Consider the following 72,089-nt stretch of genomic DNA (forward strand, 5'->3'; position numbering starts at 1 on the left):
CCCGACATCGGGACGGACAACCTTCGAAAAATTCATGACGTTTTTCGACCTATCCAAATTCAATCTTGGGTCCACAGATTGGTAGGTTGCTACCTTAACTGCTCGGCCATCCGGTCATTAACTTTGTCAGTCATCTGGTCTTCGAAAAATGTATATCATTGAATTATATCCAGAAAGTTGAGATCTTTCGAGTGAATTGTTTTGTTGTGCAAACAACCTATGATATTTTCCTGGTTAAGTATAAATATGCTATTACTCAACCGAGAGTAATTTCCGTAAAGTAAATATAGTATTTCATGGTCATTTTGGTTAGCTTGTATGTGAACTAGATTTCTTTCCGGGAAGCAGGATATCATAATCCCGGGACTCGACTGTTCTTATTGAATTTGAAAATCCCAAAAATATCCGAAAAATCCGAAGTATTTCCTCTATTCTTTATAATCATTTTATCCGTAGCAAATTTTTTGATCTTTCGAATGATTTGAGTCAGTATGAGTCATCAAATCAACAAACAATTCCATTGGAAACTCAAACTGAGTTAAGTGATACAATCATTTGATTGAATCCTCAGAATGATTCGATTAATTGAAAATAATCGTTTCGCTTGTCACTAGAATGAATATTAAATAGTACATTTATTTATTTGTAAGATTTGATCTGTGTTATATGATCAGTGAGAGCATGTAAAATACATAATTGTGATTAACTGAAATGAGTAATAAAAAAGAAAATTTCTTACTGATTTTACAAACTCGTGTTAGTTTCTACATACTTAGAGATAATGCCAAACTTTGTCTCTCTAAGTACAGTATAAAAATCCAGCAACAAGTTGTGTAACTTTACCAGCAAAAGTTAAAAATTGTGTGTGGCGCTATCTAGTATGAGATTTTTTTAAAAATTATTTTATATTATTTATTATTTTAAATGGCGAAAAGCTTAATTTTGCGGTTAGAGATGAATTTTATTTTTAAGACATTATAAATGTTAATGAGTATTTTACTCGTTATTAAGTCTGACCATACTGGAGATAAGACAAGTGACCCCCTAACTGTTTCTCAGAATAATGATAAAAATTAACTATGACACGCACATAAGGTGTGTGTCATAGTTAATTTATAGTACAGACATGGGCAAATGCGGCTCCGAGAGCCACATGCGGCTCTTTTTGAGTTACATGCCGCTCTTGCTGAAAGTGTTAATTTCTGTTTTTTATTATTATTTTTTACAATTTTATTTTTATAATTTTGTGAAAATATGTTTATTAAAAAAATTCAATATTTGTTTTATATTATATTTATATTATATAATAAAATCGTGCGCCTCACCGTACTATTCGCCACGACAGTACAGAACTGCGGCTCCAATGCATTTTGCAAAACCTACATTTCGGCTCCCACTGAACTCTTGCTTGCCCACCCCTGTTATAGTATTTAAAGAATCTGAGTATATATTGAAATATAAAAATTAACTGTTTTCCGCTTTACTTCAGAAGGCTATAAGCTAATACACTAATACACGAAAAACGCCTTTGTACCGACAACTTCCAAGGCGCGTTAAACTTGTCAAGTGTTTATTGACTGATTTAGAGGGGCTATATCTCGCGAAGAATCATGTATAGACCATCGGTTCCTTAACTTTTTTACTTCAATCGCCGGTTGTGTTCTGCTGTACCGGGACTGTACTTTTGTACGGCAATAAAATAAATAATAATAGCTCTGATAAGGGCCTAATGGCCGGGCGGTCAAGGCGGCAACCTACCGCTCTGGGATCCAGGATTGAATCTGGACAGTCAAAAAGCCACAGGAATTTTTCAGGTGGTTGTTTGTCCTGATATGTCGGGCCCCGTCCCTCACCACCCGGCCGCTCCATTCTGGGCCTGGCCGAACCCATAATGGGCTTGCTGAAATAGGCCCTCTTAGTGCTCACAGGGCAGAAAGAGTTAACTCTGATAAAGTCCAACCATCTTATTCAAGGGTATATTTATACCATTTATTGGAAAGGAAATTCGTTTTAGGGTGCGACTATGCGGACGCGAATTTAGAGCGAACGAGAGGTTGCAAGCGATTTAGTTTTCGTAAAGGAAAATCATGCACAAGCGAGAAGCGAGAAATAACGCTAGCGAGAGCGAATTTCTGGTTCTCGCACATATCTGACAGGTTTTGATATTTATCGCGTTTCGCCTCTTCTCGCTACATATTCTCGCTTGCTCGGAAAATTCGCTCGCTCGCGTCTGCATAGTCGCACCCTTACTTTTGATAAAGTTTAATTCATTAACATTGTAATTATTAGGCTTAGTAAACACTAGTGTTGTGTGTTTTCCAAAGACACTTGGCAACTTTTCCATCAAATATCTTTATTCATTTTAGTTGACGCAACTTCGGTCAAACATATTCTAAAATTGGAACGATACAGAAAAGATTTGCATGGCCCTGCGTCAACTAAAATGAATAAAGATATTTGATGGAAAAACTTGCACAACACTAGTGTTTACTAAGCCTAAATTATAGAACGAGACACGGTTTCACCAAACAGATTGTAATTATTGTTGTTTAGTTTGTCGGAGATAATTTGTTTCTGTAACGTGCTTAACATTAATATCATAGTTATCAGGTTAACAAAGTTATCTGAAATGGAAGATTCTTACATAAGGGCCCCGTCCCTCATTGTTACTACAGGGCCGTGCGGTAGATTTTCTCAGTATAATGCAAGTCTTCGAAATGCCGCTTATGCCATCTCTGAAATGTTGCTTATGCCACCCCCTTACGGTGCCTCCTGATGCGGCCGCATCTCTGCATCATAGCACGACACGGCCCTGCATAACTATTCGGAGGATGATTCTTTAGTTTGCTCAATAAGTGCGCCTGAATATAGATAAACACTGCAAACTCTGTAAAGTGTAGCTGTACGCTATACATTTTTGTTGTAAATATAGATTTAAGTTTAGTTTAATATCTTTCTTTTTCCTATCCTTTGTCTCATCCCTTCTAGAACTTTCTTGCTTTGTCTTTCTGGTTCATTATCTCTTGGGTGGGATTACCAATTCTGGGAAAGGAGTACGTAAACAAAGGGTGAGGCAAGGCCTTGGAGCCGATGAACAAAGGGTAGAGACACTTTGGTCGGGACACTCAACGAGTACGAACGGAGAGAAGGAAGGCACGAGATAGCTAGCGCGCTAATCGGAGACCACTGAGTTGCGAAAGGGAAACTTGTACTCGAACCCCGAAGAATAAGGGCGGAATTTGGGTAGCCACCCGATCGAATTTTAGACGATTGAAGGCTACGTTCACCCCAAGGAACTAGTAAAGGAATTGAAGAGTGCCGACGCATAACATCGAGGTGCAACATTAACCCCAAGAAAAGCATCAGATTAGTATCTCACCCAAGTCCTTAAAACCAGGAAAGCCCCGGGTATTTCTATTTTTTCTCATTCTTCTATTTTCCATCTTCTCCTCTTTCCTTAGTTGTAATTAGCATAAGTATTAGTTTGTAAGTTTCGGCCCGCGTATAGTTGTCGCGCGCGTTGATCTTTTGTTCGTTAGTATATATCGTAGCGTGTGTGTGTATAGTAATTACTTGTAGTTGTTGGGATCCAATGAACCTGTTTAGAGCGATAATAAATTACTTTGTCACGTGAATGAAATCTAGTCATTTATTTGTACTTGTCGCTCTAAACTTCACAAAAGTCAATAATGTTATCCATTGAGTCCATTAAATTTGGTTTGTAAAGGCTCTAAGCGCAGTCATTCTCCGATATATTACCGTGTAGCGTGTAAATATTGATAGATGGTTAATTAACAAAGCAGATGTTCAAAGTCTGCTTTGTTATTCATTTCTGGTCATTTATCACTTTCTCGGCTGTTATACAGTGTCGCAAAAATGTGTTCTTTCTGGTTATTCCATTTTTTCAACACCCTGTAAAACAGAGGGAAAGTATGGCAATCGGTCAAACAAAAAACTTTTCCAAGATTTTGATTCTTGGACTCTGGATGTTGAAAGGTTGACAAATGCAAAAAAGTTCGGGTTTGTTCCTGTATATACGGATGTTAGTGTGTATGGGAGCATGAGTTTTTCACCCGTATTGAAGCTTAATAGCGCCTGTTATCTTTTGTCGAAATCTCAAATTTTACATGGAAGTTTATGTATTAGGTGGACACATTTCTAGAAATTTTCAGGAAAATTGAATCATCGATTCGGGAGTTACTAAGGGGGTAGCGGCCATATCTGAAAAAGCTTCCAAGTGAAAACAAAATCATTGAATTTATATTATTAAAATAGCCTAATTAAGAAACATTGTCAATAATTTTAAAAGAAGTATTAAATATGTATATAATTGGGAAAATGCACGCTGATATTTGTAAGTACCGCTATTTATATTTACAGGTACACCTCCCCTTAAATCGGTAATTGGTTTCAGGAGAGGCGACGTAAGTCGAATTTACTTGTGTAGTTACGACGTAAGTCGAACTACGGTGGAAAATGCCAATAATGAGCACTTAAAGACCGCTATATAAGACGACAACACAGAAACACAGATGTTTTCATGTGTCGTTCTCTAGGATTTATGATGATTATATTAACGTTTACTGTAAATGTACTGTACATATTTTAATATGATTTTATGTGCTTTTAATGCTTTTGTAGTGATATTACGACTTCAATATTTGTGGCAGACGAATATAAAGTTGAATAAAATGACTTAAACTTGATTTTTATTTTTCCATATACTTTTTTGACAAACGACGTATAATAGAGAACGACGTAACTCGAAACGACGTAACTCGAGGTACACCTGTATATATGTAACTAAAGTTATTTTTAAAATTTGAATTGATAAAATATCTTCAAGACATTTTCTAATTAATGAATCATTCAAAATACACCTCTGTTGATAGAGCCTTGTTAAATATTCATATACAAGAAAATAATGATATAAAACAAGAGAAAAAATAATATTTATAAAAGTAAAATCGTAATTATTTATAAAATTACATAGAATTACATTTATAGAGTATTTATACATTGTTTCTATAACAATAACAATATAACGTTATCTATAACAATAACATATAGAATTACGTGTTTTGATAAATACGATATTATATATCATATCAAATTACATTAAACTTTTGATTTGTTTTTTTTTTCTTTTTGATAATCCGAAACCGTATTGTGTCTCTTCTTTGATTCTTAAACACTATGTAGTGTAATAAATTCAGACACTTGGCGTTCTATCATCTTTATTTAGTTCAGTTGATACGTGTTTTAAAATACACATTTCAGGCGTAACATGTTTTGATTTGTTTTTATAAAAAATTATAATTATTTTTTTGTGCAATATTTTATTTGTTTCTATCCGATCAAGTCGAACCTTTAGTTATGGTTGTTTTATTTTTTGTTTTTTTTTAAATCTAAAACAATCACAATAAGGATTATTGTTTTTATTTTAATATCTAAATAAATTTCTTAGATTATTTTACATTATTAGAAAATTTAATAAGTAAAACATTTATATTTCATAAATATTAAAAAAAAAATTAAATATTTTGAAAGGTGTCGCCAGTATGCAGCTTTTACGATTGCCCATGGCAACGAATGGTGTGACACAAAGCTCTATATCTGATTACAATTACTTTTGAAATATAGAGCGATAGCATAATCACAAGGATTTTTTGTAAGCCGGGTGAGTGAAACGTTTTATAAATATTTACATCACTTAAAGTTAAGTAATACAGAATGGCATTTGTATATATATATATATATATAAAGATATATTTTTAAGACGATCTTTTAGAAGTACGTAATCATTACAAGAAAAAAAGCCGCGAGTTTATCCTCATTTTAATTAATGTTTTAATGTTTTCATTGTGTTTTTTTTTTACTCGTTTAACGATTTAAACGCAATTTAACTTTTTTCTGCATTGCTGTTTATTTCATATTATTGTCAATTTTTATTTTATTTTTTTAATCTCAATTTTGCATTTGATGATGATGATTATGATGATTAATCAGCTGTTACCTGTACGTCTTTATTGTAAACAGGAATATCACGTGAACTAAAGGCATTTTTAGAATAATCAGTTTCAATTTCGTCATAAATAATTAATTTTAATAATTCATTTGTGTAAACAGGAACTGATAATGCAGTATATGTGATAAGACAGTGGTTAAGTCAATTCTTTTGTCAGTATGAAATTACCAAATTTTTGTGGATTTTGAAATTTTAAAATATTTGCATCAAGATTTTTGATATATGTTATAGGTTTTGTATGCTCCACTTAGTTTATATAAATATAACGTATGTGTGTGAGTGTACAGTAGGTCGAATGAAATTAATGATGATTAAAATTGTATAAGTAATGAACTTGTTACGTGTAAGAGATGTGAATGTATGCCTGGAAAAGAAGTACGTATAAATTCGTATTTTGTGTATATGTCGCGACGGAGAAATCGATGGAAGGTTTGTATAATAAATGAAGGAAAGTGTATAAAGTTGAAAATATATGTCGATGACCTCAAATGACTGCTATGTCATTATAGTAATGAAGTTAAATTTCTTATCCTTTGTCATACCATCTTTTGTGAATTTTGTAGTGCATTGCTCTGGCATTAATTAGCATAGACTCATTTCTTACATTCCAGATTTTATTATTCTCATATATTTGGTAGAACTTCTTTTTAGATTGACTGATGATAAAATTCTTATTTTTGAATTTATAAGAGAATGAAATTCTCTAATTTAAATTCTTCTTATTGAAAATTTATGTATAAGTGATGATAAAAGTGTAGAATTTAAAGTAACATCTGAATTGCTTCATTAAAAGTTTTACAGTTATTTCAATATTCTGTATATTCAGCCATGTTTTTTCTTTTCATATTTCAACATCAAGCTGAGAAATAAATTCTCCATTTGATGGAAATTTTTGGGAGAGGAAAACATTTCAAAAATACATATTATGTGATGTCTGAATTCAAACAAACAATACCTGTTATTGAAATAACCTGTAAGAAATACAGTATATAGGAAACAGAATATTATAAATCTTTATCAAACAATTGCATTGTGAAATAAGCTATGAGTACCTAAAAAAACAATATTTGTGTGATTTTTACAAGAGAAAATGTTTTGAAATGAATTGTTTATATTTGGTTAAAATAATTTATATCAAGAAGAAGACAAGAGAAACAAGAGAAACTATTACTATCAAAAACTAGCTTTTTTATACACTTTGAATGTTAATTGCATTCAATAGATGTCCGCAAACATGTAATTGGTCCCGTTTAAAAGATATGCAATTAAAGCAATTCTTGTGACATAACTAATATTCAATAAACATCACAGCTTAAACATCTCTTTAATATTTTTCATATTTTAAATAAAAACTTACAAAACAACTTAGCTTTTACACCTTATAAATAAATGCATACATTTCGTATCTATTCCAGAGAAAACATTTGCTTTTTCTTATCACTTAAGGGAAATTTTCAATATATAGGAAAGTTACATTTTGATGCATTACAACACGTAAAATTATTTAATGAAATTAATTCAAGTTTGTAAACTATTAGACTAAAATTTTAAGTTTAAAATAATTTAATAAAATGTACAATATTCCAAATCTTAATATATATATTAAAAAGTTGTTTTAATCTATTTATTATAGTCATATTTAATACTGTAGTTATTCATATTTTGTTTGCCAGACTAATTTTATCAGAATGTCTTCAATTAAAAAAAACTGAATCCAGATATTATTGCTAATATTGTTGCTATTAGTGGTGATCATTATAAAATATTTAATTTCAGTTCTTTAATATATCTTAATAACAGCATCTAATTGAAGTAATAATAAAATGCTCTATAATTTTTTATTATAGGTTAAAAACATGAACATTTAGACTCAAAACTGCTTATCAGTTTTGTTATTTTTAAGTTTCTCTACATTGGAATTGTGAGTTCTGTAGCAGAAAGTTATTGAAATGACAATTCAAAGAATTGAATCTAAAACAAAATTTTATGTAGTCATGCAAAGTGTAAATAAAATACTTCCAAAAAAGAAAAGACAAAAGGTTCTTAGAGATCTTTGGTGTAATCTTTATAACTAGCTACTTTCTACAGTTAGTAATGTTATATAATTAGTTATATAATTATTCACAAGGTATAAAATTTAACAAATAAGATTAATCTTTACTTGATCAGAGGAAAGAAGATTGTAACAGAAGAAAATCCTTTAATCAATATTCCAATAACAACAGTTCCTTACTCTCAGTCATAGCTGGTTAGAGCAGCTAAATGCATAGGGCTATCTTTTCCTTCTTACTGTTCATATAGCTTTCAACCTTGTTTTATGAACAGAACTTACAACCAAACCTATTTTATGTAGCTGAACCGTTACTAGGCAGAAAGCAAAACTCAAGATTTCCAGAATGAAATAGGACAAAGAAAACAAGTGCAAAGACACTGAAATAACATGAGACCATAGCGAAATGTCAATATCAACTAAAGACAACCAGTTATTCTTCAACAATTCTAAACTGTGGCCTATGTTAGCATATTTTTCTGACTTTACAGTTAACATATCTTCATAAATATTAGTGACATATTACTATTTTATGTAAAGTTTACAAATTCATAAAATTTTATAATTTTACATTCACAAAAAATTTATTAACAATGAATAATCATTTATTTATAATTTTTATGGAATGCAGTTCCAATACTTCAATATTGGATGCATATGAACTAGTCAGCTGGGAAGCACAGATTTAACAAAATTTCCAAACCTTTGGTTCACAAATAAATATGCAAATAACGTGAATAACAAAACATAATTGTAAATCAAAATTTTCACGTTACCTTACATAATAAAGTCAGTGAAAAAATATATAAGACAAAAGTATGAAAGCTGCATATTGTGTCAAATTCAATGTGATTTTATTGATTAATATTTATCTAACTTTAAACTAAACACAAAGCAATTTTTAATAATTTATATAAATTATAATGTCAAGTTTATGAAGGAGTGAAATACATTACATCTATATCTGAAATTACTTCTTGATCCTTATATTAAATAAGTAAACATAAAACAGTTTATTGAAACAAATACAAAAATTTTTTACAAGAACATTTAAAAATTTATTATGAGAAAAATGTTGTCAGAATATATTTCCTTATGTACAAGGAAGTGAAAACTTCTTTTTATATAAAATTAATAAAGTTGAATGATCATAAAAGTAGAACAAAGAACAAGATAAAATATTGGAAGGCAACTACGGTTTAAAATTTAAAACAACTAAAATCTTTCAAATGTGCCAGTGATTATGAAAAATGACTAAGTCATTTTGCAGATATTTTGAGTTTGTAATAATTAAGAACATTTTTTTGTAATCATAAAAAGAAAAGAAGAAAAGATATTTACTTTTGCAAAAATTTCTTTAAACGTAATTGTAATTATTTTACGAATAGTATGTACAATATATCTAATACTTTTTTATTTTTGACTTAGACCAATTTCATAATCCCTGGCAAAAATACATTTTAAAATAAAAATGTAAATAAAGTTTTAAAAAATTTTTTTCCTAACATATAAGAGATTGGTAAAGACTTTAATTTATTTTACTTTATACTGTACTTAAAACGGGAAATTATATGGAAGAATGTCTTTGTCAGCAATACAACTATTCTGGATATTGGAAGAGTTGATTGCAATAGATCATAATTCATATTGGATACACTTAGTGAGCACACTGAAATTCGGAGATTTGATGATAGATTTGCACTTTGTGCAAGAAATTGAATACGCTGTCAGCTAGACTATTGTAACTTTGAGAATGGGAGTTCCCATTTAACCCATTTTCACATACAGGATGGGATGTGACTAGTCTATCCTATCTGGTATCAGGACTGACAAAATAATCTCAATGGATCTTATTCCAAGTCACTGAAATTATAAATCTAACTCAACTGGAATTTTAGGAGGGTATTATATTCAAGTGTGAGTCAATGATGGAATTATACTGCGTTTGCACACAATCCATGACTCACTTTGACCCACAATCTTGATTGTAACTGTCGCTAGTTGAATGTCAAGCTGTTCGTACAGGCAGTCCACTTGAGAAGCACCTGACTACTGCAAACAATGATAAAACTGACATAACTATGCGGTAAGTCAAGAACACCAAGAAACAAAATGGAAGTTTTGGTTAGAAATAAATACTTTCTCTTGCCATATATCTAATAACAGCCAGATCTCATCGCGTCTTCAAATATCTTTTTTATTTCTTTGTTGATAGCCTGACATGTGTTTTGCAGTCACCTTGTTTCTTCTCGCATGTGTGGGATTGTGGGAACTCTCTTATGATTGGATCTAATTGATTGCGATTGAACCTCATCTTAGTCAAGATCAAAATGGTTACCTTGATTACAATCTAGATTGAAATGCTTGGTGTGAATGGGGTATTAGGCAATGAGTCAATCTAAACAACAGTTTAGAATATAACTATATATTTATTATACAAACTTACAACTAAATGTAAATACAAATAAATGATGATAAACACAAATGATTAAGTTCAACAATCAAATATGTGAGGATATCTAATTCTAAATTATTAAATCTATCCTACTATCCTGACAATAGAGAGTTTACTTAAAATAATCATATTACCTAATGGACAGTCGAGTAATCTTTTGAACAACTGGAGGTTAAGAACTGGGATGGACGCCAAAATGAGGGGAGTATTGACTAAGGCATTGAACGCTAAGTAAGAGTTTCGAAATGAAAGCAAGTAGGAAGGTGACCTTTTCCTTTTATACAAATTTTTGTCCAATAGCATCATTAGAAAATCACACCGGACTTCCGACACAAGGAGGAAGTTGGGTTGCCTTACTGATAGTGCAAGTATGGTATCACACTCGACTATGCAGGATAACAGTTATCCTACATAAGTCAGAGGAAGTCAAAGATTGATATTTTTTCAGTCAAGTTAATTTTATATAATTTTAAAATAATAATTTAATAAATATCTTAAAATATCTTCCCTTAAACTCCAGATTCTTACATAATTGTAGATGTGTTAAATTGAAAAGCCTTGTTGATTTTATTGTTTTCTCTTGATAAATTTTATAAATTTTACCATATTTAGAAGTTGTAGTTGACTTGATATTTTATCTTATTCTTTGTTATATTTCTGCAACTGTTTAACTTTTTTCCCCTTATCTTTAGTTTTTTATACATCAAAGAATTGAAAATAAGGATGTTTATCTTTAAAATTTTTTTCCTGTAATAAATTTTGTTGACTTTTGTTGTTGTGAAATGTTTATTTATTCAACTGTGTATTATAATCTGATACAATTCCAGTTTTGTAATTTTATCAGAAACAAAAAGGATTATATATGTAATAAACAGAAGAGGGACAACTTGTCTGCCTGAAATGCATACCTTGGTTACAAATAAATACTTAAGATTCATCATTCTCTGACTGAGTTTTTGATAGTGTGTGATAAGTCCTAAAAAGAGCTATTTATAGTGCTCAGATAATTACCATGTAATAAGCTATTGATGCCTAACATATTATAATACTTTCCTTAATATAATATATCTTAATTCTATTGATCAAAACTTCTAATAGGCTAAAAATCAATTACAAAAGTTTGATAAACTTCAAGTATTTGAATAAGTTTTTATATTTTACTTTTATAAAGAAATTTGATATTTTAAATCAACAGTTATACATTTTATGAGATTATTTTAATAAATAAAGTAAAAATTAGGTCTATTGTATGCATAAATTTCTTTATTTGATTGATATGTTCTTCCAGGCCAGCTTATCTAGAGCACTGCTTTCTTTCCAGACTGTGCTGGCTATCTGTCATACCATTCAACATCCATTTCAAAATGATAGTCCAACATTAAGATGCATACTTTAATCCAATTTTTTTGAATAAAGAACAGAACACCAACTGAAATTCATTGCAAACTTGTTGAACTTTATGAATCTAATGATGTCACAGACAGGGCTGCAGAGTTGGCAGTGGTTTTTGGCTGACTCCAACATCACCTTGTATCTATATTATTTACCATTTTATCATTGACATGCAATTCATTAGGCTAATTTACTAATTAACAAAACATGGATGATGTAATGATAATTGGAGGATTGTAACTATGGTTTTTTGCTTTATTCAAAAGGCAAAAATTTACAATCCAAATATATAGAAATAACTGCCAAATTTCAAATTTTAGATTTATCCAGTCCTAGGATATAATACAAATAAACATGACACTTGACACACACACACACACACACACACACACACACACACACAAAGAAAAAGTTTGGTGTACATGCATGTGTGAACACCATACTTTTTCTTTGTTACATTCTGTAACAACCAGGAAAGTAAAAATAATTATAAAATATATAGCCAGTTAGGAAGTCAGACACTTACTCACAGAAGCAGATTTAATTTGGTGTAATACCTTTGATAATAGCAGGACATAGGTTACAGATTAGCAGCTATTAGGTTTGTGAGGTTGCTGAGTTGTGCTCTCTAATCAGAACAGAAGAGAGGTGCTGATTCATATGTGGGTGTGATACACTAAGTCAGACTCAACAGTCACCAAAAAAAAATTGTCCCAATTTATTTTAAACACAAAAAAGCCTGTAGCAATAATATTCTTAGATGTTGCTGTAGGTGAAGACTATAAATCTTCTGGTTCTTCTTTTTAAGAAGAAAGAAGGATCCTTCAGTTTCCTGTTTTGTTTCCAGGTCATGTTGTTTAATGTCTGTTGAGAAGGTGAGGTCAAAGGTCCAGTTAAGAGTCAAAGATGAGGTGAGGATGCAACTAAGTAAAATCTTGCATTCTGATAAATCAGAGAGAGAAGCTCTCTTATCCTTTTTTGAGTTAAAATTTTGATTTTTTATCATTTTCTGTCATTGATTGCCCATTCCAATTGGTCACCTTTCCTCATTCTCACTTTCTAAGTGGTCTCACTCATTACTAAGTGTAATGAGATCTCAACTTAGATTGCAGAATGCGTTAAAATAGACATTTAATTCGATCTCAACCGGAGATAATTGGTCTTAGGACTTACATTGTCTAGTTTTTCTCTGTTTTATTTCTGAGAAAAGGTTTTTTTCTTCACTATTACTATTAATTTTTCCTTTTATGGAATAAAAATTATATTTTAAAATATTAATGAATTTAGTGTGGTTCCAGGACATTTCTGGGGCCTTACGGGTTGCCAAATGTATATCTAGTATGGATGACAATGTTACTTGCATTAAAGACCTGATTCAGGAGGGCATGCATATGAAACTTAATGCTCTTGCTAATGAGCTTAACATCTCACCTCATCTTTCCTTTATCTTAGTTACTATTGAATTTAGGGTGTTTGTGTACTAGATGTTGTCTTAGTGACTCATAGACAGTTATAGAGTAGCAGGAAGAAGAGAGGCTATATGTTGTGACTGTTGCATTCCAAAATGTCAGATCTACAGGAACAACATGTGGCAATCATGTATTGTATGAAATTAGCGAAAATGTCCATATAAGTCCACAAAAATGGCAATCCAATGTCTTGGTTTCTTCAACAAATTGTGCCATGTCACAAGGCACAGTCTGTAAAGCAGAATTTGGCCAAACATTGAATGATGATGTACTGTGATGATCATTCAATAGCAACTGAGGTAAAGGAAAGTGTGTACCTTTTGGTACCAAAGTAACTCACAGAAATTTACAAATCTGGATGAACTTTGTATCTTGCATTTGTTGCATTACCATGAGAAAGGAGTGCAGCTCTTGTAGTGCATTGTTACAGGGAATGAAATATGGATTTATCATATGGTACCAGTGTTAATGCAAGCATCCATAACATGGAAACACACATTGAATAACTTTACAAGAGGAAATGAATGTGAGAGCCCAGACTTGACGAAAAATTTTTTGAAAGAAAAAAAAATTAGATATGATGATTTAAACTTTTCCCACGGACTTGTTTCCTTGTTTAAGGTTACACATCAAATGTGTCACCTGGAACCGACGATTGAAATTCAACAATTGGACTGTTGTATGATAATTCTTAATGAAGTCATGGGAAAAACCCATGAGAGACCCCCAAATACAAAAAGGATAGTTCATTGTCATTGATAGTTTGCTTTAGACTGGTATTCATGCCCGATCCTGTGTGGATACCGCTCAACCCGTCGCTGATCCTCTACCCTTCTCAAGACATCCAAGACTTACGGACCACCTGGCAAACCTGCAGTATGCCAATTCTGAGACTCTGACAAAGGCCCAACTTCTATTACTAAGGTATTTACCAACACATGACCGATTGTGAACTATCTCTCTCTATGACAAGGACCTGCAATATTAATGATGAAGGACAATTTCCTATAATTGTTATTCAGAATTATTGCTAGCTAAGTTCTTAACCTGTATCTCTTTGCTTGATAAATAAAATGGGTATTGTTAATTCTTAAATTTGTAGTAGCATCTCCATCCTGAATCCGAGCACCTACAAATGCGACCACTTGCGCGCAGAAACGTAAAGACAGCCATCAAGGTTTCTGTGTCTGTCCTGACGAACTAGTCATCGCAAATGCTATGTCAATCCTTTGGTCCCGTGGTGCCGAAGCATACGGGGCACTCCGGCATTGTCACACAAACAGCTGAATCAAACAAAAAAGATTGATGGCAATAGTATTCTGGGACCATAAAAGTATGCTTCTTGTAATTTCCTCTACCAAGGAGAGACTGTGAATGTTAAACACTGTTGTGATAGTTCAGAGCAGTTGTGGCATCAAAGTTCAGCAAGTCATAATGTCCTAGCTTCAGGACCATGATACTGATTTTTTTCTCTGCTGGCATTGATGCTGGGTGTACCAGTAGAACAGATTCTTGGACAAATATGGCAGCATGTGGAAAAGTAATGTGGACAAAGTGTATTGGAACTTACTGGTTATATATACAGTTACAGTGGAACTTGGATAACTTGAAGTCACATTTACTCAAAGTCATTTTCTTTCCCTGATTGTCTAGCATAACATTAAATAAAAAGGGTTAACTTGAATTTCTTGAGACTTTTTAACTTAGTCTGAATTTTTTCCCCAACTGAATTCGAGTCAACCAGGTTCCACTGCATATAAAATATTAGGAATTGAAACATGAAAATTCTAACCAAAACTACAAATTATAGAAATAATTATTCATTATAACTGTTTAAGTTTAAATGTTTCATGGTTTCTTATTTAATTAAGTGTGATCAGTAAGTTCTGAGAATTATTTTTTAAAAATAAATGAAAGCACTTATTGCTATTTAGGTTGGGTCTTTTTCAAAGTGATCTGGCTCTTTGAGATATAATACACTTTTCCCAGCATTTCTGGAGCTGCTGGAAAGAATTCTGAAACTCAGATTTTGGAATTGTTTTTAGAGTCCTCCTCTGACATTTTGGAATGCAACACTGTCACCACAGATAGCCTCCCTTCATCCTGCCACTCTATAACTGTCTATGTGCCACTAAGACAACATCTAGTACACAAACACCTTAATATCTAGACCAGGGAAGGTGAACCTTTTTGAGTCTGTGTACCATAAGTATGCTTACTATGTGTAATAAGCATATTTATCTTTACATATGTTTATGTATGCTGAAGTTTTAGACTTTGAATGATGATAATCAAAGAAATGAAATAAATACGTTTTAATTAGAATAAATGAATAATAAAAGCAATGGGATCGGTTAATACGACATTAAAAAATTAATCAATTCTAAGAAATTTTTAATTTAAAAAAAATCTCGAGAATTACAAGTGAAAACACTCTTTAATTCCGACTTCGACAGACTTGAAACAAGAGAAAGACCAGTAAACTATTCTCAGTGATTCTTACTTTATTGTATCCATATATATTTTCGCTTTACACAGCCTCTTCAGTGGATATCACCCTGTTGCATTGCTGGTATTTTTATAATTCATCAACATTGTTTTGCTTTAGTTGATAAATGTAAAGAAGCAGACTGATAAAAGGATAATCAGGTGATAAACTGAAAGGATAATTTACAGGTGATAAACTAAAATCATATAATACATTTTGTTAGATGATTTCTCTGACATGTCACAGCTTTACCACTCCTGGTCTAGACTATTGATAGGGTGCAACATCTACCTGCTAACACTTCATTTTTGTAAAAAGAAAAAAAAGGTAATAATTGCAACTTATTGATCACATGTTCTATAAGAATTATTTTAGGTTAATATCAAAGAAACTGAGAAGAAGAAAAAATTTAAACTCAATATAAATCCAGTTTGTCAATTCATGTACAAACTGTATAAAATTTAAAAAATCACATAGGTAAAAACATTATGAATATTATATAAAGCCATATCTTAATTTATCATCATCGTCATTTATAATAAATGTAAAATTTTTAAACTAGGAAATAATTTATAAAAAGTTTGATTTTCTTGTTTACAAATAGAAAAAGTATGGAGCAACAAAAACCACCTGCTGGAACTACTTATCCAGAACCACCACCACCTTATACGAGCGGACCAGCACCACCACCTAATGCGTATCATCAACCTCCTGGTCCATACGGTGGTAAGTTTTCATGATGATGATATTTTTAATTTTACATTTGCCATAAATAATAGCAAATTTTTAAAATATCAATATCTTAAGTCACTGAGATAAAAAGCAAAATTAGCAAATAATTTTTGTTAACAGAATCAACCACTATAGTATATGTAGTTTTAACAGTGTATATAAGTTTGTATATCAAAATATATGTACATAAAAATGATGTACAAAGTTGTATGCACTGCTAAAGGTGATATGTCTTTCTAATTTTTTAATGCATAAATTTTCTACATTTAAAATGAGTATAAGTTTATTATTTTAAATTATAAAAAATTTAAGATTGATTTGTCTTTTAATACTTTGCTAACTAGAATATTGTAACAGATCACTCAATTGATTAGTTAAATTTAATTCAAGTATAAACTGCTGTTTCCATTTCAAGCAGAGTTCAGTAGAAACTTTGTTTTTTATATTTTTGTTCTATTTGCATTCAAAGTACTTTATTTTTTAAATTAATTATTTAACAGTTTTAAACAGTTAAACAATTTTATATATATAAAAAAATTTTAAAATTAAATTGCTGGTATATGGTTGATCATCTAACATTGTTGGCTCCAGTATTATATGAGGTAGCATTCAAAAGTTCTGGGACTGGATCCATAATTAAAAAATTGTTAGTTTGTTAGTTATAATGCTGAAATACATCCTCCTCCAAAATAAGCCCCTTTACAACAACACACTTTTGGTGTAGAGGTCATGGAAGTACTTGTAGAACCCTTTCTTTATGATGTTCTTCATTTCATTAAATAACACCACTAAAACCTTTAGATTATACCAGCAAATATAATTTAATTTAAATACGTTATGACAAACGTTTTCAATCTTCTTAGGATCTGCGTCAGGTCAAAAAATGTTCCTTATAATTAGAATGCTAAACTTTTGAATTTAATTATTTTAAAATCATCAGAACTGTAAACATTAGAACAAGTATACATCAAAATTCACATCTAGGTGTTAGTTAATGTTAAATTTAAAATAAAAATTAACATAAAAGTTAATTAATACATTTTCTCTTATAAATCTTAAGTGAATTAATTTTTTATAAATGTTGTCTGGAAAAGGACTGCCATGCATGCAAAATGTTTGCCGCCTGCTTAAAATTGATGCATTCTCCTTTTAAAGATTTTAGTGGTGTTATTTAATAGTATTACCAACAAACTACTTCAAACAACCTTTACTCTGCAGTAAAATTAATTCTTTAATCTAATGTTTTCGGTTAGCTTTACTAACCCTCTTCAGGATTGCCAAAAAAATCGTTATTTCGAAAATTACGTTCAAAAAACTCTTTACAATTTAGAATGTTTTTAAACTTTCCGGCTGCGCAATCTCAGAACATTCTTTCACAGCTGCATACCGGCCACTCTCCAAGCTGAAGGGATTCGATATGATTCTTTAAAATTAATGCTTTGTTCTTTTTCATTATACTTGTTAATACACCATGCCTCCGTATATTTAAGTTGCCTTATATTTGCCACTTTCTGTACAATTTTCGCATTGTCCCAGTTGATAGACACCTCGTCCGGATCCGCTATCGCATAGTTGGCTAACGCCGTAACTGGTTGCCTGCATCTTACATTTCTTTTATGCTCCTCTAACCTTACTGCCAGCGATCTCTTCGTAGCCCCTATATAATACAGCTCCGTACTCCTCCTTTTATCCTGCACTGGTATTCTGTAAACCCCTGGAATTTTCATTCTGTCTATGGGCGCTTTGTCGTTCCGTAGCAACTGAAATATAGTAGGGTTCCTCCTGTATGCTACTTTTTTATTCTTCTCTATTCCTATTCTTCTATATATGTTGCTTAATTGAGCTCTATACTCCATTATGGTAAATTCTCCCTTTTCTTTACTCTCGTTATTACCTTTCTCTATTTCCTGCACCAACCGTTTTATTTTGCTACTCTTTACTCCTACATGTTCTGCTATTTTCTTGATGTATTCTATTTCCCTTCTTGTGTCTTGCATCCTGCTACAATGCGTGTACGCTCTTCTAAGCAGTGCTCTGAAGGCTGCCAACTTGTAGTTCGTCGGGTCATGGGAAGCCCATGGTATCATCTCTGGAACGTACGATGGTTTACGATACACTTTAGTAGTTATTTTTCCTTTTTCCTCCACTTCTACATCTATGTCCAGGAAATGTATTTTTCTATGGCTCTGCTGTTCTATTTCTAGTTCTAGCCCGAAGATATTGTTATTCATATCTTGACTGAATTTTTCCGCGTCTGGCTTCTCGTTCCATATAATACATACATCATCTACGTATCTTGCATACAGCACTATTTTTCCTTTATATTTATGCAATTTGCTACTTTCCAGAGATCTTACTACTAATTTGCATAATAACCCTGACACGGGGCTACCCATTGGCACGCCCCTATGTTGCTTGTATGTAGTATCTTCAAACTCGAAGAACGACGAAAAAGTGGCTAAGTGCGCCAATTCTAGTACTTGCCTTCTTACTTTTGCTGCATTTTCTACTTTTTCTAACAAAAAATCTCTCAAGTGCCCAAAACACGGCTCCAACTTTACCGATGGGTACATTGCCTTAAAATCGAATACTGTCATGTAGCTTTTTTCGTTTAATTTCAATTGCTTTAACTTCTGTATTACCTCTACTGCCTGCGTTACACTATACTGATGTGCAGGCATGTTTATCATAATAAATTCTTTGAGCTTTTTTTCTAGCAATATCGTAGGAGCAGAGCACTTATCTACCACCGGCCTTATGCTTTTTCCCGGTTTATGGGTCTTCGCAAACCCGAATAGTCTTGGAACGGCCAGGGAGGATACGATAATCTTCGTCATTCGCAGCTGCTTAGCCAAAGCTGTCTTACTAAACAGTTTTACTCTTGATTGCATCTGGTCTACAATCTTTGGGTGCGTTACCGTGCATTGAGTGTCCTTTATGTAATCTGCTAGCAGTTTTTTTATACGTGCCCTTCTTCATAATTACCATGTTTTTAGACTTGTCTGCCCTTGTTAGCACTACCTCATTATCATTCATTCATTTTTTACTTTCTCTTATACCTTTCCATGTCTTGTCCTGAGTTTTTCTTTTACATTCATTGTTAATTTTAAAAACCGTTCTCCATCTGAACGCCTCTTTTTTGAGCTCACTGAGCCCTTCCAATGCCTGCTCAACATCGGGGATAATTCTTTCATATCTGAGCTTAGGGCGCGGAACATATTTGGGACCCCACTTACAAGCCTCCTTTAAGCATCTTGGTGGATTAATGTTATCCCAGCAAGTTAATGTGGACCTGGTCTGCGCTTTCGTATATCGTTGCTGCTGTTTTTTTAACCATGTCATTTTCTTCTCGTATCTAATCCTCAACCTCCCTGCTACCTGATACGTAAGATTTATCACTCTGCTATTCACATCTGCGAGCAATTCTGGGTCTATATCATGCAGCTGGTTCTCTAATTTTATTAATTCTTTCAGCAATACATACTTTCTCCGGCGTGTATTTCGAATCATCTTTCTTAAGCACAATACCTTTAGCTTTGGGAGTAGCGAGTAGCATCCTTCCGGTAGCCGTATTCGCCAAATTGACATAGGTACTACATCATACTTTTTGCATTCTAATAAGAAATTAAGTTTGGCATCGTTCTTACAAATTTTTAGCACTAATCTTCTATAACATCCGGCCGGCAATGCCACCATTAATTACTATGTACTGTACACTGCATTACTACAAACAAACTACTTCAAACAACCTTTACTCTGCAGTAAAATTAATTCTTTAATCTAACGTTTTCGGTTAGCTTTACTAACCCTCTTCAGGATTGCCAAAAAAATCGTTATTTCGAAAATTACGTTCAAAAAACATACAACATGAAGATACTACATACAAGCAACATAGGGGCGTGCCAATGGGTAGCCCCGTGTCAGGGTTATTATGCGAATTAGTAGTAAGATCTCTGGAAAGTAGCAAATTGCATAAATATAAAGGAAAAATAGTGCTGTATGCAAGATACGTAGATGATGTATGTATTATATGGAACGAGAAGCCAGACGCGGAAAAATTCAGTCAAGATATGAATAACAATATCTTCGGGCTAGAACTAGAAATAGAACAGCAGAGCCATAGAAAAATACATTTCCTGGACATAGATGTAGAAGTGGAGGAAAAAGGAAAAATAACTACTAAAGTGTATCGTAAACCATCGTACGTTCCAGAGATGATACCATGGGCTTCCCATGACCCGACGAACTACAAGTTGGCAGCCTTCAGAGCACTGCTTAGAAGAGTGTACACGCATTGTAGCAGGATGCAAGACACAAGAAGGGAGGTAGAATACATCAAGAAAATAGCAGAACATGTAGGAGTAAAGAGTAGCAAAATAAAACGGTTGGTGCAGGAAATAGAGAAAGGTAATAACGAGAGTAAAGAAAAGGGAGAATTTACCATAATGGAGTATAGAGCTCAATTAAGCAACATATATAGAAGAATAGGAATAGAGAAGAATAAAAAAGTAGCATACAGGAGGAACCCTACTATATTTCAGTTGCTACGGAACGACAAAGCGCCCATAGACAGAATGAAAATTCCAGGGGTTTACAGAATACCAGTGCAGGATAAAAGGAGGAGTACGGAGCTGTATTATATAGGGGCTACGAAGAGATCGCTGGCAGTAAGGTTAGAGGAGCATAAAAGAAATGTAAGATGCAGGCAACCAGTTACGGCGTTAGCCAACTATGCGATAGCGGATCCGGACGAGGTGTCTATCAACTGGGACAATGCGAAAATTGTACAGAAAGTGGCAAATATAAGGCAACTTAAATATACGGAGGCATGGTGTATTAACAAGTATAATGAAAAAGAACAAAGCATTAATTTTAAAGAATCATATCGAATCCCTTCAGCTTGGAGAGCGGCCGGTATGCAGCTGTGAAAGAATGATCTGAGATTGCGCAGCCGGAAAGTTTAAAAACATTCTAAATTGTAAAGAGTTTTTTGAACGTAATTTTCGAAATAACGATTTTTTTGGCAATCCTGAAGAGGGTTAGTAAAGCTAACCGAAAACGTTAGATTAAAGAATTAATTTTACTGCAGAGTAAAGGTTGTTTGAAGTAGTTTGTTTGTAGTAATGCAGTGTACAGTACATAGTAATTAGTATTACCAACTTTGGAAAATTCAGAAGTTTTTCAGTTCAACTAACATTAAATTCTTCACTTTTTTTGTGCTCAAAAACTATCAACTCTGAAATTGACATACCAGCTTGGGAAACAGGTGATACAATCATAGCAACATTCAATATGTTTCATCAGTGTTAGTTGCCCTGGTCACCCACTGTGTTCATCGTATTCAACCTCTTCTCTACCCTCTACCCTTCTTTGAACTGTCATGCCAGTTGAAGACTTTTGACCAAGACATAGTTTTTTTATCACAAACCTGTTTCAACATGCAAGTTTCTGTTGGACCTTTGCCAAAACAAACAGAAAACGTAATGTTAATGCTTGTTCAATAAATGCTTTATTTCACTAATTATCAAGCATTTCACACTTTTCTGACAATACCTATATGTGCTGCAGTCATCACATTTGGACAAAACCACTTCCCTGTGTATAACATAAACTAGGAATTACTACGATTGTGGTATATACTTAATTCCTACTGTATTTTCATTGATTGATTGGCATGCCACATATAAATGGGAGAGGCTGGCATGCTGGTTAAATTGCGGTTAATATATAAAATTAAACAGATCTAACAAAACCAGTTGTGAATTAAATGCTAAAAAAGACAAAATGAAGAAATTAAACATGTAGTCATAATTTTTGATGTAATGCTGACAGTTTCACAGTTTTAGAAGAAATGCTTGTTTGTATTTTAATACTCTCTCTAGAGAGGGGTCTTATAACCTCACTTAAACTGGCATTCTCGCATTTCCCCAAGATAAACCGGCATGCTGGTTTTTACCATATGGAAATATCTGATTTCATGATATCCTCAGATAGATCAGCATGCTGGTCATTCTGCAAAAATACTGTATATGGTCCCAGTCCCAGAACTTTTGGATCCCATCTCATATATAACTGATCACTAAGTTTTTTAAACATGATCTTGATTTCTAATTTTAGTTTTAGGCATAATATGAAGGCTGATTATGTGTTGAAGATAGTGATTACACTATTTTTTTTTTCTGTGAACATGAATGTAAATGTGAAAAATTATATTTTTGATTAAAAATTGCTTAAATATTAAATCAAATTTATTTTTTGAGTTGTTCTTTCAAGGAAGTAAGATAGCTCACAAATCTAAATGATGGGAGTCAATTTTCTTTTAATAAATGGTTATTAGATGACTAACCATGCATTAATAAATTCATAAATAAAATTTTGAAAACTCATATTTCTAAGCAAAGTTAGCTTTCAATAGGTGTTAAATCACTGTCAGTGAATGATGATGAAGGTACACTTCTTCGATAATAGTCATACATATGGGAAAATAGCTATACTACCAAGGGATCTGAAATTTGTGTGTCTGCAGGGTTCCTACTCACCTGGAAAGTCAGGAAAATTGAGATTTTCGTTGTTTGGAAAAAGTCATAGAAAGTCGGAATTTGTCAAAAAGTAATTAGCCTCTTTGGCTGCCTTGTTGATTTTTTTTGTTGACAATATTCTTGACTACGTTTAGCTGTCTGCAGACAGCAAGAAATAATATGATGCAATATAACTTATGATAAGGGTGCGGAATATTTTCAGGACCCAAAATTTCTCCCAAGCAAATACAAAATTTTACAAAGTACAAAATATGATAAATAATTTAAATTTAAATGCTATTATTTGTCATTTTTCATTTTAATAATTTTGATTGCATACCAAAACAATGTTTGATTTATTTTCCTGTTTATTAATATTTTATAAAGTACAGGAAATTTATTAAGGGATAAACTTAATAAATATATACTTTTGTACATGTATTAAACATGATTTATTAATGAATAAATAAATAATGACTTTTTTCTTTTTTTCAAAGCCATGTAGATTTATGATTGTGGATTAATAACAGGATAAACTATTTTAATTTAATAAAAACAATTTATTTTTAGTCTTATAATTTGGCAATTATAGTAAGAATATATAACTGTTGGTCAGGGAAAGTCATGGAATTTAAAAGAAAAATTTGAGTAGGATCCCTGATTGTGAATGGTTGTTCAGAAAACTTCAAGCTAAAAAACAAATTATTTTTGTATTTTGTCTCCAATATTGTATTTAAAAAAAATCATATTATGTTTAAGCAAATCATAGTTAGTGCCCTGGGCCTACATGGATATGGAGGAAAAATTCTCTTAGTGCCTATAGAGCAGAAAGAGTTAAAAATGAAAATGAGAAAGAAATCAAACTTACTAACAAGTAATGGTTTGTGAGCTCTAAGGTTGGCTTTACTTTACTGCTAGCTTATTACACCATGACAGGACATCAAATTAGACTTAGAAAAACACTATTTTATTCTCAAAATGCATTTCGGATGTAGAGTCCCTCATCAGCTTTTTTGATTTAACATGACGATTGGATGTTTTGAATATTAAAATATTAAACACGAGATAAAACAAAATTTTTACACAATGAGGTTAGTGCTGATACAATAACACAATAATAAACAGAGGTACTGGTCAAACAATAAATAAAGTAGTGAAAATATACATTGTTAAAACAAAATGCTATGCAGATACACAGTAACACGAATAGAGTAACCAGATAATTCAAAGTTCATTCCAGAATCACGCCTGAAATGCTTTCTCCACATCCAAAATGCATTCTGAGAATAAAATAGTGTTTTTTCTAAGTCTAATTTGATGTCCTGTCGTGGTGTAATAAGTCTAGCTGTAAAGTAAAACCAACCTTACAGCTCACAAACCATTAAGAAGACTAGACAAGAAGCATATCATAGTATTCATTGGTTACTAACAAGTACTTGTTTTCTTTTTAACGATCACTGTAACTTTAAAATTTTTGGAATAATTTTAATTCTATCTTTAGAATAATACATTAATAAAAGATGATGATAAATTATCTCATTGAATTTTTTAAATATGTATATTTTTTGAAGTTAAAATTAAAATTATTCTAGAAATATTACAATGACTTCTTAAGTATAAGATTTTTGTTTTACTTTTGAAATTAAAAAAATAATTTGCATAAATTATTTATTTATTTATGTTAGAATAATGTTAGACAGTTTTGAATGCCAGTTTTTCTTCTTATAAAATGCTATTTTAAATATCTGTTATGCATTTTTGAGTTTTCTCAGTTTTGTATGTATATATAAAATATTATATATTTATAAAATTTGTTATATATCAATGTAAAAGGCATTAAAAATTAATTATTTTTCTAATCTTTTCTTGAAAATTAAAAAATATCAGAGTAAAGAAAGGAAAAAAATTGGGAAAATTATCATCAATGTACAGAAAAATTCAAATTCAATAATAATTTTTATATTATAACTATATTATATTTAGACTTTTATTTTTTTAATGATCTGAAATACACATTGCAAATTTACTGGGTTTTTTTTTTTATTATTACTACTATTAATACAGAAAATTTTCAAAATGTTATTGGTTTATTGATAAATTACTGATCATTTTTACATTTAAACTCTAATTGTGAAAATTAAGCACATTAGTGATTATTTTTAGTTTCTGAGTTTTTTATGAGTCAGCAACTGAACAATCATTACTGCACTCTGAATTCCTTTCTTCTATTTTAAAAAGCAACAATTCATTGCCTGAAAAATAGATCATGTTACAGTATTCTCTTTATTTACAAGAGTAATTGGTTACATGAATCGAGCCATGGAAAGCTATTTAAAATTGAAATCTTTGTGATGTTTTCAAATACAGTATTTTACTCTCACTGGAGTAGAAAAGTTTTTTAAAATATATATCTATATAAGAAATTACTGATAACAAAAACGTGCATTTTAATGTAACCATCATTTATTTCCATAAAGTTGATTATTTAAAATTTAAAAATTTTTCATCTGTGTTAAGATGAATTGTATAAAGAAGGAATTACTGCAATTTCGTTTATTTTTCTACTAAATGTTCCAGACAAAAGCAAAGATAAATCTTAGATTCTTTTTAAAAGCATGATGAATTTGTAAAACTAACATGTACTGCAAATTTAACAAAGATAAATGATTCAAATGCTGTAAAAAATTTTTAAAATACATGTATTTGTCTAGTTCTTTTTGACTTCCTATTCTTTATACATAACCTTGCTAATCTAAACTTTCATCAATCCAAACAAGTCTGTAATAATTATTTGGATTAGAAAGATTGCATTTTATTTCTTTAATTTGATAAATTTGCATTTGTGTATGAATTTTAAAGTTTTTGCAAAATAAGAATTTTTTACTTATAATTTAAATTTTTTTATGAGACTTCAGATATTTTTTTTACATTGCAAATTAATCTGCAAGACAGTTTATGTTGGTCTTCATTATTATTTATAAATTTAAATCTAACTACTAATTGAGAACTCAGCTGATATTAGATTTAATGATAACAAAAACGTGCATTTTAATGTAACCATCATTTATTTCCATAAAGTTGATTATTTAAAATTTAAAAATTTTTCATCTGTGTTAAGATGAATTGTATAAAGAAGGAATTACTGCAATTTTAATTCATTTTATTATATGATAGTCCTAATTCTTGGTGAATATGTAGGAATTATGATTATCATAATTGTTTTCATTAAATTAATCTATATGCTTGCTTTTGTACTGAGCATTTATTTTGTGTTGCTGTTTTTATTTGTATTTTTTGTTTTGACATTATAGTAATGCTAAGTAAAAATGAATCTATTCAATACATAAGTGCATCTTCAAATTTCATCTTTATTTTCCTGTTTGTCAAATAATTAAATTGACCAGATATTTAACTTATAAATTGTTTTCATATGAATTTTTGTTAATAACAATAATAATAAAATTATAAAAAGTGTTTTCATAATATAACCAGAATAATTATAAGCAAAATTCATTTGACAACACATTAAGTTATAAAGAATCTTACAATTTTCAAAAATTTGGAACATCAAAACGTATTTTTGCAAAAAAATATTTTAATTGTTTATTAATATGAACAAAGTTGGAAATATCTGAAAAACATAAATTTAATTTTATATTAATCATAAAACATACTATTTTTCTTCTAGAGTAAGATCAAAAGAAATGAGAAATAAAATTAGAAGAATGTTTGGAAAAAACTGGTGTATTTTTTAATTATATGATTTACTTTGATATGTTTAATGAATAAAACTGATTTTGAAATATTTTAAGACTGTTAAAGTTGTTTCATGATTTTATTTTAAATTCTAATAAAATCTTTTTCACCAATAAATATTGAGTTGTTATAACTTGAAGAAGCTGTTTATTAGATTAAACAAAATCTAATAAACAATTTTAAAATTATTCAGAATTTCAGAAAACTAAACAGACAGTATTTTTGTAAATTGTGAAATAATAAAATTGAGGTATTATTTCTTATGAATTAATGTTATTAATTCAGAGATTACAATAAATTTTTTTCTTATTTGCTTTTCATATCTGGTTTATTTTTTAGAAATATTGTGCATAAATGTATAATATATATACAAGTTGTTATGTGTGTATATATAATACTATCTATATACTATATATAAAAATAAAATTTGCTGCTGATGTAAATTTTTTCCTTGTTTATTTTTGAATGAATTCTTCTTGACATTTTTTAATTGCTAATTTAATAAGTTGTTTTTAATTATTTCAATAAATAAAACTTTGATTTTCAAGTATTTTACAGATTATTTAAAATGTGTCAAGTTGTGTCATTAGTAGAGTTTAAAATTAAAAACCACACCTTTTTGGTAAATAAATATATTTACCAAAAAGATGGTGTTACAGCATTATCACACCCTGCTTTGGGATCGTACTGTGTTGCTCAGGCACTGTGGTGATAGGGGTCTGGTCAAGGACGATGCCAGCCAATGGGCCAGGGGGGCAAGATGATGTAAAGTGATAGAGGATATGAATTGTATATAGGTAAAATAAAAACGATTCATAAAGTTTTAATCATTTACTATGTACCGGAAAAGAAATATTTTAATTAAAACATTTTTTTAACTTACAAGAAGCCTAATAAAATTATTTTAATTAAAACTTAGCATTTAAATAATTTTTTTTTGAAAATCTAGGGGAGGGCAGCTGCCCCCTCCTGTCCCCCTTGACGTCGCCCTTGAGTCTGGTGCTAATTTTGGAGTCCCTTTTCACCACATTATTGTCCCCATGCAACTCCCCCACCCTCAAGTTACCTGGAATTTGGATCAGTTTATATAAGCAGAATAAATAATTCTATTTAACTGTGTTTTTCCACCTTCTCTGTGTATTTAAGTGCATGTGCATAGATATTATGCAATTTTTAAAAATAAGTCTTTAAAAACTTTTTGTTCTAAAAGTTTTTATATTCTGTTCGGTTAATGCCGTTCCTGTTTGTAATTTAAATTTATTCGGAAAAAACGTTCAGTTCGTATTTGTGCCTGAAGATGATGTTCATAACAACATTGAAAACGCTCTCAGAGAAATAAAGTACTCCTTAACGTCTTTTTTGTGTGAAATTTTTCTCTTCGTGTGTGTAGAAAGTTCTATTGTTGTTGTGAAATTATGTATGTAACATATGAATTCTATTTCAGGACAATAAAGAGATAGTATAAAATAATTGTTCTATATAATAAAAGCATTAGTTCTTAGGGGTCAAGAATTACTATCTGAATCAATAATTATGCTAATAAACAAATTTTTTGAGATATACTGAAATTACAAAATATTCTTAATATTCTGATATGTAATTTGTTGAAAATAATAATTTTTAATTAATATCATTTCAGTTCATTGAAATTTATTCATAATAATTGTTAAAATTCCAAATATTAGTCATAGTATAAAGTTTCTATTGTAATAATTTTATTGTAATATAAATTATTTTATAATTAATAATAAAATCATTATTTAGAGGGTTTGTAGAGCTTCTTGCTATTTTTGCATTTTTTTTATTTATGCTTACTTTGGGCTCCAACGGTTTATCTGCAGGCATGGCCTTTTTTCCTGGGCCGTCACATCATCCACCACCTCCAGGTGGGGTACCCGTCTTCCCAATGGCAGGTCAGACAATTTAATCATTTATCTGTTTGCATGCCATATTTAAAGTCTGTTGTAACAATTATTTTTATATACATGCAACATTTATTGTTTGTGTAAATTTTATTTCAATCTTTTATTTTTGTTGCATGCAATTTATATTGTTGTTAATGCATATTGACTATAAAGATTTATGCTGATTTGCATTTTTTGTTTTTTAATATATCTATATGTATTATAATATTTCATTTAACCATACATTTTGGGAAAAAAAATCTGAAAATCAGTAACTGATAATGTAATGTAATCAGAGCAGGAAAATATTTTATATGGTATTATGTCATCAGTATTATGAATTGTAAGAAATAAATTACCTAGTCAACAAAATCATTTGAAAACAAAGCAACAAATTAAAATAAGCAAACCTGACATGAAATGTGTTTGTGTTTACTGCTAAATTATTATTTGATAATGATAGTTTTCAATTTGATTAATTTTAATATTTCAAACTAGTCTTTTAATTAAAATGTAAAATTGAAATAAACAGAATATATTAAATTTCCTATGGTAGCTGTATTATATGTTGAGCTAGTAATAGTCTCTTTAATCCGAGAAACTGTTTTACTGATCCGAAATGCATTTCTAAAAAAGCAATAAAGGAGTTTGAACCTGTTAAGCTGTGAGACAGTCTACCATCAATATATTTTTCGGATTAAAGAGACTGTTACTAGATAAACAGAATATAGTTTCTAATACCATATATCAATTAGTCTTAATTACAACAGTATGTAAATTAACTGGAATATGTTAGTCATATGCAGTTATTGATATCTTCAGATTTTTTTTTCTTATTATAGTGCATCTGATATGAAATTTCTTACATGTCTAGATTTTGGTTAATCATTTTTATTATATAATACAAATTAAATTTCATATATAAATTAATTAATTATTTATATCAATTAATTATTTTAATTTCAAATAAAAGTATGAATATCTGCTTGGACAGTAACAGATATTCATCTTTTGTAAAATATTTTAAAGGCATTTTCTTTTTAAAAGCTAACATTTATTTAGAAATCTGCATCTTAAAGAGAAATTTGATTTTATTTTGAATTTGAATGGCAGAATTTGATGTAAATTATTTAGTAGCTGATATATTATTACTAGTAAAATGATGTCTTACCATCTTTTATATATTTAATTATTTAAATAAAAAATGTTTTGTTGAATATATTACTTCACATTTTAGAATTTATTTAATCAAAATATACCAAAAATAGAACTTTTTCAAAATTAATATGACTGTAAACAACATATTCATGACACTATTTCCATAATAGTTTGAAATAGCATTTCTAGGGTCATTGAAGAATATTTAATTTGTAGAAACTTTCAATCACTGACAATAGTATTATCCAATAATTTGTATCCAAATTCTACCATTTATATTATCGAATGAAATTTATTTACAAACTAAATTTTTGACCTTTTTTTCTGTAATGTGCAGTTATAACTTTAAAATTATTAATACTTTTTTAAAAGTGTTTGTGTCATTACACAATATTTAATTATACTTATAATTATAAATTAATATAGTTAACTATTTGATATCTGATTATTTTCATAATCCATTAAATTCTATTGTATGGGCATTTCAAGGAGAATAACTTAGAAAGTTTTAACTGCTGTAAGAATAGAAAATATTTCCATTTTATAATTTTCTCTTACGAATGATTTGAGTTAGAACAGATTTTTACATTTATACATATATAAAATTTAGAGAATAAAATAATTTAATACAGTTTATAACAATCAGAAAACTTTTATTTAAATGTTAAAAATTGTAACTCTATCTTCAGAAATTATTTTTATTAGAAAAATAATTTTTAGGAAATCTGGATTATCTTACAGTAAATATTCAATATTTGAACATATATTACAACAATTTACTTAGTTTTATCATTAGTACCAATGAAGTTTAATTACTCATTTGGAATGATGATTACAAATCTAAGTACTTACACAAATAATTTATGCAATGCGATGTTAGAACTGATATCATTATTGTAAAAATGTTATTGTTTTTACTTTGTCATAATTGTAAAAATATTTTGAAAGTGAAGTTTCAGCTTATTTAAAAGACATAACTATATTTTTCATTATACTGTCATTTGTACGAGCTTAGCATCGGTAAAGATTTGCATGTCAATAAGACAATCATATAACACATTATTCGACATTTGCTTAACAATGATTATTATAACCAAAATTGTACTTCTCTATTACTGGAAACACATTAACATCTAATCACAGAACCTTTTCAGCATCCAGTAAAACATAGAAGATAAAATCTTCTTCGTTTTACTTTATGCTGAAGAGGTTCTGTAATTAGATATATTATAACCAAGAATAGCATCTAAATTAGTATAGAAATACAACAGAAAATGACAAATATTTGCTTAGCATGATTAACAAAAGATGTTCATATGGACATGGAAGTAGACTGAAATAATAAGAATGTTGCCATAAATGTTATTCAAAAATTCTTTGTGAAATAAAATGCTTAACATAAGAAAAAGAAATTATTAGTATTAGGCCCTATAAAATGACCAAAAATAAAAATAATTTACATGGTTAACAGAAATACAAGTAAATAATAAACAAAAATGAAGAGTAATAAATTTATATTTTTACAAATATGATTAATTATTGTTATAGGGTAATGATACAATTATTGTTCACTTAACGGAATTTTTTTTTTTTTTTTTTAAATTCTATGACATAACAGAAACATTAAATAAGGAAATATTTTATAACTTACTGATGGATTTGTTCTCTTATAGCCTTTCTACTGCCTATATTCAGAAATTACAAACACCGATTGTTTGTAAAACAATTTCTGAATATTAAAGAAATTTTTGTACACATTATGAAAATGCAAAATTATAGAGTTATTGGCCATATGCATAAAAAACTTGTGGGATTTTTTGCTCTTTGCTGACAGCAGAAACTTGTATTAATACTGTCATACAATATTTTCTGAATAGCTTTTATGGAACTTTTATTAAAGAGATTTAAATTTGAAATGGCCAATTTTTTTATCTTAAAAAAATACTGATTAAATGTAATTATAAAAAGTTGCACATTAAATTTGTTTAAAACATTATTGAATGGCTAGGAAGAATTAAAATATTTCAGAAATGCTATGCAAAAAATTTAGGACTGATTTAGGACTCGGAAATTGTTTTACTGATCAGATTTAGGAAGCACTAGAAATATCTTATTGATGATCTCTAATATGTATAGAAATGTTCTTGTTATCATTTTAATAAAAATGCTGTTAAGACGTAAAATATTGAAAACAATATTGGAAAGAAACAATACAGTAAGACCCCACTTAATGCTGATTCGAAATAATGCAGTCTGCTGAAGCCTAAAAAAAAGCTCAAAATTTATGCTGATTTAAATTATCATTGATTCGTATATAATACGATTATTTATTAACACAAACCAATCAGAACTAGGTGGCAAAATGGTGTACTTTCTTTAAATCTATGTTTGTTTGGTGCAATTTTGGAAAAAATATAACATTATGAATGCCATAGGCAATATCGGCTTTGCTTGGCAAGAATTAACTGATAAATGCACGAATGAAGTGTAAAAGAAGTTATGGCTGAAGGTATTGAAGAATTCTCAACAAGAAGAGCCTATCGCTGTATTGTTAGGTTGACCAAACTCAACCTAATAGATACAGCAGGATTAGGAAGTGTAGACGAGCAGAATACTGAGGAGTTACCACAGGTTTCTGTTGAGAGTCTTACCAATGACGACCTTCAAGAACTGGCAGAACAAGGAATTCATGTACCACTGGAAAATAGAGATTCTGAAAATGAAGAACCCAAAATATTTCTCTACAGATTTCCTTAGTGAAAGTTTGGTAACGATAACCAAAATAGTTGATTAAATTTCAGCGAATGATCCAGATTTTAAAAGGAGTGCAAAAGCAAAATGAGGTGCTTTGGATGAGATGTTCTGCTACCGACATTTGCTTAAGGAAAGTAAAAAAGTGACAAATGAAACTTCATGACTTTATTGCAAAAAAACAAGAATTTTAGAAAAGTCAGGACCTTCATCACAAAAAATGAATTTTACATTTCTGTGTGCATATGTCTATGTGTTATTTAACATATATTATTATACAAATTAATATAAAAATAACTTAAAATTAAAGTAAAATTTGTTTATTTTTAGTCGTGTGTTCCCCTATCCCTATTTACTCTGTTAAAATGACCTCGTTTAACGCTGTTTTGTTTAGCACTTTGTCGTGTAGGAACGCATCCCCCGCGTTAAGCGGGGTCTTACTGTATATATTGAAATTAAAAATCAATCTAGTCTTTAGTAAAATTTAAATTTCTTTGGATTTTCAAAAATAAAGAAAATTTGTTTAAGTGCATTCTAATCTATATGAAGATAAGATTAGTTGTGAACAATGATATGAAAACCAAACTGGTTTGTAAATATTTATTTTATAATATTCTGAGATATCTATTATCTAGTGGTAAACTAGTTATTGCTATGAAGAACTTGGATACAAATTTTCTGACTTTTGTTGTCATGGAAGAAAAGAGAGGTTGATAATCTATGATCAATAATAAGTGGAAGTTTTTAAAAAGTATAAAATTGTAATTATTATTCTTAGTAGGTACATACATTTTAGAAATGTTATACTTCAGTTAATACCGTATTTTACGGACTATAAGATGCACTTTTTTCTTTGAAAAATTGCCTCCAAAATTCAGGTGCGTCTTGTAGTCCGCAGCGTCTTATAGGTATTTGTTTTTTAAAAATTGCTTAAAAATTAAGGTGCGTCTTATAGTCCGTAAAATACGGTATTATTAAAAGAAAGTTCAGTTAAATAAATGGCTCTTGCCCAAAAGAAAAGCAGAAGGTTTGACTGGAAAGAGTGTGTTTTGATTAAAAGATTATTAGCTTTAAGCAGAAAAAGATGCCTAAGCCTACATAATATTTGCAATACTTTATTGATTCTTCTCTTATGATATTAATTGTTCAAATTACTTCTTCAGTACAAAACTTTTTGGAATACAACAAAGAATATTTGATTCATACAGATATGATCTTTGGGTAATTTTTTAATGGCTAATATTTATCTAATAATTTAGTTTTAAGTATCAAATTTGAAGAGCAGAATATCAAATGATTAAGATAGATTAAATATTTCTGAATGTTTTTTATGTCATAGTATGGTTTCTCTCATCATCATCATTTCATTATTGTTTTTATTGAACATCAGCTTAAAATACATCAGAGATTAGAGAGCATCAAACAGCTATTTCTTGGATTTCAATGAATATGGCTAAATTTACAGAATATTTATTTATTATTTTAAATCTACTATGGAGATGAAATAAATTTTAACATTGTGAGAATCTTAAACTACAGTATGGTCTTGTTATACATAGGGGATTGTGTGTCAGCAGATACCATGTAAATGAGATTCTGCATGAATCTGTCTCACCTCAAATAGTCTAGACACTCATGAAACCATTTACATAACATTTAAGTAGCAGGAAAACGTTAAAGTATTTTTTATTGTTATGAATAAAATTTTAGTCTGATGATTCTGAACTTACGTACGAACCAGGATATTCACAACAGTGAGTAGCAAACAGTAGTTTTCTTTATTTGGAATGTCAGGAGTTGGAGAATCATAATTTTCTGACTTAATAATCATATTCAGTAGCACTGGGAGTATTATTTGCCAATGTTAGTTGTCTTTTAGATGACCATAGTGATGGGAAGCTGCTGCAGCTTTCATTTTAATTCCCTGAACATGACAATATTTTACAGCATACATAATTAACTCTCTGAATTTCACTAGACAAATCAAATTGCCATCATATTATAAGGATTACACATTGCTTTCATTTTCCATGTTGAACTGCTTGTGGAGTTGTCCCTCCTCAACTTTGTTCTCATGCTTGAACAAACAAGATCATTATCTATTAATACTGTTGTCTGTCCATTAATTAATTCTTTGATGTCATCCTCTTCTAAGAGCTTAAATTCTAAGCTATCTCCTTTATCTCTCGTTTTCTTATGTTGTGTGAGAATATGGGGTCAGTTCCCTAAAAGCCACTTACACATCGAGTTGGTAAAACTCGCTCACTTTCTATTTTGGAGGGCTTTAATCAAGTGGCAAGGAGTGGACAAGTCAATAGGTGTCCGATTTCCAAAATTAGACAGGCAGACAGGGTTTAACAGATAACTAAATAAAAGTTTAATAAACATCTAAATCTAGAATACAGGAGGATATACAGAGCTATATGCAGTTAAATGCAGTTACACTGTCAGTTATTTACAAAAGGATAGTGACTAATTTACTATCTATGCCATGTGCCTAGTGTCCTAGTTCCTCAGAGAGAGTTCACAGGCCTATAACAAAATACCTCTAGGTGGAAGTGGAGAGCCAATATGACAAACATCATCTGTATGTAAGCTTGGAGCCGTCAAATGTCTCCCAGTTGGAGTCTTCATCTTTCGTTTGGTCAGTGGAGGGCTGGGAGACTAGAATAGCACATTCACAATTATAACTTTCTATGACGATCACCCTGAGTTCAGGTGTCTGTCTCTTTTATATCATTATCGTGGGAAAGGGGTCACGTGATCGTTTGTTGTTGACAATGACTTGCATTCTTTGACGAGTCGTTGCGTAATGGACCGCCTTTGTTTTGCAACAACATACTAACTTTCCCACTTGATTGTTGACATCGGAGGCAACATCTGATTGGATGCTATGCGATGAGTTTTTTCTATCAGTGGATGTTTACAATTCGAAAAAAAACATTTAACATTCATTTATAATTTCCCTAAAATCCGCGGACTCACATCTGTATTCAATCGTCGTAATTAATTGGGCTATAAATTATTGTATTGGACTTTGGGAAGTTTATTACTTATACTGTATGTCTGGAATGGTTCTTAGTTCATTTGAAGTAACAGTGTTGGAAGAATTTGTGGTCTGAGGCTGTGATGGCATCACAGCCTCAGACCACAAATTCTTCCAACACAGTTGTCTGTCCAAATTATCTTAATACTTTTCTTTAACAATACCATTTAGATTTATTTTTTAAATTAAGAAGAACAGCATTTCAATACTTTGTTATAATATATTAGATTTTTGACCAATAAATAATTTATGATATGGGACAATTTTATTAGTAGAATGTTGTGTAATGTATGGTATGTGGTATTTTTACTATATTTAGAATATTATTCAGAAAGGAATAAAAATTTATTAATTGTGTGGTTATGTCTATAAAAAAAGAATAAGATTTTTAATATATGAAAGATGAATACTGTCTGCATACAACTTATTTTCTGCTTTCTTTGTATCTGCATTAGAATTTTCCACTGTCATCTTATCTTGATAATTTTTTTCTTCAAAGGTAAGTTGCAAAAAATTGCTTCTAATTTTTATATTATTACTTTTGCACCATAATTTCATTAAAAAAAAAACTCAGCATGTATAGTACATTAATAGGTCAGAATTACTCCTATGCATCCATCTAAAGTTAATCTAATCATTCATCATCTGCAAACCATTAATCTGCTTATATCAATCTTGCCTAAAACAAGGCCTTACTGTAGTGTTATGCATAATACTTATATATGCTACATAGTTTTATAATTTGTATCTCCCCTTACTTGCTTTTTGAGAAATATTAAAACTATTGATGATATTGGTCTATTTATTAATGTTACTACTACTACTACTACAAAATTCATCAGAATATTGTGCTTAGAAATCAAAATAAATGTCAGTAAATAATTAAAAATTTGTTATTCTTTACTAATTCTATTGAAATTCTTATGAAAACTATTATTCATTATTTCATCACTGGATAATTTTCATTAAAATCATTTCTTGTTGTCATTAAGCTTATTCTTTCTTATATTTTAAATTATTTTTTATTTTAAAAAGTTTTGAATGTATGTATGTTGAAGATATTATACTTTAATAAATAAAGAGCTAATTTACAGTATTTAAATTTTGTTTAATAAAAAATCAACATCATATCAATTAATTTATTAATTTATTAATATGATCATTTGTTTATCCAAATAAATGAAAATGACTGAACATTAATGCAAACTTATTTTATTCAATTGAATAGCTATTATTAATCAATAATAATTATTAGTATAAGGCAACAGCCTGTTACAAAGGGAGCTATTTCACTTATATACCACAAAAAGACAATTGTATACATCTAAGTATCAAAGAAATTTATAACATAACTATACAAGTTGTATGTAAATCGATATGTTGCTACATGGAGTAATCTGTACATCACATCCAATGAAACACATCCATTTAAACTTACAAGATCATATTTGTTTTAACTCATAACTCTTCTCACACTCACAAATCAGATAATATTTAGAAAATGACTTGTTACATCTTGGGCATAAATTATTCGCATATATATAAAATTTGTTATCTATCATTAGTGTATCTGTGTTGAGCCGAAGTTGGATAAAAAATCTCTTCACTCTAAACAGAAGATTCGATAATATATAACTGTTGATATTTGGATAAAGCAATAACGGGTGTAACAATTTAATGATAATCGAGAACGGTTGTCTTCTACATCTCGTGACAATAAAATATCAAGTATATTCTGTATTAGTTGCTTACACAACTCTTCACTGAGTTCTGGCGAGAAAATGTATGGTTCAATTGAACAGCCAAAACTATTAATCATTTTAGAAAGTTGAGATATCCAGTTCTTTTAGGAAAATTCTAGTATAAATTTTTTATATAACTGATGTAAGAGGTTGGACGTAATTTCACCACTGTTTCTTAAATTCATTAACAATTTTATACATCTCTTAATAAAAAATGCTGTAGGACCATATCTGCTTACCTCCAGTTTTAACACACTTCCTGGGATTCAAAATATTTACTGTAATTTGAGGATGAGATAATATACATTAATATTATTCCTAGAATTGTAGCTCCTCACAAATTTTGGAGTTTGGAATTTAATCCTATTAAAGCAAAAATAATCCATGGTTTAAGTTGAACATACCTCAAATAACCCAAAGATGTCTTTATTAGTAATAGTAAGCCACTTGCTAGTCTGCTGAATCTCTGCACTGTGTGTGGCACTATGTATTATCCAAAACTCTTCTTGTAGACCCAAGTTTTCTAGATTATTTGTATTGATCATCCAAGTTTCAGAGATACCAGCAATACTGTTTGACATTAAATATTGTTTTATGGATTGATCATTTACTTTTTTGACAAAACCTTGGATGTTCCTACAAAGTGAATGATAAAATAAAATAATCAACCATTCCAACTTCAGCAAAAATTCTTTAATCCTAAGAACGTTTTCAAACGCATTAAGCGTCCATCTTCAGTTACATCTTTAAATTAAATATGAAATTCGAACAAATATTAAATTCGAACAAATATTACATAAATTAACGGTACGATTACAATAAATAAATAAATACATAAAAAATAAAAATAAAATAAAATAAACAGGATTATCGTAATTTACAAAATTATGTCAATATTTCATCAACAAATAAAAATAAAACAAAAAATAAAAACGAAACAAAAAACCAACGTGCGGTTTACACCAATCATGGATTATCTCCGTATTTCTTTACAAATGCCTTCATCCGTCATTAAAGATTTAAAACAATATCAGCTCTAGGAGTTATCGTACTTCTATGTTTAGCCCAAATCATCGCACAAAGATTTCCAAGCTGTGGAAAGCCCATCAGCGTCCCTATAATTAATGCATTGCGTACTTCTCTGCGCTCTGTGGATTTCCAATTTTTCGAAAAACTTTATTGCGTGTCTCGATCTAGTAGCCCTGATGATAGAGGCTTGGTCCCAAAAGACCGTGATGCCTTGCTGCTTAGCATAACTGGCCAGGACGGTACTATCAACTGATTTTTCCACCGATCGCTTGTGTTCATTAATCCTCTTTTTTAAATTTCTCAAAGTTGCCCCTATATATACTAATTTAGAATCGAACCTATGTTCCCTTAATGGTATCGAATAAATTCCTGTTAGTGAGTTACGCTCATACTTCATCTTATCATTCCTTAAAAGCTTGTATATGGTCGGATTACGTCGATAAATAACCTGCAAATTCCTACTCTTGGAAATCCTTTTAACTAACGGCTTAAGAAAAGGAATGTAATCGAGGATCACTTTCTCTCTTGGTTGGTTTCTACTCTTCCCACTCGTTCGGTTATGGTCTTTCTTGATGAGAGCATCTATTTTTTCTGTTCTGTAGCCATGTTGCAAAGCCGTTGTTCGGATGTATTGTAGCTCTTTAATTGTATCAGTTGATAGTACCATCCTGGCCAGTTATGCTAAGCAGCAAGGCATCACGGTCTTTTGGGACCAAGCCTCTATCATCAGGGCTACTAGATCGAGACACGCAATAAAGTTTTTCGAAAAATTGGAAATCCACAGAGCGCAGAGAAGTACGCAATGCATTAATTATAGGGACGCTGATGGGCTTTCCACAGCTTGGAAATCTTTGTGCGATGATTTGGGCTAAACATAGAAGTACGATAACTCCTAGAGCTGATATTGTTTTAAATCTTTAATGACGGATGAAGGCATTTGTAAAGAAATACTGAGATAATCCGTGATTGGTGTAAACCGCACGTTGGTTTTTTGCTTCGTTTTTATTTTTTGTTTTATTTTTATTTTATTTTTATTTGTTGATGAAATATTGACATAATTTTGTAAATTACGATAATCCTGTTTATTTTATTTTATTTTTATTTTTTATGTATTTATTTATTTATTGTAATCGTACCGTTAATTTATGTAATATTTGTTCGAATTTAATATTTGTTCGAATTTCATATTTGATTTAAAGATGTAACTGAAGATGGACGCTTAATGCGTTTGAAAACGTTCTTAGGATTAAAGAATTTTTGCTGAAGTTGGAATGGTTGATTATTTTATTTTATATTGTCTCTTCAGTAAGGAAATATAGTGATGTATAAATTTCCAGAATCAGCGCAATAACTCAGCTCAGGAGAAATCGGAATTATTGAATTTGGCTTACCTTTTTGAAGGGTCACAATATTGTTGTTTCTTATATTATTCAATTTTTCCTTGCTATCTTCCATCATTCTTGGAAAGATATAGTTGTCTGACGTTTGTTTCCTTATAAAAAACAGTCCAATTGGATAAATTCATTCAAATTTATATCATATGTAAACATGCTGCCATCCTTAATATAATAGTCATCTCTTACGATGACTTTATATCCTTTTTTCCTGGGCTATTTTAGCAATTAGCTTTTGCCTCCTGACCCTTGATCGTTTACATAAATCAGCAGAAAATATAATATTCTCCTTGAACCTATTTGATAAATTCGGCTTGGCTTTCCAGAATGCATGTAAGATTAAATTCCTCTCATAAACAGAGTTGAGGGTAATTTTAACTATAGACTTAGCATCATTTCTGGATATTCTGACTAAACTAATCAAACTACATTCCTCTAGGCCTAAATCATTCCTAATAAAATGAGATATCTCATTAGAAGGATCATCAGTCACAAACGGAAAGTTAAAAATTATAATGTTTCTCATTTTTTCATTTATTAACTTGTCTAATTGAAATTTCAACATACCTCTCAACGGTCTGTCGTTACAGATGACCTGATCCAGTTTTTCCATTTTATGTGAGACATTTTTTAAGTCCTCCTTTAGGTCGTTATGTTCTTTCTTCAATAAACTTAGATCTTCCTTAATTGCATGCAGGTCATCATTAAGTTGTGTGAACTTCTCTTGGATTAAATCATACACTGCTTTAATGGTATATTGTGACTCTTCGACAAGATAATCCTCCGCTACTTCTGATGGTGTAAAATAATCCTGAATGTTTGTATCTCTTACCACCACTGGTTTTCCTTTCGAAGGAGTTTCTTTGAATAGAGCATGTTCCTCCTCTACAAATTCAGATAAATTACCCCTTACAGTTTCTCTAGTATAACCTTTACGAGGTCTGATGCGTACTCTCTAGGTCCGGAGGGGATCTCAATAAAGGGCCAGGATTGGGCTCTATCCCTGAAATTATTAGGAGACATCTAATTAACCTTAAGCACAATCTACTCATTTTAAATTGAACCATCAGATAACTCTTCAATGCATTTGTATAAATCAGAAGCACTTCAACAATACTTCAAGGTTAAGCAAAAAGTCACCAGCAGTGTCAACTACCATGCCAACTCCCAAATAGCTATTCATTTAATAATGTTTCAAAGTGATGAAATTGACTGATTTTCATAAAACAAACTTAATGGATTATGTAAATATCATTTAAATAAATGGCTGGATTAACACGTAAAGTAGATATGGTAAAATGTTTAGTATATAAAAATTAACTGAAGTTTGGATTAATTCAGAAACTCTACAAAATATAAATTGAAAAAATAGTAAGAATGCTTTAAATAGAGCATTCCATTAAAACATTTTACTGTTTTTCTGTTTGGATTAATCAGTTGTAAATCTGAACTGCCAGATTTTCAGCTACTGTAATTAGTTAATTAAATTTCATCATTTAATTAAAAATTAGTGAAAATGTAGCCAAAAAATTCAGCAGTTTAGCTTTATATATTATTCAAGTAGTAAGTAGTATAATGTTTAAATTTAAGCTTCAATTATTTTGTTCTTATTTTGAATTTTAATAATATGCTTACATTTACTATAATAGTTACAGACTGCTTAGCGAAAGAGTAGACATGAGTCAGCCTGAACCAGAAGGAGATGTGAAAATTGGCACATGGATCTGATGTCTTTCCTCTTTTGGCTGTTTTTTTTTAAGTTTTTTGTTATTTTTATGATAAATAATTTTATTGTTTTACACTTGTTTTTACAAATTTTATACTGAAATTTGTGGGCTCCTCATGTCTCCTTCTATCCCTTTCATCTGACATAGGCCCTTCCCATTCAGATTGACTCGTGTCCACTCTTTTTGCTGCATGGATTATTGTAGTAAACAATCAGTATTTTTGACAATTTAACTTATTCTTCTGTAAGTTTTTTCCACATTTACTTGTTTTTATTGCATCATCTTGCATAAAATAATAAGAATGCCAAATTTTTAGCATGCATTGATTAATTACTCATGCATTGCAATTATTAATTGTTCGAAAAGAAAAACTTACAAAATAATTTCATTTTGTTTTTTGTCTTAATATATTTAATTTGAAAAGAAGTTGTAATATATTATTATAATGATGAATATGAAAAATTGGTCCAATAATTTATCTGGAATTTGGTACATTTGAATTTATTCTTTAATTTCATAATTAACATATAAAAATTCTGAAAATATTTACTTTATAATTATTTAAATAAATAAAAATGCTTTTATTTTAGGATATCAACCTCAACCTCCGACATCTACAATGGTTGTAGGTTCACCAGCAACTACTCCAGGTAATTTATGTATTTTTAAATGTATTAAATCAGCATATATTACTTATTCCAAACTTTTTAAGGTTAAAAAATCTGGATTAAGATTTTTACTTTATTTAAGCTTAAACACTTGCATTAACTGTCTCAAAAACATTAATTGCCTGAATGCTTCAGGATTTTATTCTATTTTCAAAGATCTTTGAATCTGATTTTTAAAAATTTCTTATTTAGTTTAGTTTGAAACTTTATTGTCTGTTATCGTAGTACTGTTTGTCTCTCTCTCCATGGCAAAATTCAAAATAAATAAATAATAAATCATACTCCAGTATCCAAATTTCCACTATAAAAAAATCATGTTCTTTAGTAGCCTTATAATATCTGAATTAAATAATTTCATGTAATTGCAAATTTCTTTGAGGCACATTTGTGAAAAATTTGAAAGTTGCAGTACTAAAAGTGGGAAGTGGAGAATGACTTCATTCTCATTATCTTCATTTGTTTCAGTGGCATCGTGTCTGTGAGATTCTGTAGGGATATTGATATTTTAATAATATTTTTAAAGATTAATATAATGTTGTAATAATTAGAAAAAATATTTAGTCACGAAAATTGTGCAATTTCTATCAGTTTAAAAGGAAAAAGGGGAGAAATTAAGGAAGTTTATTTTCTTTTCCCAACAGCTTACTTGCTCCAAAAGTAGTTATTCACCTGATGACTACATGTTTAGTAAAACTGAGATCATTGTCAGATGACAATGTATCCAAATCTCTATTAGAGAAGAGTTGATAAATAAAGGATACGTGCCAAACTCCAGGCACATCAGCCCATCGTCCAGTATCTTCTTTTATTTGAATTGTGTGCCATACTCCCTGGGATTGTAACTTCTGCCCAAAGGACAGAATTGTTATAAGACAAGTTATAATAGGGGGTAGACATAGGGGTAATATAATAGATATTGTAAACTCTCTCTCAATCTCTCATATTAGGGACATATTTAGTTAATGTCAATAGATGGTTGGATTCTATTTATGTCTTTTTGTTTGACATTAATTTAGCTCATTTGTACTCTTTATTATTGTATTTATTAAATTAGTTATTGTTTTATTGTTAAATCGATGTGTTCAAATTCTTTATTGGACTCTTATCGCATTATCACAACCTCCCCACTTGTCATTTGAAATTAGCCCTCCATTTTAGGAAGTATTTTAAGTTAAGTTTTATTGCGAGTTAGGACACGAGATTAAAATAAGTTCTATCCTAACTGGTGTCGGGGGTCCTGACAGGATCGCGATCTTGCAATGTTTGATCTTAATGTAGAATTAAACTATCCAGTGACAGTGTGGGTGGGATTTACCATCCCATAGCCATTAAATCATTCAATCATTCATCTTATCGATCCTGGTTCCTCACACTTCAATATACTAGTTTTTCAGTTAATGATGATCAATATTTCAATGCAATGTTTATAGCAGTTCACTATAATAGCCTCACTATCATGTTTGCTTACTTTCATTGTTATTGTCTTTATACATTAATTTTCTTATATAATATATACAGTATATCATTACAACATTTTCATTGCCACTTATTCTATTATTTTCTTTAAAGAAAATGCAATTTCCATGTCATTTTTTTTTATAGGAATAGTAAACAAAAATTATTTGTTGTATTTAATTGGATTTTGTAGTGTTTCATATTATGCTGAAAACATCAATTAATAAGTAAATAGGTTTTCTATAGTGTTGCAACAAATAGTGTATTCAGCCAGGAGCATGGCCGAATACCTGAATATTCGGCCAAACTATTCGGTTTGATTAATGCACATACAAAAATTGGCATGCAAACCGCATTATGGCAAAGACCCTGCTCTCTATTAGCTCGCTGTCACTACGCTTCGCCAATCGCATTAATTCATGACAGTTGTAGCAGACAGACAAGAACGTCATGGCAGTATGTGATAAATGATGATATCAAATGTGGATAACAATGAAATGATCTACACATGTAAATAACAGAAAAAGAACAGAGAAGGACTGTGATGTGAAAATGTGAAAATAGATATGAAATTGAGTTGATAACATAATCAAACAAGTCAAGGCAGCTTATTGGCGCAAAATTCACAGCCATCAATGCCAAATAATTGTTCTCATAGACTTTCGGAAAGCTAAATGCTTGCAATGAAAGTCACTTAGCGTGTACGGACGAAAGCCTGGAGCCGTTCAGGCTACCAAGCTGTCTTGAATCTGTGAAATCATAACTGTGACTTATACCGATGTCCTATCTGTCTCTTTTCTCCGTTATCACCAGGCTATGAGTCACGTAATTGTAAAATGGGAAATTTACAATGGAAAAGTGACGAATCGAAAGTATCATGCTTGCACATTATGATGTATGCATAGGCATATGTGGACTAGAGCGATAGAGGAAAGAGAAAGGGAAGAGTGAAGACGAGCACTTAAAAAAGAGCACTTAAAAAGCGAGCACTTAAAAAAAGAGGATAGGCAGGGTCAGACCCTCAGATGTGTGATGATTCTCAAATGAATAGGTGTGTACATGTGCTGATCTTTGTAATTATAAATTGTGAATACATGTGACTAATATTATTTTGTTTTTTTATTTTGTGCAGGTTATAAGTTATAAATAAATATAAACAAACAACACTAACCCAATAACATTAAATCTAAATACCAAAATGATTAATTTACTGTGTTTTTGTTATTTCTTACTCCTGTTTTTAGGTATTTAGTATTTGGCCAAATAGTGATTAAATATTCAGTATTTGGCTGAATAGTGATTAAATATTCAGTATTTGGCTGAATAGTGAAAAATAAGCCAAATACTGAATAGTAACTGAATATTTGTTGCATCACTAGTTTTCTGCAATGTTTTAGTCTTATTTGGGGAAATTGGTTGGAGTTATTCAAATGGACTGGGAATGAATTAGAATTTTTCTTGTAAAAAATTACAGAAAATTCTTTTCTATATACGAATCATTTTCAGGAATGCATTGGCTTCAAATGGATAATGGCAGTATTTTTAAATACCTTTTATTTAGTTTTGATGAAATAAAAAGCTTTTGAAAATGGAGAATTCTAAAACTTTCAGACAACTATGTTTCATTTGAACAGCTTGTATAAGACTTAATAAACAAAAATTCTTTAATTTATATATTACAGTTGCCTCGCATTTTTATATTCATAAAATTAAAAAAATACAAAAATTATATGGGACATGGTGTCATAAAACTTTATAAAATGATTTAAAAATACCAATGGAAAAAATTAAATTATTTCAGGGTCAAATTTGAGTTCTTTGGAAGTTTTTCACTTTAAAATAATGCGATTATATGTGAAGAAGCGTGTGCTGCCACTGCGGCTAGTTTTAGTAACAGCAACTGGCCAGAAATTTGAAAATTGAAACCCGAGATCACGCACACTATAGTGCCAATTTAACACCAATTTTTAAATAAAAATAATAAAACATTTTAAGCAAAAACTGAATTGCACATCATAAAATTAAAGAGAGTCATAAAATCATAAAATTAGTCAGGTTGTAATTTTTTCAGATTTTTCAAACAATTAAAATTTTTACCCTAATTAAAAATTGATTGGTGCCTAAATGACCGCGTGCGCATGTCTACAAGTTAAGAGGTGACGACATTCTATTGCCAGTTTGGATCACTGTTCACAGCCGTATAATAATGCATTGTAGGTGATCAATTGTTGTAATACAGTTGGATAATGCAAGAAGTCACTATTGATACTTGGTATAACATTATTTAAGAAAACACAATGAACTCTGATCCAGTTTTAGAAAACATACTAAACAGAGTGTCTGGTGGTATACTGCCAATTACAGAATAGAGGGCATTACAATGCTTTTACACTTGTGCTTCCATTAAATTTTATGTGCTGGAGTATGAGTGTGTGCAGTGTTTTTAATCGACTGTTCCAGCTTTAGTTCTTGTCTTATCTCCAAGTGACACTTTTCCATCTTTAGATCTTATCAAAATGTTCTCGTCCTTTGAAAGTTCAGTATCAATATTTTATATTTCAATATTTGACAATAATAGCTATAAAGTAGCTAAGGCTACAGTAATTAAGACTAAATGAGCAGCCACCTTCCTATTCTGATATATTTAAACTTATAAAGCTATGAGGCAAGTCTATTTTGCTGTTACAACTACCTTGTTCTTGATACTCCCATATTATCATTCTGCTGTGAAACCTATCAAATCAATATTGAAGACCAACCTCTGTCCTCATTTCATCTGAATGACTCCATGTTTTTGAGTTCATTTAAGCATGTTGTTTACTTTGTGCAAATTTTATCTGTTGAGTTTTTTTAAACTTTAATTTAGAACAGTAGATTATTCATGTGATGATTTTAAATATGTTTTCTGTTAATTTGCTATTATTACTGCTATAAATTTTTTGTATTCTGTTTTGCAAAGATAAATCAGTGTAAGTTTGATTATTTTCACTAACATTGTTTCTATTTCTTAGCAGTGACATCAGTAACAGTAGTAAATGTAACTCAGTGGGGACCATATCCTACTCAAATTACCTGTCCTCATTGTGGAGTTCAAGTATTGACTGAAACAACAGCCAGAATAGGACTTCTTACTTTGCTGTTATCTGGAGCTTTAGTATTTCTTGGGTAAATATTTCATTTTGAATAATTGCAATAATTATTTAAATGTTATAAATGTTTCATAAAAAATTATTTGAACTTTTGCATTTAATTACTTGGATAAGTAAGAATTAAAATAAACTTCAGTCACAATATATTTTTATGATTAAAAAAATTTAAGTATTCATAAAAATTTTTGTGAATATTGATAGTATTTATAGCTTTTTTCATTAGAAACATCAGTAAAATAATTTAATCTATAGTTATACTTGTGTATCTTTTCTTAATTTTTTAATGATCACATTCTTTTTCCAATTAATAATGTATAAAATAATTAATTTACAAAAAAACTGTAAATATCATTTAAAAAAGAAACAAGATGCCCATCTGTTGAAAAACCCAGAAATTTTGAGTATCAGGAAAAAGCCTGAATTTTGATATTGACTGCAATTTGTTTATTTATATTAAAAAAGAATGAGGTGACTTCTATTTATACAAGTTTTGCCTTAGTGACTATTTAAAAGCTATTCTTTATTATCCAAAATGCTTGTACATAAAGGATTGTCCAGTTTGCTACTTACTGTTCATGAGCACATTTACTTTTCATTGAGTATTTTGCATCTTTTTATTTGAACAAACAGTATTAAATATAAGTAATTATAAATGCCTCACCGTCCTTACTTCTAATTTATTTTTAATTGTCTACTTGGACATTACTCATTAGTAGGACTTTATACTGGTGTTTAAAATTTGACACAATAATGAGAGTTAGTTCAGAAAAAACAAATTTTCTTTATTATATCACCTGTAGTAGTAATTTTTTCTGTACACTTATATGTGTTTCGGGCTAACATGCCCCTCATCAACTATATTACTACAAACCATTAAAAATAATTAAATAAATAAATAAGAAATTGTGTATAATAAATACCCGACAATAAAATCCTTTTTTTAAAAAAACTTACAGTAAAAACGTATCCTAATACCTTGTACAAGTTGATCATATTTCCAAAATAATTTTGGAAATATAATTAGGGATGTAGATGTGCAGGATATTGAGGAGTTACTACAGGTTTCTAGTGAGACCCTTACCAACAACAACTAGCAGAACAAAGAATTCATGTAGAACTGGAAAATAGTGATTCTGAAAACAAAGAATCCAAAGAACTTCCTACAGATTTCCTTAGTAAAAGTTTGGTAAGATAACCAAAATCATTGATCAAATTGTAGCAAATGATCAAGATTTTGAAGAGAGTGCAAAAAGCGAAACGAGGTGTTTTGGATTCGCTCTCCTGCTACCGAGATTTACTTAACAAAAGAAAAAAAAATTGACAAATGACACTAGACAATTTCATTGCAAAAAATCAAGAATTTCTAAAAATAACTAAACCAAAGTGGAAAATAATGTATTCTTATTAACTATAAAAGTAAATATTAAAACTAAATATAACTATAAACCAAAAAATTCTATGCTACTCCACAACTGTATAAATGTTTTCAGAACTGTACATTACATCATTTACAAATATGGTATGAAAATTTTTAGGACACATTGCATTATTTCTTTTTAAAAAGCACAAAGTGTATAACAGTATAAACTTTCTACTGTACTTAAAGTTCATATAAAGTAATACAGTCTTTGATTATTTGAGGTAATGTGCACCACGGATAGCTATCAGTTCTGCTCTTATTAGATTTAATAATTATAGTTAAATTAAATAATTTAGAAAATTCTGGAAGAAAAGAAAACTACCTGGAGTGGGACTCTAAGCCACAACTGCTGCTTACCATGTGGATGCATTTCCAGTTATGCTACCTGAGCTTCCAGTCAGATGGGACCTCAGGTAGCATAACTGGAAATGCATCCACATGGTAAGCAGCAGTTGTGGGTTAGAGTCCTACTCCAAGCCAGTTTCTCTTCTTCCAGAATTTTCTAAATTATTTAATTTAACTATAATTATTCAATCTAATAAGAGACAACACCTAATGCCTCCCTCTAGTGACAAATTATTTAGTAATTAATTTAAAATAATCACAATATAATAGCCCAATATAATTTGGTAGATGTTGGTTTATGTATTTGTTTAATCATTTTTAAAATTCCTCATCACAATGTTCAAAAAGTCATCAGAATCAATTATTTTAAAAACTTAAAAACATGTCAGGCTGAGACTGATGAAAGGACTATATTTTACTACATTCTCTTGTCTCTGTTGTTAAATTACTCTTCTATATTTCACTGTAAATAGAGAAATTTCAGTTAATTGGTGCTTGATTAAATCAAAAATTAAAATAATATATGATTAAATATATCAATGGATAAAGAATGTTTATATAATCTGTAGTTCTTGTAAAGCAAACTTTAAACTTAACATTTTTTTTATATGTAAGTCTATACTCTGGGAAAAAGTTCTTTCAATTAATTCATCAGTAAGTTTAATGTGTATTGATGAAATTAATTTATCAAAAAGAGTACACAAATGTAAATGTAGTTAATTATTAGTAATTAGCATACTTCTTACTTGTTAGTAATTGAATAGTTTAAAATTATTCTCAGTATTTTCAGAATTCAACTTAAAAAAAAAAAAAAAAAAAAAAAAAAAAAAAAAAAAAAAAACAGTTTTTAAACTTCAATCAGCAAAATGATTATGCGGCACATTATTTTAAGAATTATCATTTGGAATTATTTACTATAAGAAGAATAACATCTTTTTCACTTAAATCAAAATTGTTGAATTGTTAATTTGTTTTAACAAGTAATTAACACAAGGAAAAGTATGTTATATTTGATATATTTAAAGTAACTAACTATATAATAATAATTTAATACTTGTACTTGAAAATGTTTCATGATAATCTTTTAACTGTAAGTTGAAAATAACAATAATATACAAACTAAGATTTGAAAATAATAGTTTGTAATGTTTGATAGTTATAATTTTAAATATCATCTTCCTAGAATAGACTGCTGCTGTTTTTGTATTGATGATTTATATAACATTGGAATTAGTCTTTCAATGTTAAATAAATTTCATTAACTTCAAATACAGGTTTTAGTCTATCATGTTAACTAAAAGTGAATTACTAAAAGAAAACAATAATTTTTATTGATTTTAACAGATGCTGGTTAGGCTGTTGCCTTATTCCCTGTTGTATCCCAGAATGCCAAGATATCGATCACCGCTGTCCTAATTGCAAAGCTCAACTAGGCACATTTACTCGTCTGTAATACAATTAACCACAAGTCCATCCTTTGGGGAGGACGAGCGTCGTCAAGAGAGAGGTTGATTACCGTCTTTGTGCCTGTCCTCTACGTGATCTTAGTATTTCTATTTGGCAACAAACGTTGTTTAACGAAAGAAGGCATATTTAAAATATAAATAAAATCTATGTCATACGAATTTATTTGCTTTTAAAATATGGAAAGAAGAAAGTGCATTTCCATTATCCAGTCAGAAAATATTAGCATGCACAATCATATAATATCATGTAATTACATTCCGTATTATTCCTGTATAAAATTATTTTTATCCATAAAGTGCGAAGTTAAAAGCATTTTAATTTTTTATTGTAAAAATGTTGTGCAGTTACTTTCTATAGTGTGCACATCATTCTTCAATGGTATTATTTATCAGTATACTTAACCGTGTGATAGAAAATGAAAATTATAGCATATAAGTCAGAAAAAAATTATAATATGTATTTATTCTATGAAAAGAATATGTGAAAAATTGCATGATTGAAAATTCTCAATATATTTGGTAATATAAATTTTATATTACGACTTGCATGCAATGACACAAAATAGATTTGCTCATAGAAAATAGCTACTGTATTACAATTTAGTCCTTGCCACCTCAAATTTTCATCTTTATACAGTTTTGATCGAATGTGAAATGCAAAGTGTCAAAAATATACCTTTATTTTTCTTGGTCCAAAAAATCTAGTCTGTGTGAATTTAAAAAACTTGTACAGAATTTATTTAAATAAAGATTTGGACCATCCTATCGACGTATTTCTTTAATTGTCTAAATTATAATTAAGCTGACTTTTTTCCTCTTAACTTTACTGCAACAATTTTGTATTGGATTGCCTGAAAAGTTTATGAATTTTTTTTATAAGATATGTAGACAGAAAACATGAATGGTTCCTAACACATACTATAACATAATATTATGCTATAGTATATGTAGGAAAGGTGTGTAAAAAATACGAGAGGTTGCAGAATGGTTAAGATACCACTGGGTATTAGAATATTTTTATTTAAATTTTTCCTATAAAAAGTTGTACTAAAATTGACTAAACTCAAATATATACAGGTAGCGGAATTTAAAAATATGAATATTGGAAAAAAATAACCAGTCATCTTGAACAGATGAGTACATTCCTGTCCCCAGAATTTAAACCAGTGAACAATAAGCTGAAACAATCCTGTTAATTACATTTTGCAGTTTTCTCTTCCTCTTTTAAATTTTTTAGTTAGATTCTGATCTTGGTTTTATTTTTTCATTGTTCTTCTATTGATTGTTTTAAGACCAAATTATGTTATAGAAGCGATGATAGCCATAAATAACTTTTAGCCAGTAGAAAGACACTGAAAACATTAATTAGCCAAATTATTAAAAAACAACTGATATCCAAAAACTATCAAGATGTAAAAAGTTATTGCGCCAAGTAAAAATTATGGCAGCCAAAATGAAAGTCAAATTTCTTGGGGGTTTCTCTTTGGCAAAGATAAGCTTGGCACTAAGAAGCGGTGCCATAAGCTTTTGCTTTCCTAGCTGTTATGTATACATAACATGGGAAAGTATTGGAATTGTGTCAAATTTAACCCGAGTTTTTTGCAAATATTTAGGTTTTGAGACACCCTAAACCCAAAAAACGGGAAAAATTTCTTGAATGTGGATGTGTGTGTATTGGCGTCTATTTCATTTAACATCTCCGGATGGGGGATAATGATTAAGTAACTAAATTTGGCTTGGTAGCTTGTATATAAGGAACAATGATGCAATGAAATTTTGATGGTTATAGGTCAATTGAATGGGGAGATAGAGGGGCGTCATGCCTAACATCTCGAGAGGGGTCGGACGTAACGAAGATTTTACTTGTTATGAACACGTACAACTTTTTATAACAACCATATCTATTTTCGAAATTAAGCTTTTTGCTATTTTATAATAATTAATTATATAAAGTTATTTTTGCCGGGAAAGTTATGCAACTGGTTGCTGGATTTTTTATTATTGTCTTTGCACTTCGAGTTCTTTTGAGAACTAATTTCGAAAGACATTCATTACATAAAGATCAACCAATGCCGAATTATCGGGCTAGCAAATGGCTATAATAATAATTAATTAAAATTCTAATTATTAAATTTAGCAAGAGATGGCACCTAACGCCTAACTCTAGTACCAAATTATCTTAAATTATTATTAATATTATAGCCATTTGCTAGCCCGATAATTCGGCATTGGTTGATCTTTATCTATAACGGGTTAGTAGTTGTTTATTTATATACACATTCATTACTTTTCGTACACATTGAAAGCCAGTCAAACTACTGAGTGGTAGGATTAGGATCAAATTCTGGTCGAGACTGCTGCAAAAACTTTTCTATTTAGAACCCTGCGGTGCGTCGTTCTCTATGCTGCAACAGTGGCTAAGAGGATATAATCTCTCAAAACTGGTGTCGGTTCGGGCTGGCTAGTGATGTTTGCTGGGTTTTCTTCGCGTCGATAGCACCCAAATAGGGGGCAGTTTTCCTTAAAAACCTACTCGGCAGATACATTTCCCGATTGGCGGATCGCCCTCGTGTTGCATTATTTAATACCAATCAATACACTCGTTGTATTGAAAACATCATTTACTTTTGAAGCGATTCACACGCTACGTAATGTCAATTTTTCGCGTAGCATACGAGCTATCAAAAAATAATAAAATATAAAGGTTAAGATATTATTTTACAAATGCAAAATTTAGTACTTGGCATGTGATATGAAATTAAAACCAAAACGAATTTACCTGGCAGTGAAATTTACTGCAGTAATACTGAAATAGGCGTTTTTTTCCAAGCCACCATTGCTGAAGTAATACGTATAGAGTATAAAACGTTTTATCAATAAACTACAATATTGGAGAACTGTTTTATGCTATACTGACTAATATTCCCTATTTTTCTAAGGTTTTTGAATCTTAATCTCTAAGTGACGACTCGCTGAACAATTTTGCAGCCTCTTTTCTAAATGATGGGATGGATCTAATAGGCGTAAAAGCAAGGGAACGGTAAAGGTGGCAGCCTACCGCTCTGGGGGACCCGGGATCGAATCCGAACGGGTCGAATAATCCCCAGGAATTTTTCGGGGGGGTGGTCCGTTCGGATATGTCGGGCCCCGTCCCTCACCACCCGGTCGCCCCATTGTGGGCCTGGCCGAACCCATAATGGGCCTACTAAAAGAGGCCCTCTTAGTGCCCACAGGGCGGAAAGAGTTAAAAAAAAAAAAAAAAAAAAAAAAAAAAAAAAATGATGGGATGGATCTAATAGGCGTAAAAGCAAGGGAATCGCGTATAGTACCTCGGTTTAACGTCTCTTTGGAAAAATGCAGAACTTATAACCAGGTCGCCGGCAGGCGGTAGGAACTAGGTTTCTCATTTCCCGGCCTTTTGCTTGTCCCGGGATTCTGGGAAAAAAGTGAACTGTTTCGCGGGAAATTCCGAAATATAATTAATTATTTTTAAGATATAAAATAAATTTTGAAATCGAATGATATAATTATTTTTCACTTTTAAGTAACTAAATACGTCCTGCAACCTCAAAATAATAATAATAATAATGCTGTGTAAAATATGTATAAAAAATTACTTTGGAATTACGTGGAAATTTTCACAAATAGAAAAAAATTATTAAAGTTTGTTGGAAACTGCTTACAACAAAATGCCTTTGAATCGAGTTGAAAATTTAAAGAAAAAAAATGAACTTAGATCAAACTTCTAAGTTAAAGGTAATTTTCGTTATTTAAATAAAACATAACAAAAATATTATTGTAAATTTTTATAATAAGGTTTTAAGAACGAAGATGGTCAATACTTGGATCACTCAATTTGATTCTCATTTTGCTAAAGAAAAGTCCTGCTACCTAGAATGCCCTTTTCGATTTAATTGATGTGGATGGAATCGTCTTTAATGCATTTAAGAAAAGACGGATGTTATGTGTTTTCTCACCTGTAGCCTGGAAGATTTCTAGTTCGTTTTCCAGATGCGTTATAGTACTTCTTTTGCAGTCTAGTATTCTTGATTTGTCTACCTGAGCCGCTTTAATAGCGGCATCGAGCTTACAGCCCGATAATTCGGCAGTTGGTTTGGCTTTAATAATCAGGTTTATGAAGAAAAACTTCATACTTGCAGACTTCGTACTCGTTTGTATCCTTGCCCTACAACCTGGCGTTACGCAGTTATTGAAGCTACTGGGCATGGTTAAAAATGAAGACATCATAAGCACAATTATTCCAGATATTACAGGTTCTGACAAGTAAAGAATTTTCAGAGTGCTGTCACAAATAGGCTACATATTGATTATAACAATCTGTGACATGCCATAATAAGCAAAAATTTAAAAAACTAATAAGCAGGCTTCAAATTAATAAATACAAATGTATTCTGACGGTTTATAGCTTAATTATACTTTCTATTTGCAAAATTTCCTCAACTTTAACACAAAATAAGAAAGAACTGAATTTTTAAAAAATTCGCGGGATTTCACGGGTAAAACACAGCCGGGATCCCGTTGGAGAAACCCTAGTAGGAACGGTGCGACCGCACAAAGTCCCGCGATCCTGCATGATCCAACTCTAGGGAAATATAAAAACTGATCGTTTCATTATTCGCTAATTCAAATAATTTTCGCTAGTCTATTTAACAGATGACATGTTTACCTTTAAAATATTGTTGTTGTTCGAAACTATTTCTTTTTTTTTTTTTTTTGATAAAAACGTCCCGCACGACATTTTAGCACCAGGCCCCACTTTTTGTAGGACTGGCTGTGTTTATAACCATAGAAAAATTCCAAATGACTTGCGCAGTGTCTTAGAATTCTGTTTGGAGTGGGATACTGCCTATTTTTATACATTTTGTCTACGCAAAAAAATTAAAATAAAATAGTTTTGCACTTAAGCTATTTTGTATTTTTTTAATTCTCAATCCGGTCATTCGAATATTTTTTGTACGTAATTTGCTAAAAACATTCCCAAAGAAAGCCAAAACAACCAAATAATACCATCACAAATTTCTAATTTTTATTAATTAAAGGGGAAAGCGCGAACGCAGTCCCCACTACCAAAAATTACACGCTCTAACTGCCCCAGTTTGGGGTGCTGGCAGAAATCAACCCCGTACCAATGCAACGATCGTGTCTAGCCAGGCGAGTTAGTGTTGCACATGAATAGGGCTAGTCGACATACAAATCAAATATTCTAGTCAACTACCAAGAAAATTGGTAGCCATGTAAATAGTATTTAATTGTACCTGGATGTGTCGCCATCTTTACGACAGCAACTCTCAACCCCAAGTAAATATGAATTCTAAACCTTATTTTACCCTTTCATTCTCCAAAGCTACACACCAATCGCTGGTGTTTAAAACCAGAAACCGTTTATTTATTAAATCGCTTGTCAGACTTTCAACTTTTCTACGAAATCCTATCTCAAATATCTTTCTCGTGTGAATTTCTTAAAAATGTATCGTTCCGTCCATAATATTTTCAAATTTCCTACCGAAATCACATTCCATCAATCCACGTCATGGCGCCATCTAGTAACGATTTCGAACTCCACACTATCCCGTTCTGGTATTAATGAGAACTTGACTGGGTGTAATAAAAATAGTGGATTATCGTCCGATGCTGGCTTTTTTTCGGAGTATTTTTCAAAAAAGTCAAACCGGATTCGGAACGTGCTTTGCTCCGAGTATACACGAAGTCAATTAAGCAATTGGTTTCATCTGCTGATATGTGGAATAAACTTTGACCTAACAACAATTCCATGGTTACGTCACTTTTATTAATTAACTATTCCGACAGAATTTATTTTCCGAAAGAAACTATTTTACGGGCCAATTTATTACGTCATTCGTCGAATCGTTGTTTTTTTACATTTTATTGTATTTATTGTAATTAATTTATTTTTAATTGTCAAAACTTGATTTAAAAGTTAAATTGTTTTGGCCAATTAACATGTAGCGTGTTTCTTTAAGTACGTTTTTCCAAGGTAAATTCGTTATGTCCATCTTCTGATTCTCGTAATAAATTTTAGTACAAGTTATGACGAAGAAATTTTTCATTAAAATATTCGGTTTGATTTGGTTTTTATTCGTATACGGTAATGCGACACGCGGGTATCTGGCAAGAGAAGAATTCCTCCCGAAAGGACTTTCTATGGAAAACTAGCCTATATTTAAGTGTCATTAACGTGAAGAAAACACGGAAAACTCCACGTGGCCAGCTCGTGACGAAGCGCAATCCTATGACCAGCTACCGGTGTTCGGTAGTTTCATCCATTTGGTCACTGGTGGGCCTTAAATTAAAGTAATAAAAATTATTTCTGAAAGTATAAAGCATGTCGCATGAGATAGGCATTTTGGCGTGAAATGACCTTTATAGGCAGATATCACTTTTATATTTAAATTTATTGAAGTTTCCGTTTTCTAAGAAACTTAGATTTAGATATTAATAGAGTAATTAATGAAAATGTATTTTTCGTACTTCACATTTCATCAATAGTAAAATTCAAGGTCGGAGTCGAAACAATTTTACCGACTCCGACTCCACAACACTGGTTAATGTCAGCAGAGAGGGATATTTTAAATGAAATAGATTCTGATGATGTCATTAATATTATTGCTCAACAAAGCAAACTTCTAAATAAAAAAATTAATGTTCTAGACTTGTGCTTACTGCAATTTTTGTCAATGTTGTATTTTGAATATATTTAAATATAAATAGAAAAAAAGACATTTTCTTATTTATGAGCTGGGCCGGTAATAATTTTTCCCACAAAAAAATTTTAAGACTAGTTCGCCCCTGGTCTAGAGCCCTACAAATAGCGAGGTTGAGGCCGAAGTTTTAAACGCGAAAACGTGTACGTCGGACGTTCGGTGCCGCTTGCCTGTAAACCTAGAAGTTTGACAATGGCGTTTGGAAAGTCAGTGGAATCATGCTCGACATTCCAAACGTCATTGTCAAACTTCTAGGCTTTCAGGAAAGCGGCGCCGAACGTCCGACGTACACGTTTTCGCGTTTAAAACTTCGGCCGCAACCTCGCTATTATCAAACGCATATTACAATTCGGATAGAATTTTCACTTCGAATTTCGAACTAACCGAATTCCTTGACATGCAAATTTTTATATCTCCAGCCGGGACAAACTAACGGAATTGCGAACTATCCGAGTTTGAATTAACCAGGATTTTCTGTAAATAATCGAGAAATTTTATAGAAGGAGAACAATTATTGCTAGTGGGACACGTCATTACATGTGGTATTATAGAAACAAATGAGCGAGATCGTTCTATACATTTGTGCCCTTTGTGTTAAAAATATTAGCTTTGACATCTGTCCCATCAAGGCTGTATTTATAACTAACAAGTATGTTATGTTACCTTTTTGCTTAGGGCCTCGAGTTTCAAAGAGCCTCAAAAATTTTTACAAAAAAGAAAATTGAAGTCAAATTTTGTAATAAATGTTTTTTTAAACCAACAAAATATACTTTACTTTTTATTTTGTATAGTACAGTATTTCATTATTTTTTTAAAGAATTAACATAATGTCTTTTTTAAAAAAATTGATAAAAATCCAATTTCAAAAAAAAATTAATGGAACGGATATAAAAATTTAATTAAATTCAGTTATAAAACAGAAGACTAGTGAAACCTCACATCTTTTTCTTCCAATATCCGTAATAAATCAGAGACATAGTCTGATTTAATTCTTTTCTTTTTATGATTGACTTCTAGAATTGTGAAGGGTTGGTATGGGGCCTTACAGTGTTCAGCCTAGGGCTTCGAAATGCTTAAATCCGGTCCTGTGTTCCGCACAAAATTACTAGCATTTTAAACTGTCAGAAAATATCTTTTAAAATTGACAGCATAACTTGTTCATGTAAAGCTGGGCAATCAGGAAACTTGCCAATTCTTAACAGTCTAATCCACTCTTTCAGAATTCGGAGCAGCTCATAAATATAACTGACCGATTTCCAAATAATCACGTTTTTCATGTGGGAATAGACAAAAACTTATATTCGGCTCCGTAAGGTCAACCGTAGGGTCAAATGTAAGGCTTTGAAATTGCAATTTGGAACGCAACAGAAAGTTTTGCTCTGTGGCCGCCACGCCAGCGCCAGAGATCCCGAACACTGCCTGGCAACACTTGCCAACGAGATGTTGGCTGGCAACTTGTAGAAAAAGTAGCGCGAAAGTTCGCGGGTTTTTTGCCTGGATGTTGGCCGAGAATGTCAGTGACAGTTCTCACCTTTTTAATAAAGCTTTTTTGTTACTGTTCGTGTTTGTCTACTTTGTCATTCGATCCTACTGATCTTTAGAACTAAGCAGACAAACACGAACAGTAACAAAAAACTTTATTAAAAAGGTGAGAACTGTCACCGACATTCTAGGGGATCAGAAACCCAGCGTTTTACTCCGTAAAATGAGGAGCTTTCAGCGGGCAAGATTACCGAAGAAATTCTTAGAAACTTGTAACTCCAACGTCTCCCCAAAAATATTCAGACAGTTCTGGCTGTTAGCGGTGATGAACTAGACAAGCTAGCCATCCTTGCTGACAAGGTTGCTGAACTTACAAAACCAACCCAACTGGCCAGCATCAACTTAGAAGCCGGAAATCCCGTAATCAAAAATCTCGAAATGCAGATTTTAGAACTCACAACGAAGGTTGCAGAACTTAATGTATCGCGTACTGCTCGTCCCCGTTATCGTAGTAGAGAGAGAAACCGACATGACCCGAATTCGAGGTATCGCATTAGTTCACGCCCTCGAGGAAGAAGCCTCAATCGTCAGGGATATTGTTACTACCATGATAAGTTTGGATCAGCTGCTAGGAAATGTCGTTCGCCGTGTTCCTTCGACCGAACTGCATTACGATCAGGGAAACGAGCGCAGCCAGCCGCAGTAATGGCCTGTGGGTCCAGCCTGGCTCCTAAATATAGCCGTCTGTTTGTGTATGACAACAAAACTGGCCTAAATTTCTTAATTGATTCTGGAGCAGATTTATCGATCATTCCCAATCGCACTAAGAATCAGCCTACAAAGGTTGAATTGTATGCTGCCAACGACTCTAAAATCTCGACGTATGGAACAAAGGTGCTAGAACTTGACCTCAACTTAAGACGTTCTTTCAGATGGGAATTTACCATAGCTGATGTGCAGAAGCCTATAATCGGTGCAGACTTTTTGGCCAACTTTGGACTCATTCTCGACATCAGAAACAGATTACTGGTTGACCCCCTGACTTCCCTTACTACACGAGGAAGATATTATACAGGACCACCTACTTCAGTCAAAACTATAATCAGCAATTCCCCAATGCAGGATATCCTCAAGGACTTTCCACATCTCACTCGTCCTCGACCGTTTTCAGATAAAGTCAGGCACAACACAGTGCATTATATCGAGACACACGGTCCACCCGTATTTGCCAAACCCCGTAGATTGCATCCGGCTCAGCTGCAAGTAGCAAAGCAAGAATTCCAGCACATGATGGAGTTAGGTATATGCAGACCATCAAAGTCCAACTGGGCTTCTCCCCTCCATATGGTGCCGAAGGGCTGTAACGATTGGAGACCTACTGGAGACTATCGTGCCCTGAATAGGATAACTGTTCCCGATCACTATCCAGTGCCACACATCCACGATTTTGGTCAAAGTCTACACGGAGCCCGAATATTTTCCAAGATCGATTTGGTTAGAGCCTTCCATCATATACCAGTTAACCCAGATGATGTGCCAAAGACAGCCATTACAACGCCATTTGGGCTATTTGAATTCGTTTTCCTCCCTTTTGGTCTCTGCAACGCAGCCCAATCATTCCAACGATTCATGCACGAAGTTCTGAAAGGCTTAAACTTTTGTTTTTCATACCTAGATGACATCCTCATTGCTAGCACTTCGTGGGAGGAACATAAGATGCACATGCGGCAAGTGTTTCAACGCCTTGACAAGTACGGTCTGCAAATCAATGCATCCAAGTGTACTTTTGCTGCTCCACATGTATCATTCTTAGGATACATGGTGTCTCCCCACGGCGTTATGTCACTTCCAGAACGTGTATCTGCCATAACTCAACAGAAGCGACCACAGACCCTCAAACAACTGAGAAGGTTCTTAGGCATCTTGAACTTCTATCGTAGGTTCCTACCCCATGCGGCCCATCACCAAGCTCCTTTACACGACCTACTTAAAGGAGCAAAGAAAAACGACCAGCGCGAGATTAAATGGACTGACAATTCGATTCAGGCATTTGAGTCATGTAAGTCACAATTAGCAGATGCCACCTTACTACATCATCCTTCACCAAGTGCTACCCTTGCACTTCACGTCGATGCATCCGATTCTGCTGTGGGCGCTGCCCTTCATCAAGTTACAGCACAAGGTCTCCAGCCACTGGCGTTCTTTTCTCGCAAACTGAGTAACTCTCAGCGTCAGTATTCTGCATACGACCGAGAACTTCTGGCTGTGTATTTGGCTGTGAAACATTTCCGGTTTATGCTGGAAGCACGACAGTTCACCATTTACACAGACCATAAACCATTAACGTTTGCCTTCCAGCAACGACACGATAAGTGTACACCACGTCAGTTGAGACATCTTGATTTTATAGGACAATTCTCAACAGACATCAGACACATAAAGGGGATCGATAACGTTCCAGCTGATGCTGTTTCCCGTATTGAATCAATTAGTAGCCCATCTATAGATTATAGCAAAATTGCAAAAGACCAACAGCAAGATCCTGAGCTCCAGTCTCTCCTGACTTCAAGTGACTCATCACTTGTACTTAAGAAGTTTAAACTTCCTGATAGTGATGTCGAAATTTACTGTGATGTATCGACAGGTCGCATTCGTCCATACATTCCGCCTAGTTATCGTCGCACTGCTTTCAACACTGTCCATAACCTGTCCCATCCAGGTGTAAGGAGCTCGAGCGGCCGGATGGCCGAGCGGTCAAGGTTAGCAGCCTGCCGCCCTGGGGGACCCGGGATCGAATCCGGACGGGTCGAGAAATCCCCAGGAATTTTTCGGGGGGTGGTCCGTCCGGATATGTCGGTCCCCGTCCCTCACCACCCGGCCGCCTCATTGTGGGCCTTTTTTTTTTTTTTTTTTTTTTTTTTTTTGTAACTCTTTCCGCCCAGTGGGCACTAAGAGGGCCTCTTAAAGCAAGCCCATTATGGGTTCGGCCAGGCCCACAATGGGGTGGCCGGGTGGTGAGGGACGGGGACCGACATATCCGGACGGACCACCCCCGAAAAATTCCTGGGGATTTTTCGACCCGTCCGGATTCGATCCCGGGTCCCCCAGGGCGGCAGGCTGCTAACCTTGACCGCTCGGCCATCCGGCCGCCTCATTGTGGGCCTGGCCGAACCCATAATGGGCTTGCTATAAGAGGCCCTCTTAGTGCCCACTGGGCGGAAAGAGTTAAAAAAAAAAAAAAAAAAAAAAAAAAGGTGTAAGGAGCTCAACAAGATTGGTAAAAGCAAAATTTGTTTGGCCATCCATCAGTAAAGACTGCCAGACATGGTCTCGCACCTGCATTTCTTGTCAACGGTCGAAGATCCAGAGACATGTCGCTAGCCCTTTGGGAACCTTTCCTATTCCAGACGCTAGATTTTTAAATATTCATATTGACATTGTTGGTCCATTGCCACCTTCCAACGGCTCAACATATTGCCTCACAATCATCGATAGATTTTCTCGTTAGCCTGAAGCAATCCCGTTGCCAGATATAGCAGCTGAAACAGTAGCTTCAGCCCTGTACTCAGGCTGGATATCTCGCTTTGGAGTGCCTGCCCAAATAACATCTGATCAAGGACGGCAATTCGAATCTGGCTTATTTAAATCTCTCACTCAGCTTCTTGGTACCCAAAGAGTTAGGACAACAGCATACCATCCAATTGCAAATGGCATTGTTGAACGCTTTCATCGTTCACTTAAAACTGCCATCAAGTGTCACTCTACTGAGAGATGGACGGAAGTGCTACCTACAGTCTTGTTAGGATTACGAACTGCGCTCCGTGAAGACACCAATACTACCGCGGCTGAGATGCTCTATGGCACCAGCCTCCGACTGCCTGGAGAGTTTTTCGTCCCAGGTTCTCAGGACGTCAATCCATGTTCTTTCGTCGAAAAACTCAGGACGATGATGGCAAACTTAAAACCAGTGCCTGTGGTGCACCACTCCTACCGCAACCCATTTATCCACAAAGAACTGCAGTCATGTTCCCACGTATTTCTTCGCAATGATGCTGTACGGAAGCCCTTGCAGCCTCCATACGATGGACCCTACGAAGTCGTGTCACGTGGTAGCAAGACATTCACTCTATGCATAAAGGGAAAAGAAACTGTAGTTTCTATTGATCGACTGAAACCGGCTTTTATTCTCGCAGCGAGTGAGTCGGACCAGTTACCCCCAACATCTTCAATGCCAAGACCAGCGCCAACTAAACGTACCACAGACAATCCAGCCCAACGCGACAAACTACCACACGCTCTGGCCGACGTGTAACCTTTCCCGCTCGTTTCGTGTCGCAGACACTGGTGGGGGAGTAGCTGTGGCCGCCACGCCAGCGCAGAGATCCCGAACACTGCCTGGCAACACTTGCCAACGAGATGTTGGCTGGCAACTTGTAGAAAAAGTAGCGCGAAAGTTCGCGGGTTTTTTGCCTGGATGTTGGCCGAGGATGTCGGTGACAGTTCTCACCTTTTTAATAAAGTTTTTTTGTTACTGTTCGTGTTTGTCTGCTTAGTTCTAAAGATCAGTAGAATCGAATAACAAAGCTCTTTCTATTGCTATTCATCTTTACTGCTGATAATACACAAAATGATTCAAACGACCCAGATAGAATAGTTTTGTTTTTAAACACCAGAGGGCGAGCATCCGGTGAAATATGCAAATTATGATTGAGGATAACTAAATAATGTGTCACGATGATCAATACCTTTCTATTATTTAAGCATGATTAATGAACGGGAACAAAGCAATAGAGATTACTTTTTGTGGGTAGAGTAAATTCGTGTGATTATTTTTTTAACCCAAATTAGAAACTCAGTTAACTAATATTTAAATATTAATAGAAATGATACAAATCTTTACTAGATGGCGCAACAGTATGAATTGATGAAATGTAATTTCGGTAGGAAATTTTAAAATATTTATGGACGAAACGATACATTTTTAAGAAATTCATACGAGAAAGATATTTGAGATAGGATTTCGTAGAAAAGTTGAAAGTCTGACAAGTGATTTAATAAATAAATGGTTTCTGGTATGTAAACACCAGCGATTGATGAGTAACTTTGGAGAATAAAAGAAAAAATAAAGTTTTGAATATACAGGGTGGGCCAGCGAAAACGAAACGGCAGATTGTTCGTGTTCGTCCAAGCAAATCGCTCGGACAGGTCGATTTTATACTCGAGGGGACATCTTTTGCAATAAAGTTTTTGCGATTCTGAATACAACAGACAACAAAAAATTTTTAAAACTCATTTATTTTGTATTAACTACACAAACATTTATTTCGAAAAAAATGTTTGTTTAGTTAATATTCAGAATCGCAAAAACTTTATTGCAAAAGATGTCCCCTCGAGAGTAAAAAAGACCTGTCCGAGCGCTTTGCTTGGACGAACACGAACACTCTGCCGTTTCGTTTTCGCTGGCCCACCCTGTATACTTACCTGGCGCTGAAAGTTGTCGTGGTCAAAATGGCGGCACTTCTAGGGCGAGACCCGATCATTGCACAGAGATTGGGTTGACCCCTGCCACTCCCCAAACTGGGGCAGATGGAGCGTGTAATTTTTGATAGTGGGGACTGCGTTCGCGCTTTCCCCTTTGTTTGTGAACGAAGAATAGAAAACTTTTCTAGTGTATAATTTGGCTTACGCTTGTAATTTGCAGAAACAGTTTTTACAAATTATAAATAAAATAATTTGAATGAGCGGATGAGAATTTAAAAAACAAAAAGAAAAAACGTTGATAAAGTGACACGATGATCAGCTTTGAGAAAATCACGTGACAAAAGACATGCAGCACCCCAGCGGTGGAAGCCCGGTACTAAAATAATCATATGATTATCATTTCTCGTGAGGTCTTACTTCCGATTTTAGTTTACCGTCGTGTTAGATTTTCTTTGTTTCTAGCACTGTCATTTCTTTGTTTAAGTTAAATGAATAATTTATGGAAGTAATAAATTGCCATTGTTCACTTTTCCTGAAAATTTTACCGTTATAAAATTGTTCTTGCATTTAACGTTAAATATATGCCGAACTCCAATCATATACTAATGAACAATAATAATAAATTATATAATAATAACTTTTCGTTATTTAATTTGACTTAAGCAACTTAAAATACTAATTCTCCGATTCCGTTTATATTACGCGAATGTCAACGCAGTTTTTATTGTTCTAAATTCAACCTAGACCGTACCTTAAACGGAAGTAGTAACTTTGATGATGCGCATTGAAATCTAATTTAAATAGCAACGTCGTGGACGATTTGTATTGTGACGTCTAATGACGCCAGATCTCCGCGCCACTAACGTTCGAATCGGTAGTCTTGTCGTAGATTGGTCTGGCTATCAACTTTCTTTAAAATGGTATGTGGAGTTGTCCGTCTGATAGAGTCTATAGATATGCTGGTCCTTGCGCTATGCTCTCAAGTACAGTTAATGACTCGGGTTGCCGCTAGCTGGCGTGAGAGTCGCTGTTAGTTCAAAAGAAGTTTATCTATTAAGTTAGTAGGTAGTTGTTCGTTTTCAAGCATTTTTGTAACTTTTTTCTACTGTTCCGTCAAAAAAATCTTATTCGTAATTAAATTTTTTAACTACAAGCCAGCCAATGCCGTATGTAATCGGGCTAGATGGCGGCTATAATATCAATACTAATAAATTATGAAACAATTTAGTACTAGAGGAAGACGTTAGACTCCATCTCTTAATAAATTTATTAATTATAATTTAGACTACTAGAAGAAAAGAATCGGTCAGGACTCGAAACCGCAACTCCTGATTACCGTGCAGATGTGTTGCCAATTACGCTAGCCGGACCTACGGTCAGATTTTCTCTTCCAGTATATACAGTAGAGAGTCGAAAATCGGCACCCTGGTAATCGGAATCGCCCGATAATCGGCACGATTTTCAGTCGGACTGTGTCGTGCTGAATCGAACGTTTTTGATACTAAATTTACTTCTAAAGTATAATTTTCATGTTTTTATATTCTTCAATATATTTATTTTGTTTGTACAAAATAAAGAAATAATTTTTAACGATACGATAGCCTCGATTATTATTATAAAAATTTTCGTTAGGCTTAAAATCGACGAAAATTCAACGCGAAGCGACACGCAACGGAAAAAAATTCAACAGGAAGCAACACGCAACGAAGAAAAATTTGAACATCGGACAGGTTAATATATTTTTTCGTACATAGACCATAATCGGAACAAATCCCTAATCTGAACAACCCCAGTCCCCAATTGATGCCGATTTTCGACTCTCTACTGTATAACATTACGTTACAACCACCATTGGTTATTCTTTCAGTAGTCTAAATTATTTAATTAAAAATTATAATTATTAAATTTATTAAGAGATGGCATCTAATGTCTTCCTCTAGTACCAAATTGTTTCATAATTTATTAGTATTATAGCCGATATATAACCCGATAACATACGGTATTGGTTGGCTTGTAGTTTATGATGTATCGGGTTGTAATGCTGTTTACATTTGTTAATATTATATCATAAAAAATTAATAACATGATAATTTTAAATTACAGATAAATTAAATCGAAAATAATTTTATTTTCGATTTAATTTATCCAATAAAGATTTTAAACAGATCTTTATTTAATTTTTAAATAAAGATCTGATTAAAACTGTTAAAACTAATATCTCAAATACTATAGTAGAGATAACAGAGACTTATCACACTGCTACTGGTAAGATAAAATTGACACTTCTATCATCAGAATGCAATCTTCTATTTTTAATGTTACCAGTAGCATTAAGTCTTTGTTATCTCTACTATAGTATTTGAGATATTAGTTTCAACAATTTTCAAGACATGAAGCTCTTTTATAATGTTCAAAACTGTTATATTGCTACGTATTGTGAATGAAAGTTCTGTACATAATGTTCTGTGTATAATATATCTGTTTAATATTGGGTTGAGTCATAAATAAGTTCCATTTTCTAAACTGAAATGTATTTGCCAATAAAATGTACGACAATAGATTTTAATCTAATACTGTACATATTCATCGTCATTATTGATGACTTCTTGCCATTTTTCGGACAACTTGTCAATTCCCCTTGCATAAAATTCGGGTGGTTTCGAATAAAAAACTCCTGGACCAACTACTCCTAAACCTGGTCATCATTTTGGAAGCGTTGTCATTTGGATGCCTTGTAAAACATTCTGCAGTGCCCGAAAAAGATGAAAATCTGTTGGTGCCGGGTCCAATGAATAAGATAGATGAGGCAAAACAGATCAGCCCAACTCCAAAATTTTTTCTTGTGTAAGCTTCTCTGTGTGCGGCCTTCATTGTCATGCAATAAGTTGATCTTTTTTCTGTTAACAAGTGCAGGACACTTTTCTTGAAGTTTTAGCCAAAGTTGCTCTAACTGTTGTAAGTATACATTTGCAGTAACAGTTTCATTGCATGGCATTAACTCAAAATGGATAATTTCTCGACGATTCCACCATACACAACAAAATTTTTCTTCCATTCACACTAGACTTGGAGTCCGGTTGTGGCTGATCATCTTTGTCAAACCATTGTCTTTTTTGTATGGGATTCACTTTTCATCTCCCATAACAATTTTAGCCAAAAGGTTCCTCTTTATGCTAAGAAAGCAAGGTAGCAGCTTTCTTGGCATAAAGAGCTGTCAGCGAATCACCGAGGTTATGCAGACCTCAAATTCCCAGCTTGCTCACTTTTAGTAGTTTTTGGAGGTAACGATTAATGGTTGATTGGGATGGGTGCAGCTTCTCCGCAAACTCCCTCATTGGTTACCGTGGATTCTGCTCAATCGGGACCTTTAAAACGTCATCATTGAAGTCTGCGGAGCGGCCTGGTTTTTCTTTATCTTTTAAGGACAAATCACCCGAACGGAATTTTGTGAACTAATTTTGAACTGTTCTGTCTGAAATTACCCCATCGCCGTAGACATTGCAAATCTTTTTTTTTTTTGCCATTTCTGTAGCGTTATTGCCGAGTTTAAACTCCCACGACATGGTATTGCGTACGTGCACTTTCAAATGTTTCATTTTAAATAACTTCAAAAACAATTTTTTATTACATAATTAGGAAAACCATAGCTTCTGATATATTTAAATAGCCATAGAAATTTAATCCAAATAAAGACAAACTATTTTTTAAATAATTTATTAACTTTAACACTACATAAAGTGTGCTATACAATTTTACTTGATTTAGTATAGCGAGAAACAGTATTTAGGATAAAATAGTTTTGTATTTTTGACATGAGAAATTACACTCATATTGGCTCTACATATTTTGGTAATTTATATAATATTCTGCACTATCAAAAGTAGAGTATGAAGGAAGATTTATTCATGGCCTACTACACCTGTCCTTTGTTTATATAGGTTTAAAATATCACTAATCGCTTTCTTTTAGCTTCCATGTCATCACTAATCGCTATCACTTTCAATATCTAACAATACTGTCTGAACTCTTGCCATCCTACATTTACCTATTTTATTTGTCAACCTCTAACTCATCATCCTCTAATCATATCTAAGTTATTATGTGTTTGTAAAAATGTTGAATATGTTGTTTAAATAGTTGGAATTTCCTCTTTTTCCTTTAACAGTCTATATTTGAAATCCAAGAACTAAATTTACTGACTTTTAATCCCCCTCTCTAATATTGTACCACGTATATACAGACTTAATTATAAACTTTTTGATTACGTTTTCTTGCTCTTAACGAAAACTCCCAAAAATTTTAAAAAATGAACACAAATTGTAAGCAAAAAACAAATTTAACAGTTTAATTAATTTAAAGTCTAAAATCGTCAAAGTGACAGTTAATAGAAATGTAAATATTAACGACATTTACGAATAAATAATGTTCAAAACCGGAATAAAACAGTATTTATAAGCAGTCCTTTAAAAAGACAAAAGCAATATCTGAGTTAAAAACGAGAAAATTTCGTATATTAAAAGAATTTCGAATGTTTACAGCTGACTCTCCCTGTGCTCCAGCCAAACTTACGACTACACGCGATCGAAGCTCTCGAAGTGGCAGAAACATTTATTAAATCAGTATAGTATTATTATAGCTATTAGTAGCGCAAGGACCAGTTTATATATCCACTCTGGTTGTAGCACCACTTAAATCACACATTGTAGCACCACTTAAACCACAGATTTAAGTGGTACTACATACATGTTGACGTGCAATAACAATAGCAACTTTTAAGGGGGTTTACTAGTTAACGAGAACAGCAGTCGCGGTTGCAGTTGCCTGCGTGGCTGGAAATCGCATGGTGTTATTACGGCTTTAGAGGAACGTAGCGACGTATCGGCGACTGCAGACAAATCAGCCAAAAGTAGCGACTTTTGAAATTTTTTAATTTACTTTTTGAGAAATTTAAATTTAGTTTTATAGTTTTCAAATTTACAGACTGTTCTCTACTTTATAGCGCTCTCTGGTGGTAACTAATATTATTACGATATACAAAACTATTTCTAGATGTTCTATAGTGTGTAGAGCTAGAAAGCTGTAAAAGCAGTGGCGTAGCGTGGGTGTCAGCCGCCCGGGGTGGAGAAAAATTTCGCCGCCCCTTTATTTAGGTATTTTTACAAGATATTATTTATTGTGAAATTTTGCCGCCCCCTATAAGTGCCGCCCGGTGCGGGCCGCCCCCACTACGCTGCGCCACTGTGTAAAAGTAAGATTTTGTAACAAAAATAAATCTGCCTAGGGATTTTTTTAAAATTGTAAAATTGAAAACGGGGTAACTCTCGAATAAAACCTTAGTCCTGAGGTTATAAAAGGCGTGCAGAAATTCTATGACATCATTCTCTGCATATGTGGTGTATACCTATGTGATATTTTACAATAATAATGGCCGAACCCATAATGGGTTTGCTAATGGAGGCTCTCTCAGTTTCCATAGGGCAGAGTTTTAAAAAAAATCGGAGGAAAAGTATGGAGATTCGGCAAAATATAACCTCCCTCAGATTTTTACATTTTTGGACTTAGGACACTTTGAAACGTCGAGAAATGCAAAAAAACTCCAGGGTAATTTCTGTATGTATGGATGTTAGTGTGAGGGGGCACATTTTGTTCACTCTTTTTGAAGCTTAATAACTCCTGTGTTTTTTCTCGAAAATTTCTGAAATTTTATAGGTAGGTTCCTTTATTAGAGGAATTGATGCCATTAATTTTGGTGATTAAAGGTCGAAGGAATGGGGGAGATAATGGGGGTCGTGTAGTAGGATTGGACTTAATGACGATTTTACCCGTTATTAGCATTTACAATTTTTTCTATGAAACTCATCCTTACCCTCAAAATGGCAAAACTACGTTTTTTGCCATTTTATAATAATTAAAAATATGAAAAGTTTTTTAAGTATATCGGGTTTGTTCTAGTTTAAATTTGAGTCTTCCATCTGCGACATTGTAGACATTACTGTTACAGTGCTCTTTTTTGATAACCGAAAGTCACGTAATTTTTTAAATTACGTGACTTTCTATCCAGAGGTTAGTGTACAGTTAATCGGAGTCTAAACTTTCTGTATTTACTCTTGATTTTCATCTATCTAACGTTGTTCTCGAGATATGACATGTGACCTCTTCTGTCTCCCTGCTCATTCGATTCATTAACCACCAAAATTTAATAGCATCAATGGTCTTAATACACAAACCTCCCTTAAAAATTTCAGAAATTTTCGACAAAAGGCACAATTATAATGCTTCAAAATGGTAGAACAAAATCGCGCCCCCACACAAACATGCGTAAAAACATTTAAATACGTAAGAGAACCCCCCAAAATATTTTGCATTTATCGACACTTCAAGACCCCCAAAGCAAAAAGTGTAAAGGTCTGGGAGGGTCATTTTTATGATTATAAAGTTATTAAAATAATGCGTTTAAATTTCATTTAAACGTAATTATTATTACTCTAGAATAATTAATAAAACAAAAGTTACGCATTACTTATTTAAATAAAAAGTGAAACAAATACATTTTTATTGTCTTTTTAATAAAATTAAGACAACTTTTAAACAAATGGAAGAAAGAAGGCAAGTGGGTCACGTGTTGATTGAGCGCCTGTGCAGCTGATTGAGCGTTACCTTAGTGATGATGCAAACATAACAGACAAGTATTGCTTTTAGTGGCGACAATAATCTAACTTATGAACAAATAAAAATTTTTTGGATATTTGGATATTAACTCTTCCATAATTTCTACATTTTTCTCACCCCTAAAGTAATTTCTATGTCAATAAAGATAACACAGGTAAGATCAGTTAACTTCTTCCTAAGTCATCTTTACTTAGTTCTTATTATATATTTATACGTGTATAAAATGAGTGGAATTAAGTTGTTCCACGTTATAATTTTTTAAAAATTATAAATCACAATTTTAAACTTCTATGAGGGTATAACTCTTGTAATTTTTTCAATGGCGCGTAATGCTGTTAAGTAAACACGACGTTTGAGTAAGGCTCTCGGAATGGATTTCTTTGATTTGAAAGCCCTCATGCCTTTTCTATATAACGTCTTATAAAGTATATTTTTAAATATAAGATGCGTGATGGGAGCCCCTTAAAATTTACGTTGTCTAGAGTCTAGAGTTTTAAAGGTCCGTAACGCGCTGTTAAAGTCCTCACAGATTACAGGTTATCCTTGCATACAAATTTCATTTATGCTTGTAAATGTATTATTAAAGTTGTAACCTAAAGTTATAAGGCATAAAAGGCTCTCCCTTTCCACTAAATAATGATATATGTAAAAATTGAGGCCCTAAGCTACATCTTGTTTAGATTATGTAAAAATCTTAAAAAATTCTTATTTAAAATATGAATTTAATATAAACTATGTTTAAATATTTAAATAATTTATTGCTTTAATATTTAAACTCGGTCTGTGTTCGACAATTATGAATTGTCACGGCAATTTTCAACCTTTCATCATTTAGACTGCTGGAAAGAATAAAGTATAGTGTTTCAAAGAGCACGCGATCTATCGGTTGGGAAACTACAGCCTACCTTCAAATATTTACTAAATTAATTAAATTTTATATAATTTTAATTTTTTTTACTTCATTTTTACATAAACTTGATTTTTTATTGTAAAAAACGAGCAATTACTTACCATGACGTCATAACAATGCCGGGCTGCAATTTCAGTTTAAAAAAAATCACGCGACTTCCGGTCTAGCCCGGAAGTTTGTACGTAGTTAATCGCCCCCTAAACTTTCTATATCTGGTCTCGATTTTCGTCTACCTAAGTCCGTTCTCGAGATTAAGGAAGAACAGATGGACAAACGAATTGGACAAACAATTTGAAAATTGCAGTCCAATCAGTGAATTTAGGAAATTTAATTACTTTTAACTTAATAAAATAATTTCAAAATTCACTAAAAGATTTAAATCAATTGTAAAAATAGAATAAAATGTCTTTTATTTAAAGTATGTTTATTTAGGTCTACAAATAGAAAGGTAAAAATCAATAAAATCAATAAAAACTTATTGCATTTAAGAGGAGAAAAAAAAGAATAAAAAATAATAATATAAGATTATTCTTTCATTGAATAAATGTGAGCTGGCTTATATCTAAATGTAAGAAAAAAAATCACAAAAAAATCTTTTTATAAAGTAAAATATTGATATTTTCACAACGCATACACTTCCATCTTGTTTATTCATTTAGGAG

At 31.9% G+C, this 72,089-nt stretch overlaps 1 protein-coding gene, 1 long non-coding RNA gene, 1 other non-coding gene and 1 pseudogene across 6 annotated transcripts; all 4 read left to right on the plus strand.

The window, feature by feature from the left end:
* The first annotated feature begins 2,365 nt into the window (after positions 1–2,365).
* On the plus strand, positions 2,366–2,459 carry LOC136989340 (U6 spliceosomal RNA; annotated as a pseudogene).
* Positions 2,460–5,557: 3,098 nt separating this feature from the next.
* On the plus strand, positions 5,558–50,907 carry LOC136989336 (cell death-inducing p53-target protein 1). 4 transcript variants are annotated; one of them, XM_067287466.1, is made up of 6 exons: positions 5,558–5,680; positions 16,487–16,608; positions 28,730–28,801; positions 42,230–42,289; positions 46,774–46,927; positions 50,021–50,907. In XM_067287466.1, exons 2-6 carry the CDS (start codon positions 16,494–16,496, stop codon positions 50,127–50,129), a joined length of 510 nt encoding a protein of 169 aa, XP_067143567.1. In that variant the 5' UTR covers positions 5,558–5,680; positions 16,487–16,493; the 3' UTR covers positions 50,130–50,907. The 4 variants fall into 4 exon arrangements, with proteins under 4 accessions (XP_067143567.1, XP_067143568.1, XP_067143569.1 ...); XM_067287467.1 differs by having other exon boundaries at positions 46,777–46,927; XM_067287468.1 differs by lacking the exon at positions 28,730–28,801.
* LOC136989280 (uncharacterized) lies at positions 44,040–45,048 on the plus strand. Its single transcript, XR_010882889.1, has 2 exons — positions 44,040–44,709; positions 44,750–45,048. It is a non-coding gene; the product is annotated as an uncharacterized lncRNA (long non-coding RNA).
* A 12,933-nt stretch (positions 50,908–63,840) lies between the features above and the next one.
* Positions 63,841–64,003, plus strand: LOC136989343 (U1 spliceosomal RNA). Its single transcript, XR_010882899.1, has one exon. It is a non-coding gene; the product is annotated as a U1 spliceosomal RNA (small nuclear RNA).
* The last annotated feature ends 8,086 nt before the right edge of the window (positions 64,004–72,089 follow it).

Source organism: Centruroides vittatus, unplaced genomic scaffold (assembly GCF_030686945.1).
Source record: "Centruroides vittatus isolate TY-2023 unplaced genomic scaffold, ASM3068694v2 scaffold_464, whole genome shotgun sequence".
Classification (NCBI taxonomy): domain Eukaryota; kingdom Metazoa; phylum Arthropoda; class Arachnida; order Scorpiones; family Buthidae; genus Centruroides; species Centruroides vittatus.

What these genes read in the sequence shown, in the direction of transcription:
- LOC136989336 (XM_067287466.1), top strand. Translation starts at nt 16,494, where the DNA reads ATGGAGCAACAAAAACCACCTGCTGGAACTACTTATCCAGAACCACCA. An exon ending in ACCCGTCTTCCCAATGGCAG is followed by an intron (nt 28,802 to 42,229) that starts GTCAGACAATTT and finishes CTTTTATTTTAG; the next exon opens with GATATCAACCTCAACCTCCG. An exon ending in TTCACCAGCAACTACTCCAG is followed by an intron (nt 42,290 to 46,773) that starts GTAATTTATGTA and finishes TCTATTTCTTAG; the next exon opens with CAGTGACATCAGTAACAGTA.